General features: G+C 31.9%; 1 long non-coding RNA gene across 1 annotated transcript; it reads right to left on the reverse strand.

Annotated features, from left to right (window-relative positions):
• Window positions 1–46,984: 46,984 nt before the first annotated feature.
• Window positions 46,985–47,611, reverse strand: LOC143198648 (uncharacterized). Its single transcript, XR_013006267.1, has 3 exons — window positions 47,400–47,611; window positions 47,189–47,342; window positions 46,985–47,087 (listed from the first exon to the last, which is right to left on the reverse strand). It is a non-coding gene; the product is annotated as an uncharacterized LOC143198648 (long non-coding RNA).
• Between the last annotated feature and the right edge of the window lie 24,478 nt (window positions 47,612–72,089).

Below are 72,089 nucleotides of genomic sequence, written 5' to 3' on the forward strand. Positions count from 1 at the left end.
CCAGGAACAACTGTCTCCCATTCACTTGCTTGTAAACAGTAGGCGATAAAGTTTATATTGGCGCTTGACAGATATATCGTTATTTCGATACCAACAAGTGTTCTTAAACGACACATTTTATATTCACGCGCTACATAAACATTGTACTCTTCGGTTAACATGAATTAATGCCGGAGGCTTTAAATATAGCATCTCTATCTGAGAGACGTCACATCTCAAGATCCCTATCACCGATAGGAATGTAAAATAATTAATACGGAAGCTCCCACAACCGCAATTAATATTGTAGACGTAAACTGTTGTTTATTATCTTTTAATGAATTATATACGATGATGATTTGTGTTCCAAAGATGAAAATATATTCAATTTATGAATACGTATTGTGTGAATCTTGTTCTGTCCAGAACAAGTACAGGAAACAGATAAATCAATTGGCTGGGGAATAATTCTTCAACTTTCTAAACTAATTAATACATTATTATAAGTGATATATTTATGACACATGTTTCGTCTTCATCGATAAGTTGTTAACAGTTTTCTGTTAAAACCATCATTTTTCGCTGTACAAGCCATTCAGAAGGTTTTGTAGAGACCGGAGCAAATGCTAGTCGAATGGGTCAAGATCCGACCTATACGGTGACAACATAAAAACTTCTACAAACCTCTCTCAACTATTTGATTCCTTAAAAATAAATACATATGGTTTAATGTTGGAATTGTGGTGGAAGACAAGGCCAGTGTTTTCCACCACTTTGTCTTCCTGATGATCAATCCTGTTGACAGTAGATTCTTTCTAATAAAATTGCTTAAATTTCACTGCTCTAGTCAAAAAAATGATATATAGATCTTGTTTTATATCTAAAATTTAATTCTATATAGTTACCTTTTAAACACCCTGTAGTAAGGTTCCATTAAACTTCTCCCTCATCCGGATTAGGAGCTATTAAAATCTTACCTCACAGATCGTCATTTCACTGCAAAGCAAGGCGAAGAACGTATCAAATTACATGCAATATATTCAGGAGTTTCGTAATGTAGTGTATTGGGTCCAGAACTATACAACAAAAATAACCACTATGACAACAAACACAGATAACACGGCAGTCTTAGCCTCTCATAAAGATCCGGTCATAGCATCAATTAACCTACAAACACACCTAAATGAAATACCAATGTGGCTGAAAAGATACGAAACACAATCCTGTCATATAACATTCACGCCTTGTAGAACAACATGTCCACTAGTCTATCAATAATTGTCAACTCTCGCAAGCAAATGGTGCTAAATATATTGGTATGCACCTAGATCGATACCTAACTTGGAAGAAACACATACTCTCCAAACGAAAATAACTTGGACTTAAACTTTACCAAATGTATCGGCATATCGGTCGCAAATCCAAGTTATTATTAGATAACAAGTAGAAGAATTGCGTAGACTAAAACGTCAAACACCATCCAATCTGATTATTGGCGACTTTAGAATAAGACTAATTAATTAAAATAGTATTTTATACAGGAAATTACTTAATCAAATGATTTTAAACTTGCGATATATATAATATAAACATAACAAATTCCTATTGCCCTCTGGTCAGATTGTGAAACTTCTAAGAATAATAAAAAATGCATTAGTAGCCTAAATCTAGTAGCCTAAAGTAGAAGAATATGGAAATTATTTATGTCTTCTGTAAATAAGTAATGAATATTTGCATTCCGTAGTTTCGGACCAAAATTTTATATGACTGATGAATTTATTGTTTTATAAATTCGGACACAATCAACGAAGAAGTTTTCTTTTAATCCCTCTTAAAATCATACTGTCGAATGTGTCATTCCATTGTCAGATTGGGCCCACTGAACACACAGCTTGCTTTGTCAAAATTAATGAATAAACAAACATATTTCAACTAGAAATTGGAATAAAACCAATACATAAGATATTGTAAGATTATCTTTGAATTTTTAGGCGATTTAAAAGAATTATCTACATCGCCGTAATATGCGACGCGTTGTTGGAGGTCTACCAACGGGGCGCTTTCAATCTCTTGTATACCATTCAGTTATTTATCTGGGGTATTAAGTTTATTTAAAGATTTTTTTCATTCTTCGTCGGATATATTTCAGGTGGCATATCTTAGGTTACCTTCTTTAGGCAAGTTCAAGGTTTTATTTGTTTCTGATTGAAAATTAATTTATACGTAACTAATACATGACTAAGAACATTCTCTTTGGTATTGAGGTTTATTCGATAAAAACTACAAGCACTCACTTTTTCAATGATTCACGATTGTAGATATGAATAATACTAATATATCGTCCCATACAATAGTCACTCTAATCGGGGAATACCTAGCTGGGGAATACCCTGATACCAAACTTTTTTTTAATAAGCATGTCAAGAAAATTAAGTGAGTACAAAAGCAACAAGATTGTAATCAAAAGCATGCACTCCGTGTTTTCAATTCTTGTAAAATGTTTGTATATTTAAAAAATATACTAAAACTATATTAACTACACAAATTTCAAATTACCCTTTAAATTCAAGTAAAATGTTATTAAGTTTATTTATAAAAATATCATTGCTACAATATACTAAAAATAATATCAGTACATTGTATAAACATTTTAATAATTTTAAAATATTGTAATTATAGGGAAAAAAGAAAATAAAACAATATATACGATAACAACCATAATTTATTTATCAATATCAAAATTTATTTAATAATATAACAAACTGAAATATTCAATTTGGCTGTAGTCATATTTCTATCTGACTTTTAGGGTGTACTTTAGTTTAGAAATATTAAAAACATGATTTTTTCATACTTTTAAAGATTAACAGTTTAAAAATCGTTATGGTTATCGGAACACTATATACAGCAATATCTCTGAAATAAATTAAGATTTTGAAAAATTCACTTAAAGGTATATTCTTAACCTTTGAAAATATGAACAAAAATGAATTGTTTCAAGTCTTTAGAGTAGAATACCCCTTAAATTGAAATAACTTACCTATAATAGTTATTTTGATGTCCTGCATTTTTTTATCTTTCAGTTTCTGGTAGTTTTATGTCATTCCGAAAATGATATTTCATAATATAATATGAATATATATATATATATATATATATATATATATATATATATATATATATTATATTATGAAATATATATATTATAATATATAAGAATATATATAATCTTATGAATACCCAATGGATGACAAGCATATCTGATGTGCTAACATTTTTGCCAAAGGATAACTACCTGAAACCCTATAATTCTTTCAATACTACCTTCTCGCATTTCAGAATCTTCAATCGGTCCAAATTTTAATGTTTCTCGTCTGATTTTCTCATTCACACAAAATGCATCGAGTGATATTTCTCTGAAATTTTACTTTCACAGGCTTAATTTTGTCTAAAATATAATTACTTTACTATAGTATTAATTTTAAAAATTGAAATATATAATTAAATAGATGAATTGAATTTTAACCTAGATCAAATTACTCCAAATGTTGATAGTTTGGGAATATTCACAAATAAATTACTTATCCATTATTGTTTACTATTTACAACTAAAATTTGAACGGTACAAGACCAAATAACAAAATGTTACTTAACTCTGTATGCAAAAAAGTACAAAAGGCAAATTCTAATCAATAGACTTCGTAACCTATAATATGGTAAATTAATATATATAACAATGATAAATTGAGAATAACACACAATCAGAAACCAAAGAATATAAGTAATTGCTTTATGTCAGATATAAATAAGACAGCAATACGAGAAATATCACTAGTCTCAGCGCCAAAATTAAAATAACGACATTCAACTGATTGGATTCTACCACTCAGTGGCTTGTAAATTGGCAACGTCACATAGTAACGCGAAAAATAAACAAGGAATTGTGCACAAAAATTCTGAAGCACCACTATAACAATTCCAAATAAATAAACCTCTCGCCGGCTTGGTAGCGCAATGGTTAAAGCGACAGGATAATCGTGGATTCGATTCCTGCTGATTGTAACTGTAAATATAAACTGTCTTTATAAATAACAGTGAGAAATCCGACAAGGAATAACCAACCCAGCCTCGCAAGTAACCAGGCTGGGTAAGATCGGATGTCTTCTGGGATGGTTTCTAAGTTGGTCACTGGCCAGTCGGTAAGCTTAATAATGAGGACCGTGGTTCCGAGTTTACGTTAAACAGTAGGTCCAGTCCAGATAAAATCTCGTTGGTAAAAAAGGAGACTTTAAAATATATCAATGCAAAACCTCTCACTCCTAAACCTAACCTCCTACTTCTAATTTTCAAACAACATGGATCAAAATTCCACAACAATCTGTAATTCAGTTTAAGTTACAATTACGGTTACAGGATTTTAGAAAAGTAGCTTTCGTGAAAAACAAGTTGACGTCGAACGGTTTTGCCCTTTGTATCGTTTTGTTAACCATCTTATAGAACAGATCTGACATCCAGTGAGTTTTGATTATTTTGAGAACTTCAAAAAATAATTAATAAGAAAACGAAGTTTGGCTCAAATAAAATTATTGCTGAATTAATTCCTGACAACTGAAGTTTAAGCCTATATTAAAAGCAATGACAAATGGTTCATCGAAAACTTTCTCAAAAAAAATTGACGAGCACTAGGCAGAATTTAGCACTCTTTAAGAAGAGTATCTTGCTGAATAAAGTTAAAGTTAGGCTTGGAACTGATGTGTTATTTAATGCAGATCGTTAACAATAAAAAGATATATAAATCAGACAAATTAATGGTCCTATTTTTCAGTTTTATAACCAAATAAATGATGCAACTATTTAGTTTTATTTTCTTATATAACATCCACTAATATATTTTACCATTCCTCAAGATAATGAGCCATAAAAAGGGAACAGATGGACAATTTTCATAATACGCTTACCCGATACCAAATCATTTTTTTAAAAGGCTCATCATCGCTAGGTTAATGAACGACTCTTTCTTATTTTTAGTGCGTCTGGCGCCGTATTCTGCCCGCCTGTATTATAATTATATCGATTGCCTAAATGCGTTTCTATTTTGATGCCCACAAATCAAAATAATCCAGATGGTATATAAAACTGTCTCAAAACTTCTTGTTAAGTCGCGTTTCTGATGAATTAAAACGGTGGTGAGCTCCATTGAAACAAAAACTGTGTCGCAGGTTGGCACAATTTATCGCTTGATGTGTTTGACCACATTATTAATGTTTATATGTGTTTGTTAGAGTATAGTAGCCCATTATGATCATGCAATGTAAATAAAAAGATGTAATTAATAAATAAATAGATGAATAAGCTTTTTGTTTAACGTATGAGTCAGTGATACTGCAACAATTAATTTTATACCGGGTGTTTTTCTATTTTTAAATTGAATGATAAAGTTGAGCCAAAAAGTTTCTGTTTGGTTTTAAAAACAGATTTTTATAAAGAGTAATTTCGTTATCTTCTTATATTCAAAACGATTATTATTTGTTGGAATAATTTATGTAAGAAAGGTATAAAGTCGTTATTCAACCAATGAGATTACAGCACCAAGTATATCTAGGATTTTATACTTAAAAATCATCAAGCGATAAGTTGGAACCTTGTCAACGTCATACTATCAATTCAACTTATTTTAATAGGCTACTTGGGGTTCAAATTCGTCCCTTAATTTTTATCTTTTTGGTCAGGAATACCCTGTTAATGTCTGGGAATTAATACGCGAAAAATAAACAGGGAACAATGCATCAGAATTCTGACGCACCACTTTAACAAAGAGGCAAGTCTTGGTAAAAAATTCCAAATAAATAAACCTCTCGTCTGCTTGGTAGCACAGTAGTTAAGGCTGCAGACTGCATGCATGTACTTTATGTTTGTAAATGTAATTATAATTTACTTCTAAATGCCTTTATAGGCAATAGTGGAAAATCCTACAAGGAATAACCTTCCCACTTACAGTCTTGTGGGATGGTCTCCAAGTTGGTCTTTGAGCAATTGGTAGGTTTAATGTTAAGGACCGTGGTTCGGAGCCCACGTTAATGAGTTCAGTCCAGATGAACCTTCGTTGGTAAAAAGGAGATTTTAAAATGTATAAAAAAAACCTCTCACTCCTAAACCTAACCTGGTAATTCCAACTTTCAAACAACATGGGTCATGGTTAAGTTTAAAAGTTACAGTTACGGCTCATCTGGTGTTTTTTTTTCACAAACCGGTTAATTTCTTCGCTGACGATTGTACCTTAGATCTTTGTGGATGTATTTCGGGACGAGGAAAAAAAACAATTGTTAAGCTGCGAATATATTTTTATTGTTTTTCAAAGTACTCGCCACGATGATCGATATACTTTTGCATACGCTTAAACCAATTCTCAAAGCATTTTTATTCCATTCCGAATGAGGTATCTTCAAAACATGATTTTTGAACGCTTCAGTAGCTTCTTCGGGCTATGAAAATCGTTGACCACGCAGTTTATTCTTCACGGATGGGAACAAGAAGAAGTCATTGGGTGCCAAATCAGGGCTGTACGGCGGATGACCCATCAATTCGATGTTTTGAGTGCTCAAATAGTCTCTTGTTTGGGCCGATGTGTGAGAGCTTGCAATGTCATGATGAAGAACAATCCGGCGTCTTTTGTTTGTTTTCCTTATTTCACCGAAGACTTCTGGCAAACAAACGGTTGTGTACGAATCAGAATTTAATGTTCTACGATCCTCTAGAGGCACTGCTGCAATATAACCAGTTTTCCCGAAGAAACAGGCCACCATTTTCTTTGAAGTGCTTCGTGCGCGAACAACTCTTGTTGGATTTGGTTCATCTTGGAACACCCATACAGTCGGCTGCAGCTTACTTTCAGGCTCAAACGAATATATCCATGATTCGTCACCTGTCACGATTTATAAACGTCTTTCGAAGCACCGCGATTAAATTTCTAAAGCATTTCTTTGCACCAATCGACATGAACCTTTTTTTGAGCGATTGTCAAATTGTGTGGGATCCAACGCGAACATAACTTGTAACTGTAAAAACTTGTTCATGTAAAGTCGCATATATGCTGATGGAACTAATGCTTAGGGATGCCTCAATCGCACAAAAGGTGACATGACGAGCTTGCTTAATCATTTCGCACACAGCATCGATGTTTTCTGGTACAACAGCCGATTTTGGGCGACCTTCACAAAACTCGTCGGACAGCGAACAACGACCACAATTGAATTCACTAAACCAGCGACTCACGGTGGTTTTTGATGGAGCTTCACCTCCAAAAGTTGATTGATGCGAAAATTGTAAAAAATCATCGCACGAAAGTGTTCACGATTCAGTTCCATTTTTTTTGCCGAGACGAAACTTTCAACTAAATATAAAATAAACAAATAGCGTCCGTGAAAAATGTCAAACTTTACGATGGAACCGTCATATGGACTCACATGACATGACTCACATGAACAGTGGTGCCAATTCCCGAAATAAAATAGTGACCCTCGTATACCATGGGATGTTGTTGATATTGATATTGAATTTCTTTGTGCAGCTCCTTATCTTCATACCGTAAGCCCACATTGGTTTCAATATTTGTTAATATAATTAAAAGTTGTTGCGAATTGCCATTCAAACAACCACTACTTGGACCCTTCTTGAGATTGAAATTCCTTTGACAATTTTCCTTCGGAGCCTATTACCCTATCTCATCCGGGTGATGATGGAAAGTGAAAATGAAGAGTACTTGATCAATATTCAGCAAATAATTTCACTTTATCGCAATTTTTTTAGATATACTTGTTTATGTATCTTTTTTTATAAAATTGTTTCTAAAATATAATATTTCCCATTGATTATTGAACATTTTTATGTATACATTTTTGTTAAACAACATGATTGAAGACATCAATCTTTTCTAAATATACGACAAAATAAGATTGTACTGATATTGAACAGTGATTAAATCGTAAGGAATGAATAATTTTAGTTATTACCTAGTAGATTTCCATATGACGTGAGTCAAACTGAGAAGAACTAAAGCCCGTAGTCGTGATGGTACCAGCTTGAAAATGATATGGAACCGATACCGACTCCCCCAACGGGGATCGTCATTGTGCACTTGTTAAGTAAATCGCGTTCAAATAGCGCTGGCATCACGGCTAGGCCGCATAAAAATGTCAAACACGTCAAGATATAATAACCGACGTTTGAAAATCCGGTAAAGACGGTACATCCACTGGATGGATGGAAGCTAGCGGAAAATCTACTTGTCATTCCGATCAGTCGTGTCTAGTCAGTTACCGTGATATTTCGATATTCTAATAGCACGTAAATTTTTGCCGTATGCTCAATAGCTGTATTATTTATGACCAACTGTATATAGCAAGGCTATATAGAGAACCGACAACTTATGGAATTGTACATGGAATGATTGATAAATTTCATATATTAAAAAATATGGTATTAGGGTGCTCAAGGAGTTGATCAGAATGAAAATAAACCTGTAGATGTAAAAATAACTTTGTTCATTAATTTCGCTCTTAATTATATCTGGCATTAGATATGCTTAATACAATCTTATTTTATAAAATTCATCCATTAGTATTATTTTGTTGTATGGCAATACAAAAGCAAGGTATGAAGGATGAATACATCCGTACGTATTTCCCAAAATAAAATAAAATTATACTACTCAAGCTAAGGTTAAGAATAAATACTTACAAACCATATAAATTAATGTGGGTTGGTCCGCTTCAATCTTCTGATTTCCTGCGTGTTGTCCAATAGCTGTGTTGTTTTCACGTTTCTGTGATATAATATTAGTTACTCCATGTTTTAGAGCGAAATCTTGAAAAGCTACTAACACGAAGATTCAAAGCTATACATGTATTATTTTTTGGGAAAGTAACACCCTCATAGATTTATACCTATGTCTTGAAAATGTCAAGTTGCGTGCCGAAAACGTGCGTTTGCGACAGGCATCAATTTTCTAAATTACTCAAAAAAATCGCTGAAGGTCAGCGTTTGCTAGTAGAAAGTTCAAAAGTGATGATTTCGATGTGAAAGACAAAGAAAGTTTTGGTAGACCGAAACAGCTTGAAGATGCGAAACTGCAAGAGTTATTGGATGAAGACCCAACCCTAACCCAAAATCAATGGCAGAACCGTTAAATGTGGCTCAAGAAACGACTAGCGACCGATTATGGGCAATGGGGAAAATCCAAAAGATGGGAAGAGCGATACCACATCAATTGAATGACAGACAAATGGAAAATCGAAAATACGCCTGTGAAATGCTGATTCGAAGGTATTCGGAAGTTCTTTCTGTATAGAATAGTGACGGTTGATGAAAATGGGATTTATTTTTCACCTGAAAAAGCCGGCCAAATAGTTTTGGTCGTAAGATGATGCTTTGTGTTTAGTGGCAACAGAGTGGAGTGATGTTTTACGAACTGTTGAAACGTGGTGAAACTGTTAATAGTGATAACTATCGACAACAAATGGCCAATTTGAACCAAGTATTAATCGAAAACATCCATAGTGGGTCTGACGACACAGTAAAGTGATTTTACAGCACGATAATTCGTCGTCTCCTAAATACCTATTAAAACTGATCAAGGAAGCGTTGAAAGCACTTGTCTGGGTCATATTATGGCAACCAGCATACTTTCCAAACTCTCCTGCAGAGACACTCTTTACCAATTTGGTAAAAGTGAGAAAATGGCTCGATGAATGGTTTTGCTCCAAGGACAAACTATTTTTCGCGATGACATATATAAATTACCTGAAAGATGTGCAAGATATATTGAATCAAATGTCCAATACAAATAAATACATTTTCCATTTTTTTTTTCGCAAAACCGCTACTAATGTCCTTCAGCTACATCTGGTATAAACCAATATTTTTGATTTTAGTGTTTTAACCATCAAATTTCGAAGAAAATTGATGTCATCGGAAAAGTTGAATGACGTGTGAAATATGACATAAGGCTTAACATAATTATGAAACAATCACTAAACTATGTTAATATTTAAACAAAATATCCAACAAAAGTGAGAACGACGAGAATATTTAATATTTCACACATATCACTCTGAGAATAGCGCTATAGAAATTATTTCGCCAAAAATCAATAAACATAAAACATCTGGTCATTTTATAAACGGACAGCAGACAGCCATTAATCAGACGTGTATTTTCGAGTAACTCATATATAAAAGCCATGAATACAATAAACAGTGTAATTTAAACCGTTTATAATTAGTAAATCTCGAATTTCTGATGAATACACTACATTGTCAAAACAATTGTGAAATTAATATCCCCATTATCCGAAAAAGCTCAATTTATAATGAAGTACTATTCACATTTACACTTAGAATATATTCTTAATATCATTATAATTATGTGGAAAATTTAGTAACATTAAATCAGAAAATAAAATGGAATAGAATCCCATTAATACGCACCAAGGAAAAAAAATTCAAATTAGGTAAAGTAATAAATTCTTGATTTAAAACAGACGAAAAACAGATGAAAAAAAAAGAGCAGATGAAAAATATACTAAAGAAATACAAATATAAAATATACAAAACCTTGTAATATTGAAGACACCAGCTATCGTTAAAAAGATAAAAATGATTCAACATTAAATTGTTATATTGAAACATGACTAAACTAAACTATGACAAAAAAACATCTTATTTGTTTTGTATATGGTCTTTTCTGGAAAAGTTATTTGTTCAGTTTCTGTGTTTGTCCATTGTAATTTCGTGAGACCCCATGTGATCAATTTTTGCAGCAGAATCGTCTGTAAGTTGATATCCAGTTTTGGCATCAATTTATTGACTGGATTCCTAGCTGAGATGTATGTTCTTGTTATGTTTATCTTGAGTCCTTAATCAGTAAAGCTTGCAATAATTAGCATCTTCGCACAATAAATTGCGCTTGTTTTAATTAGTTTTCTTTAGAAAATTTTTTCCTTTAATGAAATTAGTGTAATATCTAGACTTCTGCTATTTTAAGAGTACATGTAACCCACGAAGATACTATTCTCATTCGGTGTTTTAAAATTTTTAAGTCCACAAATCTTCTACAAGTATTTATATTAAATACGTGTATATATTATGATACTTTTTCGAAAAATTGTATATAAGTGCGACAGAACATTCTATTTTAGCCACAGCAGTGTACGCTTCACAACTCTTACAACGTGTAGCTTAACGTTATCATGCAAGAAGATGAGACGATTCATCAGTTGCTATGATGTCAAAAAGTTCTTTTCGGAAATGACGGAGCACTATCCCCATAAATTTCTAAAAGTGTTTAAACGGCTTAGGCAGCAGATTTATTCAACTCAAACAACAAAATTCATGAATATCGCAAATATAACTTTCAGCGTTCCATGATTATTATTTATATATACTAAATAACTCAATAAAACTGAAAGTTATTATTACCGTTGCGAACTATCGACTGAAAACAGTCGAAATTGTCGATAGTCGCAAAATATTCGAAACAGTCTATAGTCAAAAAGCTAGCAAATGCATGGTTCAACTGTTTTTCTCAATTCCTGAAGTCAGACGAAGATGTACGAACCCTTTCTTGTATAAATGGTGAGAGAGGAAAGGACGAAGATAATTGCTTGGAGCAGTTAATTTTATATGTGCTTATATTTTCCAACGATAGAATAAGCGAGTCGGAGATGTACATATTGCTTCACGTACCAACTTTAATAGAGAAAAGGAAAAAAAATACTGAATACTATTAACATGCAATTAAAAATTTCATTTTAAACGAAGTAGAATTACTTTTATATTTGAATGTTCTGTGGATATGTAAAAAGAATGGAATTTTTCTATGGAATGGAATAATACACCACAAATGTTTTATCCTATTTTAATATATTAATTGTTATTTTCAAATAATATGCTATAATTAATATAGAATGTAACCTAAAAAGTAAACATATACAGTAAACTTAAATACAAAATAAATGTTAAACATATACCTAAAGAAAAAAATTATGAAATATTTAAAAATGATCGCCCAATAACTACTAGAGCTTTTTTAAATAAAATAAATGCTTTATTTATTATTGAACGGATATTTTTTTTAACAAAAATCGAATTTATTTTAATTTATAAAAGAACTAATTATCCATCCACACCGCTTATTCTTAGAAACCAATTACCAGGTCAATGAAACTCCGTAGCTCCATTCGGCATCTACAAAAAACCTAAAATTCTCCAGGTGTTCAAAACAAATTCATCGGAAATGAACCAGAATGTCATTGCACGCCGACTTCATAAATTCGGCCCCTGAAGGGTGCATAAAAGAGACTTCTTCCGGCATCAACATTCATCAAATAGAAGCCAGTTCTACTCTGCTTCCGAAATAAATCACACCTCATGATTTACAATAGTGCGACACCCGACAATTAAGTATGGTCTTCATACCTTTCTCGAGGGTCTTCATGCCTCTTGCCTCCAAACCACGAGGGCTGTGACCCCATTCTGTAAATTTCATTCAAAGACATATTATTGTTTTAAAACGATATATGATTTTTTTTAAATGTTGGAAGTTGGATATTTCAAGGTGCCAGAATAACTCAAGATTGTAAAAGGGTGTAATAATATGAGATAAGTACGGTATATTTAGATGAATAGTCATCAAAACTTTATTGAAAACCAGTAGCATTTTGATACCAGTACATATTATCTGTACAGTAATGGAAAAATTCAGTGAATAATCTAAAATTAATCAATTATGTATTCCCTATAAAATAATTATACTTTTCCTGATTAATTTTAGAACAAATCTTAATCTAACATTTCTAACTTTCAAATTAACTGTAACATTAGAATGTTCCTTTCGGATCTGATTTATTAATATTAATTAAACTATTATTATGAAAAAATTTTGTTCCCACATACACATTGCTCTATATATTAAGGTGTTTTTTGATTATTTCCCTAAAAATTTAATTTCATATAAACCAGAGCACATACTACCGCTTGATTTATAATTATACATTATTAGCATTACTCATGAAAAAGGTTTGAAAACTAAAAAAGAAATTTAAAAAACTGTTTTTAGGTATTGTTTTGTAATATAAAGCTTTGTTAAATTACTCACCTGTCATCAGTAGCCAAAAACAATGATAAAATGTATCACAATTATAAGTACATTGTTATAACTTAAAAAATACTTATTCTGCTATTATTTCATTGCCTCTATTTTGATCATCGATATATATTGATGAAAATGCGAAGTAAACAAATGTTAAACATTAATTAATACCAAGGACGTTTTATAAAAATATTTAACTTTACAATAATTTAATTATATGAAAAAAAGAAGAAAAAGCAAAAAGTGCAATTACAAATATAATTAATTTATCTCTATATACACAAACATATCAAAGTTACTGATATACATTAGAGTAAAGAGAATAACTTAACAATGATTTGTTAATATTACTAGAACTTGTTTTGACAATATTTCCAATATAATATAAGAAATATATTTGATATATAACATTATTTACAGTAACAGATGTCGGTATATTAAAATATATGCAAAATATCTCAAGAACTAACACCCACTAACATTTTTAAATGGCATTTAATGACATCTAATTTCCATTAGGTTTGATAATCCCCAAAGTATTAATAAGTTTAAATTATTACATCACTGTGAAAGAAAGTATCGTGAGTAAAATTATTTTTAGAACTGCAACAACTTTAAAGCATCAAATATAAATATAAATGGTTTTTATTAACTTTTATGTTATAATCATAAACATATCATATAAAATTAGAACTTTATTTTTTACTATACAAAAATTATATTAAAGCAATGTATTTAAAATCATTAAATGATTTATTGACTTCCCAAAACTTAGGTCTATAAATTAAATAACTAAGATAATTGATAGAAGTGTTAAAGAATATTTTTTTAATATATTTTAAAGTCTCCTTTTACCCACTAGCGGTTTATCTGGACTGGGCCTACAGTTTAACGTGGGCTCCGAACCATGGTCCTCGGCATTAAGCCTACCGACTGCCGAGTGACCAACTAAGAAATCACCCCAGAAGACATCTAGTCTTACCCATATGTCATATTTATTTTAACTTTTGATGCACAACTTAATGTATTTGTGATAAAGTTAAACCTAATTAAAGTAAACATCAGTTTAGAGCAGACTTATGATTATGACAGTTCCCAAAAAAAATAGATATTCGTCATGTTGGAAGGAAGTGTTAGTGTCGAAATCGAAAACCATCTAACTGTTATTAAAGACAATCATAGGACAGATAGGAATATTAATTTATCGCAATAAATTGCGTATATATTTCCTCTTCGAACGCCTTTGAAACCAAGACGTCGCGGGACATAATTTATTTTCAAACTGTGACATCACGTCCATATTGTAGGTAGATGATTCGTATGCAGCGGTCTGAAGAAATTTATCGGCCATACTGCTGGTACGAACGACGAAACTAAAAACATTCCTTTCATTCTCGTCGGACCGTTTTCTTTTTCTTTATTGTGTGCATTATTGCCGCTTGTTGTTTGTATCATTTGATTCATTTAAAATATCATCACGGATATTTTATGGCAGTAGTAATGGTGGATAAACAGTAATAGCAAAAAATCAATTTCTAGAATTTCGTATTCTCGAAAATCATTTAGTCATATTATGACTTCGTTTCCAGAACTAATGATAAATAGTATATTAGTTATGATTTTTTTCATATCTTTATGAAAACTTAAATCTAGGTATATAACTAGGAGGACCCATCGGCCCTATCTCAATCTCTGGTGAAATAATTTTTATACATGTAAAATATACTACTGTATTTTTTATTAAATGCACCTTACTACACAACATTATACAAGATCAGACGGTTTCATTCTTTTGAGTCTGTATCCGGCTCTGGTGGTGTCCAAAAGTTGCAATAGTTCAATATTCTCATGAGAATGGAGTCTTTCCTCATGCCCCCTTGTAATTCTCTTAATTTCTTGACTGACTATGGGTATCTGAAGGTCTCGATGTAGGTAGTCAGTCCTGTAGTATTTGGGTGCGCCAACAATACCTCTCAGGACTTTGTTCTGAAAAATGTGTATTTTTTATGTTACTCTTTGCAAAACATCGCCATAATGGAACTACTGATAATTGTAATTTTCATCCATTTAGTCAATATATTTTCTTATTTTTTAATTCCAATTATTTTTTTTCTTCTTTATATGTTCCTTGCAGCGAAATTTTGCTATATGGAATGATTAGTATTATTTAATGTTATTAGTGCTTGTACGGTCTGACTGTAGGTGAACTGCACATGCACAGATTTACTTTCGTTAATTTTTATTTTCCAAGCTTGTGTCCAATTATTTATATTGTCACTTTCCTGTTGTAATTTTCATGTGGCTTCTTCACTATTGCCTTCGACAGCTATAATCGCAGTATCATCAGCAAATGTAGCCATCGTAATAATCTCCATTTGTGGTATGTCACAAGTGTAGAGTAGTTAAAGCATTGGCTCCAGTACACTTCCTTATAGTACACCTGCTTAAGCTTCTTTTATTGTAGAGTAAGCTTCTTCTTGTTTAACTGTAAACATTCTGTCTGTAGTGTACGATTTTAGTAGTTCGGTGTGTTGCTTTGGTAACATTTTCAGTTCAAACAGTATAATTTTAAAAATTATGTTTTTACTTAGGAGCAACTAAAAAAAGGTACTCATGACCAAGGCCTTCTAATGAAACAGGTTCTCTAAACTTATATCATAAAAATATTATATTAAGGAGGAATTTATTTAGAGATTTAGAAAACTTCTACTGAACCTATTTTTTTGAAATTTGATATGAATCTTCTCTATGCATTTTTTATCGAATCTAAGTAAAATAATAATAATTTTTATTAAGAAAATCGAAAAATCCAAAAAAGCTTGAAAATGTCTGGAACAAAATGTGTTTTTATTATTTTAATACCAAAAAAGAACGCCTCAGAAAGCTATACGAAATATCGAGTAAAAGTACGAAGCTTCATTATAATAATATATATTTATTATTAATATCAGAAGAGTCAATATTTAATAAATACGGCAGTAAGATAGGAGGGAAGTTCAATATAGGTATCATATAAAGCAGGATATATAACGTTTAAAATCAGCGTCCAGTTCGTCATCGTTGTGCTTTTGTGGTTTAGATATCCGATCTTTGTTAAAATGTAACCAAATGATAATATACATTATTTTAAAACCTCAAAACCGCCAAGTATCCATTAATACTTGATAATTTTCTATAATACATATGGCATAACTTTTGTCATCACAGCCTCACAAAATTAGATATAGATAGATAGCATGAAAAACAACAAATATTCAGGTACAATATACAATGGAGTAATGGCAATAATTATACCTGAACCAAAGCTACATTTTATGATCTTTCAGGCAACAGCTTTCAGGATGTACCTTTTGAGGTTGTTCACGAATCGACACAATGTTTGGTATCTTCATAAGGAGTGGAACGGTTCTCTGACAGGTCACGACTCATATGTCGGAATAAGTAGTAATCAGAAGGAGCAAGGTGTGGGGCGGCATGTTTTTATTGATTTTGCAGCAGATGGTCGGACGTTGTCATGCTGAAGAACAACATTGTTGTATATTTGCTCGTATTCGAGTTACTCGGTACAAATTCTCAAGGCACTGCTATTTATTTTGTTCCCACGTTGACGAACTAACACATACCGAAAAATGAAGCCTGTCAGAAAGGCTTCAATATGAATTTGGTTACAAATGTACTCGAAGCGATTTAAGAGACACTAACACAGTCTGTTTTTTCATGCCTTCAAATCCTCGTTTTCAAATTTGTTTGGCTGTCCAGAAGACTCTCTACCTTCGGTGTCAAAATTTTGGTCATACAGCTTTCAGTTACCTTCAGTGACTCATTTCTTTAATTTGAGGTAGAAAAGTGAAACTTCTCGCAAATATAATTTGCTAGGTACAAATTCGAACATATTCAGCTCACTGAAAAATGTTTTTCACACTTCGACGGAATGACACATACTGAAAAATGAAACCTATAAGCTTTCGATATGAGAATCTCCTGTAAATCCTTTAAAATTAATTTATAAGCCAGATCCGATTATTATTAATAGCACAAAATAACCTTTTTACCATTCAAATAACCTATCCATTTTATATAACAACGAGTTGTTGTTAAACTAGGTATTCAATATACTGACACTTTCATGTATATCAAATGATTTGTTATTTAATTTTTTTGAAGTCTCCCACTAAATGCTATAATAATAACAGGAATTAGTACTCATCACACCCTGGTAACCTCTGGAGGCTGACACGAGCATTAGCAGTGATTTTCAGTTATAGATCGGGAGAAGCCTGAGCAATTGTCGAATGCCTTTAATACCAATAATACCAACGAAAATATAGGTACCGTTTTAGCGCTTTTTTTTCTGAGAGAACATCTGACCACTCTAGAAATTATGGCAATAATAATTCAGAAGTTCACTCAACAAAAAACAGCTGTTCTTGGCGGTTTATCAACCCGACAACTTCAAAATCTTCCTCAGAAACAGCTTGCTTCACCAAGATTAAATTAAACCAAGAGTATATTACCAAGAGTTCTCCTTTATTCTAAATATATTTTATTTATATAAATTAGAAAACTAAAAACAATGAAAAAAGCTTGCATATAATAATCTTCTATCTTTTTGTTTTTAAAACAGAAGCAATTATCTAATGAACGCTAACGTGCTTCCCAGAATGGAATTATGCGTCATAATTAACAAGTTAAACGCCTTTACAGATTCGTAAATCAAACTCGTGTTTAAACATCACGTTAAGACTGACCTGAATGGCAATAAAACGGATGCCGTTGGGATTTTAAGTGAGATTAAACAAAGTAGAATGAGGCAAGCAAATATTTAAGCGACTTTACACAATTCCTAAATATTTTCTTATACTATTTTATGAAAATAGGCGTCCAGTGAAGAATGTTTTTAGAAAATTACGTGATATTTACGAGTTAGACAATTGTTCAGGAAAAGACTATCAATCCAATTACTCTTAAACTCATGTAAGCAACATGTAATAAGCGTAGAATATTGATATTATGTTAAAATTATAGAATTCTTAAATAATATATTTTTTAATACGTAAGAAAGTTTTTGACACATCTCAATTGTCCGTATTCAGACTGTTAAAAGAATATATTTACGAACTGACTTCTAATAGAACCTTTATATGGCTGATTTCCATCTCCGCAAGCATTCCCACACAGCATTTTATGCAGATCACACAGATTTCTTTACCACCGGTTACAGTCCCACTGAACCAGGCGATTTTGTGATTAAAATTCTGCAGGTAAACCCGAGCAAAACTATGCTATTCTGTTCCACCGCAAGAAGGAGTTCCGCGCTTATCACCACCAAATCGATAAATTCCCCATACCCTGGCTCCAGAAATTATCCTATCTCGGTTTTCAGTTCGACCGCAGGTTCCAATGGTCAACCCAAATCCAGCACGCTATCTGTAAAGGCAATAGTGTGTACAGTCTACTCTTACTACTCCTCTGCAGATAAAGTAAACTCCCAATCCCTCAGAAAGCGACTCTGCATAAAATGCTAGTCCGTTCAGTCTGCCTCTTCGGAGCGCAGGTGTGGTACAGATACGTCTCTGAGAGACAGTTTGAGCTACTCCAAGAGTTCCACTCCAAAAAAGTCCACGCGTTACCCAATGCATCGTGGTTTATGACGAACATTAACACTCAATCAGGCATATCCAATTCGTGAAGAGTTTCACGAAAATGCTCATTGTAAGGTTCTTCCTAGGCGCCTTAGGACATGACAACATCTTGATAAAATCCCTACCTATCCACAAACCTCAGTAGATAACCAACTGCGACAATCCCTATCGTAATCCAGGGTCTCTGTCGCCCGCAAAACACTTCACTATTCCGAGCCCGAAACGGCATCAGCGAAAGACCATTCAGACCTAGAATAAGCAAAAAAAAAAATTCTGATAGTACTGATTGAACTGAGAAACTGATTTTAATTAACCTCAACACATTTTGAACTACTTATTTGAACCATTTGAGCCATGGGGTGTATTAATGGCGAATACCAATACACACAAACATTTAGGTATTTCCAAGATTTAATTTCTCAGCCTTGACAGTGTTCGAGAGAATCTCACTATCAAATATAAAATATGTCTTATGTTCAAGATTCTACTTTAATACGAACGAAAGCTCATCCATCGAATGCAATAGAAATAAAAAACTTTTTAAATACATTATAGTTGCTTTCAATCATTAATCCAGAGTCGTGTTTTCTCCATAAATGCTTACATTGTAAGAAAAAGAGAACATTAAGAAGAAAGTCTATAGAATAGTTATATTTATATACCTACCCAGAAAAGAGAGCAAGAAGTTGAAGAAAAGGGAAAGAAAAGAGAAATACTAAAATTATGGAGGTGGCAAAATATCTTAAATGATTTTTCATAAAGAAGTTTCATAGATTAAGGTGGAAAATGGTTAATATTCGCCATTGAAATATGACATTAATAGTTTTTGAATATTTTACTAAAATTATCTGACCCCAGGGCATGGATATATTTTGTCTATGATTCTCCATAGGCAACAGTGTAAAATCTGAGTGAAAGGATAACTATCACAATCATACTACTAAATAGGATGGGTAAAACCGGACGTCTTTTGAGGTTATCTGTAGGTTTTGTCGAAATAAAATCGAAAATCTTAAAGTTTATAACTAAAAAATGAAATAGTGAAAATATAAATATGTTTTTGTTAAAAAAACATACTTAATTACAAATTATTATACTAGATATTACTTCGTACATTATGTATATTTCAACTAAATTTTACTATATAAATCACTATAAATTACAATATAGGAAACATTCCTTTGGTTCAATAAGCTTTCTAAATAAGCCAAAGCCTTTTTGAAATGCAGTTAATTGATTTAAATGCATACAAATGAGCCAATATTGCTGTACTAATTAATTTACTTTTAATTAATACACAACAACGAATTTTAGTGGACTTCCGATAACGTACGTGGTTTGAATTGGAATTTTAAAATTACACAAGTTATCTAAATATTTTTAATTATACTTTAGTTTAGAATATATTCCAATTATAGTTTTTTCAATTAAAAAATAAATATAACTCGTTAGCTGTATCTTAATATGTATAATATATATGGAAATATTGGTATGAAACCGATATATTAATAAATAGAACTGTAGGGATGATTGATGGTTTTTTCTAGTGACCGATGCAATATAATTATCTCCACTAACTAACTGAGTGGATACTCTGCTAATTAGTTGGATAATGAACCTGCCTGGATCAATATTTTATCGAATTATAATCGACTTACAACAAAATGTACCTAGAGAAGCTTTATGGCTATTTTTATTAACCTGATCAAACATGATGAGTTTTATGTTTTAAGGTTTATTTTTATATTTCTTTAAGTTTTCTTATTTAATATTTGCTGCTTCTATTCCTTCTATAGTTTAGAATCATATTATATCATTATATCATTACCATTTTATAATACATAAATTATTTAATTGAATCATGAATTAATGAAATATTCCTGACAAGTTGGTGTTAAATCATTTGTCATCATCTAAAGCTCATAGCATTGATTACCTTACACCATGTATAATGATAATCATACTTATAATATCTTTCACGGTCTATAAATGGTAAAACAAATGGTGGTCAAATCTGTTAAAATAAAATGAAATTAAATGAAAATTAAAAAGAAGACTTATTATATGTTACTCTGATTCGCATCATTATCTCCATAGAGATAATGTTGCTGAAATATGAATAAGATTTAATGATATTCTTTAGTTCATTGTACTAATTATTCTTGTTATATGAAATAGTTATCTAAGCACTCTACAGTAGAAAGATCGTCATTATTCAAAACCAATGATACCTTAGGTTTGTTATTGAAATTTAGCAATTCAGTTAATAAGCTGAAAAGCGCAACAAAGAAAGAATTTTCAATTCCAAATGAAGATTCCCACTTGGATTAGTTAAGTTTACATGATATACAGATGACAAAGATTTAAGCTTTCGATACCTCGAGAGAGGTTTCAAATTAGATTGAGATGTATTAACTGATATGGTTTGTTTAGTTTTTATTATATGATACATTTCAGCTAGTATGTCCAAGCATCATTTCTACCGAAAAGGATTTATCTGAGTGGCAATCCCAGAAGGTATCTTTTCTTACGCAGGCTGGCCAATAGCTTGACTGGAATACAGATTTCTTTATCGGATTTTAAAAGTATATTGGAACTATATTTAATAACTGTATTTTATTTAAGATATCAAGATAATTTTTACAACTAAGGAAAATTTTAAATGAGTTAAACACAGTATATTGAATATTATAACTGTATTTCAATAATATATTTACACCATATATATGTCAGTTTAATTTTTCAGAAAGTGTTTTACCAAGTAGTAATATACACTCGTCGAATATGTTTATATATTATGACATGTCTGAAACATATTGTATAGTAGTGGAATATTAGATTTCATACCAAGAATTGTTAAAGGGATACTGATACCGTTGCTTATTATAATTTGAGTCATCATTTTCGGCATTTGAACGTTCCAAATTCGAAACTTTATCCACCAATTCGTCACGTTGACATATGTTTGTTGTGTCACGTCAGAAAGCCGTGTTAACAGCGTCGTTCCCCATAAAAACCGCAGATGTATTTCGAGAAATTGCCCCACACTACATTTTACGACGTCGTCGACTTTTTAAACACCCGAAATCGTTAACCAGCCATCGTTATCAATCTCGATCCCGATAGTTAAAAGCCAGAAGAAAGCCTCTTGTCTTTATAGACACAAAACATAAAAAGTATAAAAGGAAATCTACCATGCATTAATAAGAAATTTCAGCTTCCTTTATATGATGTTCCAATATAACCACCAGGAAACTTAAATTTTATTAAAGTTCCCTTGCATTGAACATGAATGAAACAATTTATATCTCTATGATAAAATTTCCTATGAAATTAAATGTAATAATAATTCAAGATTATAATTGATCTCCTATTGGTACATTGTTGACTTAAACATTTTATAAATACTATTAAATATAAAATGGACATAATATAAAACTTTCGAATCCTTCATTTTCGGCTATCAACAATTATATTTTTTTGCATTACCATAAATATATGTCGCCGTTAATGCATGTATTATATTTAAGACCATTTATTTTTTAATATTTTCATTGACTAACTCTATTATATTTAGATGTAGTAATGAAAAATATTTTGCCTGCAATTATATTGACCTCCCTAGTCCAACAAAACAAAACATTTATTATTCCTGTATAGAATATCTTGATATCCGCGTGTGAGCTCAATGTCTCTAATCTAACCATTACACCATAGTAACAGTTACCTATAATGTTTCTACGATGTCCCATATGATATGGCTTAAGCAATTGCCAAGAGCAAACTTTTACACTGATCTATTTCCGGCTTTTCGTCACGTACCTGTGAAATTTATGATTTTCCCTCGATTTACCCCATCCCCCAACAGATACTGATTTGGTTCCAATGGGACTACCTCGGATGTGTCGTCTATCGAATAAAAAAAGAATTTTGAAAATCGGTTCTATGTTCGGCTGTATATATTTTTTTTAATGTACGTTCGCCGATTTCTCCGTCAATTGTGGGCCGATTTTCAAAATTATTTTTTACTCGAAAGAGTGCACTTCTGAGGTGGTCCCATTTAAACTAAACCAAGTTCTGTTGGGGGGAAGGGACGGAAACTAAGGGAAACGTTTAAATTTCAAAGGCACGTACAATGTTTTCGCATATTTTTTGTCTATAATAATTAGATAATTGTGTATATAATCGCTGAGCTGATGTGACAGAAAATCGGAAGTCGTTCAGTACAAAAGCCATTCAGTTCGCTTTTAAACACAAACTATAGTAACATATATATAGCGTCGTAGAAATATAGTACACTACTGCTACTATGGTGTAAGTAATGGTTAAAGCGTTTAACTCCAAAACGGATGTCGCGAGTTCGATTCGCGAGAGGGACAATGACTTTTTGTTGTTTAATTAGACCATTTGTTACACATTACCCATTGTAACACTTAATGAAATAACTGCCTAATTTATTGTGTAAATATCTAACACTCAATGGAGAAAAATTAAATATTTTTAACAAAAAAACTGAACCGACTAGAAATAAGTGTAGCAGATAGATTAAATAAGGTTTTTTATGTATTTTTATTTAGTTATTAAAAGGATTATTATGTATGTAGCGACCTTGAGGCATGTCGAATTTTACATCCTGGAATAACGGTCTACAAAAATACCCAGAAATATAATCCCAGATGTTGAACACGGGCGGGGTGCCAGCAGCGCCAACTAGAACGCAATAACGAATAGCTGGCAACCCTGAGACGTTTATCTGGGATGTTATTAAAGGATATTTCCGATCATTCAGTATCCGACCATCGTATGGTTCCAGGTAACACCGCTGCCATCCATTTAATCTATTTTTTTCTGCATTTTTTTATATTGCCAATAAATAACGTTCACATAATGTAAATATCACTGTTTCATTTCGTTTTACCTCCATTCACTGAGCCATATCATTTATCCTAAATGTACATATTTCATAAAAAAAATTGTGTTAAAAATTTAAGTATGATTATTTTTCAATTTTTAGTGAATTTCTTATTTATTTTTTGAAGTCTGTTCAATTTTTTTATTAAAAATATATTTAAACTTTTAATTTATTTTTATTTTTATTTTTATTGTTATTTTTACTACTATTATTAGTATAATTATTATATTTTAAGTTTCTGGTGCGAAAAAAAAGCCAAACTTTTCCACGACTAGTCCATGGGAAATTCCTTTCAATACTCTCTATGTTTAGTGTAGACGCCCCCGTTGGATAAAACGTCTTGAGATGCGAGACGCGGTGAAGTTATGTTGACACTTTGCATGGCGTTGGCGGTGGAAATTCTGTATCGGTAAAATAAATAAATCATCAGGGCGTTGGTAAAGAGTGACAGGCGACTGCTAAACCGCAGGGGCAGCTTTATGGGGTTGTTGACCTAGTTAACCTGCTAATTTTTATTCAAACTTCAGTTAGAACACAGTTCGTGTGTTAGTGGAACACTGGGTTAGTGGCTTATTGTATGTAATTAGTTAAAATAAAATGGTAATTTGCATACAGTCGGGAAAACTCAGCTTTGATTAACATAAGGGTGATAACTTTTTTATTATACCTCTTAAGAGAGATACTTATTTTTAGGAAATACTCAACCATAATGTTTGAATTGGAAAACATAGAAAACGTATTAATTAGGTCATATTAAAATATCCGATGTAGATCTAAATCTAATTTCTCCACTGGAAGTTGCCACTGAAATTGATAACCTCAATTCTAAAAAGGCACCTGGTATAGATGACATTTCACCTGGATTATTGAAAGAACTGCCACGAAAAGCAATCATCATGTTGACATATATATTTAATGCCTGTTTAAGGCTGAAGCATGTCCCGGAATGCTTTAAGGTGGCACAAATAATTATGCTCAAAAAACCTGACAAACCTGCAGAACAAGTCGAATCTTACAGACCTATTTAGCTACTACCTGCAATATCAAAGCTATTTGAGAAACTAATATTTAAACGTGTTAAAGATTTGGTAACCATCATTCAACAATCGATCAAGTGCACAGAGAAATACTGCCCTGCAATATTCCTGGATGTCTCACAAGCTTTTGATCGGGTTTGGCATTTGGGACTAATCTGTAAGATGAGCAAATTGTTACCGCGTAACTATTGTCAATTGCTGGAGTCATATTTATTCGGAAGAAAATTTAGAATATCGCACAAAATGGCGTTCTCGACTTTTAAAACTATTTCGGTTGGAGTTCCACAAGGTAGCGTCTTAGGACCTCTCCTGTATCTGCTCTATACTGCTGACATTCCAACAACAAAAGAAACACTACTTGGAACGTTTGCTGACGACACAATTATTATGGCAAAAGATATATCTCTGTCTAGGGCAATAGAAAAAGTGTAAGTGGCAGTCAACAAAATCTACAAATGGACGAAAGATTGGAAAATTCAACTTATTGATCTCCAAATCTGTCCACGTTATTTTTACATTGACGCGAAATAATAAAATCTTAATTATATCACTCAATGGATTCCCGATTCCTCAAGCAGAAACAGCTAAATACCTTGGAATCCATATTGACGATAGATTAAGTTGGAAACATCACGTTAGACAAAAGGCAAAACACATTAGAACCAAAATAAAACAACTCTACTGGCTAGTCGGAAGATACTCTCAACTTAATCTAAAATCAAGGAGCTTGATCTATAATACAATTATAAAGCCAATTTGGACCTATGGGGTGCAAATATGGGGTTGAGTAAAAATTCAAATCAACTAGTCATACAACGCTGTCAAAACAAGGTTCTTCGATTGATTACCAATGCCTATCGCTATGTAACCAACGAAGAACTGCACGATAACCTGGGAATCAAATGGATTTGCAAAGTTATCCAAGATCTCGCCTTGAAACACGAAAGAAGATACTAAATCACACTCACGTGGAAGCAACACAACTGCTGCACAGCGCGCAGGATGCCAGGAGATTGAAGCGAACAAAACCATGCGAACATAAAGTGTATACATTTAGTGTAAACTATAGCTATAAGTTAGTAATTAATAAATAATTATAATTTTATAATTGAGGAATACATATTGATGTATTTTCTCGCACTCGTCTTGCTTGTTAATTAATCCAAGTACATAGGAAAAGTAGTAATAAATTAATTGTAAATTAAGATTGTACTAAGCGTATCTAATAAAAATGTTATAAAAAAAATATTAAAATACATCAATTACATTTATATCCCTTTAATTTAAGCTCTCATTTATTTGAATATGAATGAGAAAAACTGACTGAATCTTGAGCTACAAATGAATCCACCTCAAGAATGTAAGACGTCAAGGTAATCCACAATGAGTTATTGCTGACTGAAAATACTGAAGCTATGCAAAAGCTAATAATGTAAAATCATTTTTAGATAGATTTGTTTGTCTAATATATAGGGTCTCAATAATTGTAGGTTTAATTGTTGTTCCCTTGGATTGATTGTTGAACTTGAATGAATAAATATGCACGAGGTTCACTAAGTGATAATTTATCTAGAAAACATTACTGTTTGTGGTGGATTCATTGGATAACCGATTTGTAGAAAACCGAAATAAATTGATATGGGTGTGGGTGGCATGTGAATCCAACAGGTCAGTACTAAAGCGAACGCTACAATCCCCATTCTGCATGAACGATTATTGAAGCATCATCATAATTTCTGAAAAGGTCTGATGGGCCTCTCCGGCCGATTTCTTAAAATCAAACAACAGCAAAAAGTAATGTGTACTTTGAATAACTCAACAATACTAAACGCAAAAATATTATTTTATGTAGAGAAATATCAAAGCAATCAAATCGAAACATTAATGTTACATTGTTTAACAGTTATTTGAGTTGGTACTTCGCATTTTCACCAGCAAAATCTATAAAAACAAACCCTTTTTATTATTTGTAGTTGCTTAACAACTTTCTAGCAATTTAGTAACATATAACATATATATTAAAAAATATATTATCATATTACAACGGACTATTATACTCCAAAACCAATTTTCGTTAATAACCGTCAAATTATTTACTATAACTTTATATACGCTCACTGTATAATAAACATTTAATTAATTCCAATAATATATTAGTTTCGAAAACAAATTCCTATGGATTAAATAATTTGTTTGTTAGTAACGAACGATAACCATAAAAAAATCTATCGCCAAAGACGCCAATGACTTTCGGTTGCCGCCATTCGAACTGACTCCCTCTGCTAATAAAAGCTTTAATTGCCTCTAATTATCATTGAACTCGTTGAAGTTTAACTAACAGCCGTGTTTAAAAGCCGTAAACTCGAGTTCTAAATGACCACGTGACGTAATTGAGATTTGGGAGGAACCGACATTTTTTAGATACTACTAGTTATTTGTTCAATGTAAAGAAAAACTAAAATTAAGTTATTCAATGATTTTTTTTGAAAATGTTGAACTGATGTTGAAATATTATTTCTATCTGCTTCTCTTGAACTTTTCTTTAATTTTGCGTTGAAAACCTAATATTTTTTGAGTCACAATGGCAAAGAACTATAAATTGGGATACAAACTGTTATCCCGTGAAATCCACCCTGGAACCCACATAATCCAGATTAATGAATCCAATATACTTCCACAGATATATATGGGATATTTTAATAAACATTTTCCACGTTTTTTCCACGAATATCCAAGTAGAATTTTAATTTTGTGTTTGTACGTTTTGTAACATGTAGCGTGTTTTCATGTTTGTGTTTTAATATTATAAGTAAACACATTAATTGAGATTTTAATAACTTTCCTTGATGATTTCGTTAATTTGGATAGTTAATAATAAGCTAAACTATTGCAGATACAACAACACTATATACTTTATATATATTCCTAAAACTTTTAGACTTTCTAATTTTGCAAGTCTAGCCAATATCGGGCATAAATTATGTATGTGCAACAGATTATGTATCGTTTCTAAAATTGCTCCATTTCGTGTTGTATTCACAAGAATTCAGAGAGGGAATTCATGTGGAGTAATCAAGTATCTTCTTTTCTATATCTCGACCTCCTTTTGTTATACTGTCTTATATATATGGTTCAGAATTCTTTCACGTGTTTAGTGCAAATGTCACAAGATGAAATATTGATCAACCTCTACATATTCAATAATGTTTACGTCTTTGATCAACTTTTTCTTTGTCTGGCCACTAACAGTTGACATTGAACACTTAAAGCACAATAACTTTTAACTGAATAAACTAATTACACTATTTTTATGTTTAGAAGTTTTTATGGATTGTTAAAACAAATGGATATAAAAAATTAAATATTATTACATTTATATTACTACTTTGGCATTAAAATGTCAAGGAAACACAACAAGATTTAATATATAATCCAAATAATTTCAATTTTTCTTACCCAGCCTGATTGCTGACCTAATTTTTGTCAAGACAATTATAAACGATTACAAACATAAATTAAAAGTTTGTGAATTAATGTTGTGACTGGGATTCGAACCAGCAACCATCGCCTGCCCTATTGTCCTAATTATTGTTCTGTAGACGATTGGTTTGAGATTATCGTCAACGAAAATCCATAATTAATTTTATATACATTTTAAATACATTTGCCTAAACAGATATATATGATCCCGATCTCTAAATATTTGAAATAAATCAGATCGGATGTTTTGTTAAATCTGTACCTTCTAAGTGTAACTCAATATTCCGACATCAGATTTTGGGGTTTAAGATTACAAAATATTAATTCAAATATTTACTCTGGCAGATGCGACATTCTTCATCTGTTGGAATAACGGTAAAAGAATCGTAAATCTCTCCAGCTCACAAAACCGTGTGTGTTATTTATAATTGTTGGGTCCTGGCTGATTGTATCTGAGATACGGAAGCCCAAAAGCGTTATCTTCATTAGTAGATCTAAGTTAGACGCGTTGAAAATGTACATTAATTCTAAGATTCGACTAGTAATAAAAAAAATGTTTTCTATTTTCGAGGAATGAGTCGTTGAATCATTGCTTTTTTAAACCTGTGCTTTTATGTAATTTTACGAATTATATAATATTATAAATTATACAACAATTAATATCATAAAAGATTTAAAAAATGATTTAAAGAAATTCTTCACGTTTGTCTAGTAATTCAACAAATAATCTGGAGATTATTAGAGTTAATAAAAACTGGATTACAGTTGTTGATTAATTTGCATTTTATGTTTGATAGATATATGTGTATTTTTTCTTGGAAATGTTTCACTGTTAGGAATCGCGGAATATGCTGCCTCCTGTATATTTTTTGTAAGATTTATTGCTGCTGTTTCTATATCAATTTCAGTATGTAACGGTAAGTTTAGAGAGATGTTTCGGTCTAAGTATTCTCTAAATGAGGCCCAGTTAGTTCTATTATTGCACATAGAAGGGGACAAGAAATTGTTACTATTATTGGTGAATGATCAGAAGACAGGTCGAAACATGATTCTGTCTGACACTTTTTTGGATCAATATCTTTTGTAATACAGAAATCTATTGTATCTGGTTTTTCTTTCTGTCTGAAAGCCAATATGTTGGTTCACTAGTAGATATATGTTGTAAGTTATCTATCTTTATTGCTTTTAGCAGTTGTAAATGTTTTGCATTATAATCTCCTCCGGCTATAAATCTATTACCTAGCGTACTGAAGAATTCTTGAAATTGTTCTGCCTTGTTGTTATGTTTGGGTGGCCAATGAATTGCAGACATTGTTAATGGTCCATGGACTTCCTCTATGGTTATAATGGTGGCTTGCAGGTAGTCTTTGCGGAATTTTCCTTTGTCGAAATGCTTTATATCATCTCGAATTATTTTGGCTGTACCTCCATGTGCTTTATCATCAGAGTAATTTGTATGATAAAGTTTATTTCTAGGAATTTTCAAATAATTTTTGTCCGTAAGATGTGTTTGGGAAACCATCATGACGTCAATATTTTGTTCAGTTACGAACATTTTTAGTTCCCTGGCGTGTAGTTCCCTATTGGTATTGGGTCTCTAAACGGAAACAACTTGGACTAAAATTATATCAAATGTATTGGCTCATCGGGCGCAAATCCAAGTTATCAATAGATAACAAGGTATTGCTGTATGAGTCTATAGTCAAGCCCATTTGGGCATATGAAATCCAACTATGGGGTACCGCTAGCAAATATAACATACCCATCATTCAACGGTTCCAAAATAATGTGTTACATGCTATTGTTGATAGTCCGTACTATATTTCAAATAAAGTGATGCAACTCTAGAACCTATAACGAGTGTAATTCAATGTGTTTGCGTGAAGTACTTCGAAAGAGTGTCAGTGCATCCTAATGTACCGCTAATCAGCTAAATATGCGACGTGATAGTGAAGTGCGTAGACTAAAACGTTTAACACCACTTGATCTGATTACTGGACATATGTAGACTTTAGAATAAGCTTTATAATAAGAATAATTAATTAAGGTAATATATTATACAGAAGATTGCTTAATGAAGTGATTTTCTACATGCCATTTATAAGAAATACTTATTGCCAATAGGGCAGATTGTGGACTCACGAAGAGTAATAAAAACAAAATGTTTGATAGAGAAAAAAGTTTATATGAAATGAAATTTTTGAAAAATTTACTAAAATACTATTCATCTTTAGATATAACGTTTTCATACCTGCGTCATAATCGGATTACTAAACTGTTCTCTATTGAGATCATTCAATTAACCAGGATCAACTCAGTTCTCAGGAACAAAAGGTAAGTTACATTGGCAATAGTTCCGTAGTTATACAAAGCATTCTTTAATATAACTTACTGGGACTTCATTTCAAGTTATAAGGTCAACAAAGATACATTGAAGTTGTTCAAAGTACTACTAGACAAGAACTATCAGTGTTCAGAAATATTCATACTCTTAAAATATTCCTAGTTCTTGAATTCCAATCACAAATCGTAAGCTAAGAGTGTTTTTACAATATCGAATATAGAAATTCTTATATTGAGGAAATATTTGTTACTACAATTTGATCAGATGCTTGTATAACAAAGAAAACGTGTTTTTTTTGTTCAAAATTGGCTTTATTCTTCAACGTAATCTCCGTCAAGAGCCACACAATCATTCCAGTGCCGCTCTAATATTTCAATACCACTTTTGTAGAACGATTTATCTCTTGCCTCAAAATAGGCATCAGTTTCGGCGGTAACCTCTTCAATCGAGCGAAATTTCGTACCGGTGAGCATTTTTTTGAGGTCTATGAACAGCCAGTAGTTGCTGGGAGCCTAATTTGGTGGATGTGAGAGCAATCCGAAGATCACTTTATGTAGTTTTGCCATTGTTTTGACTGAATTGTAACAACGTGCGCTGTCTTGGTGAAATTTCGGCTTGAAAATTCTCCAAATAACGATATATAATATTGCTCACAAGATAGTCATATTTATCGACTCACCTACACCACGCACATTCCAAAATACCGAAGCCATAATCTTTCCAACCGATTGTTGTTCACTCAAATGACGATCGTTTTGATTCCGGAGTGAAGTGATGTATCCATGTTTCATCCATTGTCACATATCGAGGCAAAAATTCAGGTTTGTTACGTTTAAATATGGACAGACGCTGCTCAGAAATGTCAACACCTCTTGTTTTTGGTCAACAGTAAGCAATTGCGGTACCCACTTTGAACAGAGCTTTTTCATAGTCAATTGCTCTTGTAATATAAAAACAATACGTTCCCTTGATATATCCGTGTCTCTACGACCACTGGTGAAGTCGCGAAACTAACGTTTTGTTATTGTTTGTAATGGAGCGGAATCCATATAACACTTTTTCAGCCAACTTGGCGGTATTTTTTCCATCAAAAAGTAGTGTAAAGTTAAAACACAAAATTGTTTTTGATGCATCCTTTGGATAATAACAAAAGTAGCGTTGCTTTTAGCACAATTACTCATAAACATAAGAGTGAAATGAAATTTGAAATTCATGAAATATTAACAGCTTTCTTTTGAAGGTTAGTGCTAACTGAAAAAGTGATGAATGCAATAAAACTAGCGCCATATATGTGTTAGGACCGGGACTTTTCAGTTAAATCCGAATGGCGGATTGAAGTACTCAATTGTTCGACCAAATTCCAGTGAAAACTAATAGTGAATTAAAAGAATTTGGCGATTCCAAAACTTAGGGAAGCCCTCCATACTGTATCATAAAAATTTGGGTGAAAATAGTGTAGTTTGCAGTAGTTGCAGAATATTATCAAAAAAGCAACTGGAGGAGGAAAATAGTAACGATACTCACAACTTATTTTGCTACAACTAAAAACCAAGTAGACGGGACAGTGACAATGTTCTTCCCTTTAGCTCATTTTCAGGAAATTGTTGTGTATTAAAAAGACCTCGACAGTTCTGAGAAATCAACGATCGGTGAGAAAAACAATGATCAAGTTCAAAAGAAAAACTGATGGCATAATAATTTAATAGAAGAATGGATAACAAATCTTGCCGATTTAAATGTATACAGATTAGTTTTAAGAAGGAAACAATGATTGTCTCATCACAACATGACTGTACGGCCCTTCGTTAAAGTCAATGTCCATGACTAGGGATTTTTGTTTTTACTTGAATATAGAAGGCTTATTTGAAACGTTGGCTGCATTTAACATTATGCTAAATTTCGACAGCAAATCGCGGGGTATGCAACACAAACTATAACAGACCGTTGTTGGAAAATACCGCCATCACTGATTGACTGTTGGCATCAACCGCGGGTTTACCCTTTAATAGCAAAGATAGTGTTAAAGTAATGAGATTCTCAATATCATGAAGCTTTTCAAATAGAGAATAATCTCCAATGATGGGTGAGGAGCTTTGATCATTAATATACAAAAATATAAACAAACGAAGTGATTTTGTAAAACATCATCTCTCAGTAGATTGTAAAATCGTCCAAATTGGAAAATCTGTCCAACCCGACGTATTGTCTAGACTCTACTCCTCCTGATTGTTATTTTCTATAATTGATATCATGGGGTTTAAACAACTAGGACTACTAGTGTCCTAAAAACACTATAAAATAGGCGAGCATTTATGAAATTTTCCGATGTCAAACATAAATATTGTCATAACATGGGCAATAATAATTAACTTTAAATCCTTTCAAGGTTATTATTTATAACATACCATTGAACAAAAGAACCAGTGTGATGCCTATGTAAATATTTCAATAAATATCTAATTATAAACATAAAAATGTCGTCACAAGAATTTGCAATCGTTAACTTATAGCACTAATTAAACCTTTCCGAACACCTACATTGAGAAATTTTCCTAGAATATTCGACTTTATTGGTATATAAAATTTAATTTGTTCAAGAAATGAAGTTTATTACACATAAACGTACTGTTCTGGGTAAGAATGTCAATATTATCGGGAAAATTTAGTACATACAAAGAGATAGTTAATTTTACATCCCGTAATATTTTTTAGATAATAGTAGGGCGTAAATCCTGGTGTTGCTCATTACGAATTTCTTCCTCGAGAGGCCGGAATAAGCAAAAAATCAACTGTTTTTATTCCTAGTCTGTCAATTCACCTAAATTAGCTCCGTTAGACTTCCAACTATTCGCTAATCTCCTTGAGAACGTTATTTTAATTGAATTGAGAAGATTAAAACCAAATAAAAAAGTTTTAAATGCCACTCTAGAAAATAACTCCAACAACTGTTTCGAAGACTAGAAGCTATAAATGCATGCCGCTCTATTGACATTTAATATATTAAGCTCTATTTCAAAAATGGTATATCTCCAGTGGCAAACTCAAACAAACAATATCACGTTAGAAAAAATCTGAGTAGGTCTGACTTAAAATGGAACAAATGTACTGGTTATCCGGAAGATACCCTCAAGTTGGCCTAAGATTAAATGGATTGATTTACATATCAATAATAAAGGTTATTTCAGCTTAAAATGTCTATGCAACTAATAGTTAAAAAAAGCTGCCTAAACAAAGCTCTTCGATTAATTATTAACACTTGTCGTTACGTAACCAATAAAAAACTGCACGATGACTTAGAAATCAAATCTATCTACGAAGTTATTCAAGATTTTGCCATAACAAATGAAATAAGCTTAATAAATCCTAGGAATGTGAAAACAATACCGTTACTGGATAACTTCTAAGAAATCAGAATTTTGAAGCGAACCAAACCAAACAAAACCTGCATTAGATACATACTGATGCATTTATCCCACATTCGTCTTGCTTGTGAATTGATGAAAATACAACAGGAAATATAGTTTGGCCTATAAAATATTAAAAATTATACTAAACTAAGTTCTTGCTTATGGAATTTCATATTTCTTCAGATTTAACTGTCTAGTCAGTGACATAATTTACTATGACTTGCTAATAAATATTTAAATATTTAGCTAATTTACTATCACTGGCGCTCATTACGTTATAAAATATATCAAATTGATAGTGGTAAAAGTTACTTGTAAATTGAAATTAATAGGAACGATTTAACTTTAATAAAAAATATCACTGAATGACAATGTATACTCCACTTGAAAATAAAAAAACGTCTTTGGATGAATCATTCGGCGAATATTTAAATCAGTAGGAAGGAATACCACGTTACAACATTTGCAAGTATTAGTCATGAAATCAGAGATAAATATCTAAAAAAGCCTTGATTAGAATCAACAGCATAAATAATTGATTTGTGACCTGTCATGAAAAATTCATTATTTCGGCAATTCTATATGAAACAATCAATACAAAAATATACATATCCATATATATAACATGCACGTTGAATGTTTAGTGAGATCTGAAAGAATATTGCCAGGGAAGGCGTTATAATGAAGCTTGATTCACAACAGTTAATCACAGCAAATCAATCATTAAAGCAAGAATTTGTATAAATATGAAAAACGAAAACAAAATTATTTTACTATATGTTGGAACAACCTTGTTGATGTTGCTTATATCATTGAATCTAATTTTTAAAATTCATTCTAATTTAAAGAAATTATTTTTTTAACCAGCCTGGTATATTCATTATTTTTGTAATACATGTTTCAGGTGAGAAATATGAATACAAGATAATGTATAGTGTATAAGTAATGAAAAAATGCAGGAGTTAAAATGAAACTAACTATATAATTTGCGCGTTTAGGACAAATAGAAGAAATTATGAACAGTATGTATTCATTGTAACATTATATGTATGTATCAATATATTTTAATTATTTACTTTATAGACTTTTTTTACTTAAGATGGATGATTGTAAATATATTCCTTTAGTATACATTTCCAGATTGTAAGAAATAAATTACCTAATTTTGTTTGTTATTATTTTAATATAAATGCTAAATTCAAGTTTCAATTTCAAAATTGGTTTATTCATATATTCTCTATTTTAATAGACGAACATGTATTAGTTCATTTATTATTCCATACTTATGTTCATAACATAGAAATGAAGAATAATCGTATATACTTGAACTCGTTACAGTTCTGACAATAATCTTACTTATAATACCTTGTTAAAATTGTCCAGTGCCATTACACTTATTAATACTTTGTAGATTATTGGAATTTAATGGAAATTAGATTTATTTAAATGTAATTTAAATAATATTAGTTAGTGTTGGTTCTTGAGATAGTTTACATATGTTTGTATCAAATACATTTTTGATCTTATATTGAAAATATTGTGAAAACAAGTTTAACATGTAATTTTAAATTAATTATTTTACTCTATTATAAGAAAAATATAATTAATTGAATACATTGTGATCGAAATTCGACCACAAAGCAACCACTGGTATATATATTCTGTGCAAGTGCAAACACTGTGAATATTCAGTTTTATATAATAAATTATTTAGAATATTTTCCTTTTAAAGTGATATACACTCATTATTTCAGACATTTTCAACTACCCATTACTGACTTACCACCCTTGCCACTGTACAGATTGAAAAACTAATCAAATGTACTATCGATTAGATCGTGACCAGCGCATGGGACAAATTCAAAGAGCCAATGTCGGCCATCAATTAAACGTTAGAGGTTAACTTTATCGATTTGAATCAATTTAACTTAATTGCCCATGGGTGACGACCGCTCGTACGTTGCTCCTGAAGGGAGCGGGACTTCGTGAAATACGAGATCGGCCAACGTCATTGTCGGAGTTGGGTGGTGTCCTGCCACTTTCGATAATAAAAATACAGAAAATTAATTCGCAAATGTTTTTTTTTCCTTTTCTGCGTTCGTTTGTTTTCGATTTGATGGTATCGGTTTCCCCTAATGATGTGGGTTCGCTAACAATTATCTGATTAGAGTTACCCGAAAAGCAATGTTGGTTTTCGACAACCTGAATTACCTTGATTGATTAGAAAATAAGATCATAGTACGTAGATACGTTCTTTATAGTAGCACGGAGTTGTACAGCTCTGATGACAATAAACTAATTCAAGGTCATTTGAAAATTGCCTGGTATTCATTATTCTGATATACTGAGGATCCACCAAATAATATGAACAGCTGACATATACACAACATTAATTTACTAACAAAGTGGTGACCCACAATTTGTTTTTAAAACAACTGCAACTCTTCTCAGAATAGATTTTAGAGTGTCTGAATAATTTCCAACGGAATATCGTCCCGTTCTTGTACCAAAACATCAGCCAATTACTTACAGTGATATGGTAATCTATTCCTCACTCTGTTTTGAAACTAACCATAACGGTTCAATTATGTTGAGGTCTGGCGATTGTACCGACCAGGAAAGATGTTTGATGATATTCCGATGTCCCTTACAAAAATACTGAACCCTTTTGGCTGTGTGTTTGGGTGCATTATCAACATAGGATATGGTAGTGGCTAGCAGCAATGTACTAGTCATAGTTAACATAACATCATCATTGAGGCTGTCAATATATTAGTTTGCATTAATCCAGCCAGTAAAGTTAATGAGAGGACCCGCTGAACACAACGATATTAATCGTAGGCCCATGGCTGATTCTAGGAAGCAGACTTAGGAAGCAAGAATGTAATCAATAATGTATCCAATGACGATACCACATTCATGTAAACTAAGCAATGCATACACAAGGCATTATTTACATAGAAGCAGCATTGCCAACATGCAACAAAGCTGTTGATGGTATTATATTGCATGATGTTAATATTATGGTGTATATCCCCAGTAACAATCAAAATGACGAATGGAATGACCACGCGAAAAACTATTCGCTAACTTCCCTTAGTATTTAGCTGAATGTATATGTCATTCAGTTTGTTTACAGTACTTTCTTAGTTCATCTGAAGTTTTCCAATGAATAAACAAATCAGTTGATCGTTAGGAATGTTGCAAACAACTCATGCTGTATCAATTCATTCAATATAATACTGTATATTTAAAAGCGACAGAATAGGATTTACCTCGCTCTGGTTGGTCATTAACGTTTTGGAACGAATGGAATGACCACGCGAAAAACTATTCGCTAACTTCCCTTAGTATTTAGCTGAATGTATATGTCATTGAGTTTGTTTACAGTACTTTCTTAGTTCATCTGAAGTTTTCCAATGAATAAACAAATCAGTTGGATTGTTAGAAATATTGCAAACAACTTATGCAACTCATCAATTCATTCAATATAATACTGTATATTTAAAAGCGACAGAATAGGTTTTACCTCGCTCTGGTTGGTGATTACTGATCTAAATATAGATAAAATTGATTTAAAATGTTTCTCGAAACCAAATTTGCCCAAAAAAAAACAAAAAGCCTTTTGTATTTTATATTATATCAACGAACCACCCAAGAAAGATATCATTGTGAAGAAATGTCTTATCAAAAACCCAGCAAACATCTCAAAAACTGAAATTACAAGCAGAATACAAAAAAAAACACAGAGCGACAATTGAAAGTGATTAGATACAATAATTTTCAATAAATAATAAACAATTCATGTTTTGTTCATCAATTTCCGATACTTTTGTAACCAAATGTATGTACATTGTTCAAATTACATTAATATTCTTCTTAATATACATCAGCATGTATTACGACAAGTGTTTTGTACATTAAAAGCTTAATTGACTATAATTACTAATCCCCACTATTATGTAAATTCATGTCTTATTTGGGGTGAATTCAATAAATACATGGAGCAATTGTAATGTATGATAATACTGACATGTATTTGTTACTATGCTGGAATTTTAATTCAATATTTCCAAATTACCCTTGAAGAGAAAAATACAGAATTTGCCTCAAGCATCCAATTTTCTCAGTTGCTTTTATATGTTATATTTGCTTTAATTTGCATTCGGAAATAAATATATGTTAAAAGATGTTGAAAAGCTCTACATCACCCAATATTATCTAAAAACAGATAGTTTCAGACGAAATAAAGAGAATCTATAGTCACACGTAACAAAAATATGTTCATCTCCTTTCTTAGCTGATCTTTAGGTATCAAATAAGTTTCAACTTAATACATATCTTATTGGGTTTACACTGAATGAATTTGTGTACAAAATGTCGATACTCTTTTAAAAATTACCTTCTCATGTACACTTATTAATCGCTCAAATTTAACAATTGACTTCGAAATCATCACTCTTGTATTTTCTAAGCCACGCCTCACATGTTTTTAAGGTTAGTACATGCTCATAGTAAGTCTCTACCAACAAACAATGACTTTCAGCCGCTTTCTTCATTTCATTAAATAAGACAAGTAATACAAATACACAAAACTTGACATTTTCAAATAAGTATAAATCTATGACGATACTACTTTCGCAAAATATAACATATATAACAAAATATATTAAGAATTTAGAAGGGTATCTTATATGGGCGCATGCGAAACAATGTTTTAGTTTGTTCATTTGCTGCTAGTTGTTTTGAAGTTTAAATTTGGCAGCAAAGCTAAATTTGAAATATTCAGCTTTCAGAAGACTGTTCTAGAAGTTCTAGTTCTAATTCTAAATCATAGAGAACGTGTGTTTATATTTGGTGGAAGTAATCAAGAAGTTACTGGATATTTTCGACTTTTTTGGTAATTATATACTTCCTATATAAACAATTTAATATTTATATACAAAGAATATTGGTTTGATTTTTTTCGACAAAGCTTTTGGTGAAACCGTCTCTTTTGAATTGGATACATTTTTCACCATGGCTGACAAAGCAAATTTCAAAATGTATAAACTTACGTGTTAAATATTCTTATCTTGTTAACTGTGTTTGTATGGTTTTTAGTTAAAATGATTTTTTTTAAATCTGAAAACATTTCAAGTGTTGCGTCCCAGGACGTAATACCGTTTCAAAGAGAATGCACAGCTTTCTTAGGGATCCTGCTCTATGTCAGAAATGGCTTTTAGCAATAAGTAATGAAAAACTGATGGGAATCTCTTGCGAGTTCTTAAATAAGAGCAAAAATGTTTGTAGTGTACATTTTACACAGGCTGACTATAAACCGAAATGTGGAAGAGCATTGCTGAATAGGGATGTGGTTTTCAGTTGTTATTTAAATTGCCTTATATAGAGTTAACTATAATTAACTGACTTGAAAAAAATAATATGCCTCTCTTTTAGCTGTGGCATAGGAAAAGGAAAAGGTTGATCAAATATGTCTGGAAACGTTATTAAGTTGAATAGTGAAGTTATTGAAATCTGGCAGATGTAATTTGACAAAGCCAGGGACTTTTTTTTACTTTGTTGGTAAATGATATCTCGACTGTTCTATTTAATTCCCAGATTATGCAGAAAATTAAACTTAACAAGCAGTCTGTCCAATATTTTATATCAGCAAATGCCTATATCTTTCAATACAACCAACAACCAACTGTACTGAGCATACTCACCGAGACGTGATTAGAAAGATAATAGTTAGATGTTGTTTGTAGTAAATGAAACATTTTTATTGCAACATCTAAATATAACACAGCTTATATCTATGACTTACAATTATCTATTTACCATAAATATTTGTCAAAAAATGTAAAAAGAGATTACAAAATAAATAGTCTTCAACATGTATAACTTATTGTACTGCACTCTATATTTGGCTCAGTTAAATTTAAGATAATAAAAAATGTTCCATATTCAATATTTTATTAAATTTTGTATATTTAAAAGTATGTCATTTTATTATATTACGTTTTAAAAAATTGTTAGTATAATATATTGTCATTAAACATAGTAAATTCTATGAATTCTCTTTTGAGATAATCTTACTAATGTAAATTTTACATATACCTAAATAAAATGTATTTTTCAACTTTTAATACAATTTAATTTTTACTATTATTACTACCACTATTATCATTATTATTATTACTGCTATTATTATTATTAAAATATTTTAGATTTCCCGCTACATATATAGTCAGGCCCTCTGGTTGCAAATGAACGCTAAACTTATTCACAGGTAATGGGAAATACCCTTCTAATATCTCTATATTTTGTGATGTATAGCTTTGAAGCTTGATGAACGACTGACAGGTATATGAACTTGCAACTGGTATATGATCTTGTATACTTCTTCCCTTTCGGAATCCGCCCTGCGATTTTCTATATTTTAAATAAATGTTTTAAAAACTCATAGGTAATAAGTCGGTTTGTTTAGTATTTCGATGTTTCAAATTATTGAAAATAAATGGCAACATTGTGACCAGTCGAAACATATTCATACAAATGCAACACAACCATGCATTATGCAACAACCATAAAATTTATCTTCTGAATAAACACCAAGAAATACACCAACGACTTTAATAACATAAATAATGTAATACCTTTGGAACAGAATAATGTTTGAAAATACAATAAAAACCTATTATTACTAAGTAGAATGTATCTTTTTAATAGAACCAACAGATCTATTGGAAAGTAGTATTAAAATCATTATAACCGTCCACTTAAATCGACTATTATAGCAATTTTAGATCGTTAAGATTGAACTTAAAAGGCATCAATATCAGTAACAATAAAAGCCATATAATTAGGCCGCAAATGGTTATAGCTACTACTAGTAAAAATAACATCAGATGCCATTTAACAATCACTTAATTAGGAACGGGGAGCACAGGTGTTCGTCGATTTTAACTAACTGAATGTATAATTGCATGAATCATTCCAATAACATGGTAAAACTAGCTAAAATTAAATGTATATTTAGAGCAGAAAATATGAGCAAAATAATTTATTTACCTATCTTAGTAACTTATCTTGGTTGTTATAAAACCAATTTATTATTGAGAATAGATATACAAAGGACTATGTAAAACTATTAACTGTCTATGTGTTAATTTTAATGTTGATTAGCCTTTTTTAATACATTCACTCTCCAATAAAAGTAAATATGATATATGTAGATGAGGAAACTTGTATGGTCATTAAGAAAATACCAAGCAAAAAGAAGCTATGTACCCTGTAATATTTAGGGGGGAGGGGGTTGGTTGAGAAAAGAAGTATATTTTAATAAAGGTCCGTAAACTCTAAATAACACGTCAATGGAAAAGTCCCCAGCCTGACACATAGATGACGCTACTACAATTAAATCCATGTTTTTTAGTTAGGATCATAAGTTTGTGAATTATAGCGTTTTGAGCGAAGCAACTTTTGTTATTGTGAAAAAAATTGATAAAAATTAATTTCGCGTGTTGATAAAATATTGCTTTTTCAAGGGAAAAATACATTTGAAGCAAAAACGTGGCTTGATGCAGAGTTTCTGGATACTGCCCCAGGAAAATCAACCATCAAGGATTGGTATGCTACGTTTAGATGTGGTGAAATGAGCACCGAAGATGGCGAATTCAGTGGACGCCCAAAAGAGGCTGTTACCGACGAAAACATTTAAAAAAACCACAAAATGATTTTGAATGACCGTAAATTGAAACTGAATGAAATAGCAGACACTCTAAAGATATCAACTGAACGTGTAGATCATATCATTAACGAATATTTGGCTATGAGAAAGCTTTGTGCAAAGTGGGTGCCGGGCGAGCTCACTTTTGACCAAAAACAGTGACGGGTTGATGATTCGGAATGGTGTTTGAAGATAATCAAGCATAATAAAAACGAGTTTTTGTGTCGTTATGTGACAATGAATGTAATATGGCTCCATTGTTTTACTCCGAAGTCCAATCGACAGTCACCCGAGTGGACTGCACACCATGAACCCACTCCAAAGCGTGGGAAAACGAAATAACCGGCTGGCAAAGTTATGGCGTCCGTATTTTGGGATGCGCATTAAATAATTTTTGTTGGCTACCTTGAAAAAGGAAGGATCATCAACAGCGACTATTGCATAGCGTTATTGAACCGTTTGAAGGACGAAATCGCCGAAAAACGGTCGCATTTGAAGAAAAAGAAAGTGCTGCTTCACCAAGACAATGCCCGTATCAAAAGTCCATGAATTGGGCTTCATATTGCTTCCTCGCCTACCGTTATCTCCAGATTTGGCCCCCAGCCACTATTTCCTGTTCTCATAGCTCAAAAGAATGCTTGTGGGAAGAAATTTTCATCGAATGAAGAGGTGATTGACGAAATTGGATTTGGCCTATTTTGAGGCAAAGGACAAATCGTACTACAAAATGGTATCGAAAAGTTGGAGGGTCGCAATAATCAGTCACCTTTGAAGGGAATTATGTTGAATAAAATAAAACTAATTTTGCCAAAAAATTACTGTTAGTACTGTAGGAATGTTCGTCGGGTCGGTTAGTCGGTCTAAATGTGTGGCTGCCGCTGCGATTATTTGTCAGAACACTCACTACTATTTTTGGAAGGAATTTGCACGAGAATTGAAAAACACTGGTTTAATAATCACTTGTTTATTTCGATATTGAGTGATACATGTGGTCGACTGGAGAATTGACAGGATATTAGGTTAGGTCGAGGAAGTACGGTAGCGCTGTGGAAGTGGTACTATTACAGGGGGATGGAGAAAAGAGAAGAGAGCGAGACATCGTCGTGATGGTATTTTATACCCTGGAACTGCATGGTACCAATTCACTGGCGTTGCCAACCTTTGTACTTGTTGATGTATTCGTGGTGGCCTAAAGGGTCGTGGCGATCGCCACAGTACATTATTGGTACTAAATGTATAAATTTATACCCAGAAAGAACAACACATATTTAACTAAAAACTATTGTTCAGTCTTACTAGATTTGGCAATGTGTGATATTTTATGAGCTATTTATGTGCTGATGCTTGACAGTACCAGAGAGATGGGGACAAAACTGAATTATTATATTTTCAAAATTATTTCACGCTCATTATATTCACCTCATCCGTATTCTCTATTAGATAAAATGCTCTTGTCTCTTCCACCATTATTCCAGTGTCTAATGCCTTTTGCTAAGCAGCTTGAATCGCTTCCATATTAATTCTCACAATAAAAATTCGCTCAAGTCTATATCTGGCAAAAGCAACTGAGTATAGACTAGTTCTGTGAACATAAAGTGTTAGTTAATAGTCTGGCTATGGGGAAAACATTTCCGAAGCACAATTATACATGAATAAAAAGTTATCATCGCTATCACATTCAATCTCGATTGACTTCCTTCGTTCACTTGCCTAGAGGAATTTGGAGTCTTCTAGAAACCACCAGTTTGAAGCTGCCTTAGTTTCTGATTATTATCCATAACACCAGCTCTTTGTTCTTTTAAACCTGTCAAGTGAAATAATCACAACTGATATTATTTCTTTTTGGGTTTCCCAACACAGACAGCTTATTAAAAGCTTTACAGTACCGAAGGGCCATACAGCCAACTCAAATATTTCTGGGTCTGCCCTCGTATTTATAATTCAATTATAGCTTATATTTTACTTGTATTTCATAAATAATTTCAACAACCTTGAACCAATTAATGATTGTTAATAACTTGAAACGACGAGACATAGCTAGAATTTAAACTAGGAGTAAAGTACAATCATTAATTTTATTTGATTTAAAATGAATGAATTTTTACGTGTAAATTTAGAATATATAGTAATTATTCTTAATTAGTTTTTCCAAAAAGTGTCCTTTGTTATAGTTCCTAAAGTACTTCATTATTAAAAAATTTAATTATTTTTTATATATAAATATAGTATAAGAAGAATATATATTAATTATTTTTAATAAGTTTTCCGAAAGTTTCCTTTCTTATAGTTCCTAAAGTACTTCATTATTAAAAAATCAGTAGAATTTAATATATTACTCTAATACGTTGATACATATTACTTTACATTACCTTTTCTATAGTCCTTCAATATTTTACAATATAATTTAATATAATTTTACACTAATAGTTTAATATATAGTCTTCATATTTTACAAATAATGTAATATTTTGTAACTTAATACAAAATATTTATACCTTAAATCAATAACCACATATATATTTTCTTTTCTGCTAACCAAAACTAACTAAAACTACCTTTATTTATCAACGTATCGATCATTAATAATAAGATAAATAGTGATGATTAAAGGAATCAATGAAACTAATCATTCCACACTATGTTGTCCCTAATATTGTCCTTTCTTTGAATTCTAATTAAAGATATATATTGTTATTAAAACTTTTGAATATATTTAAAAATATTTACTTTTCTGTGTGCACACATTTTTAAAATGAAAATGTATAATGTATTTTCTTGAGGTGTTAAGCTTCATTACCGTTATGTTACATCATTACGAGCCATATCCAAATATTTATTAATGTTTATCTAGAACAATGCTGACTTTTGACTCGACACAATTAACGTTCTCGGTTTGAAAGGGTTCATGGTCTCCTTATCACAGACAATTTTAAAATTTCTGTTAAATCATGTTGGTTTAAAAACAATTAATTACTTTGGATTGTAATAACAATAGATAATTTCACTTGGATATTAACGGTTTCAAAAGTTGGTATATATTATTTAAAAACTATTGTATCTAAATTAATATTTAAATAGCAAGTAGTAATAGGATTATAAATTAAAACGTGGTTGTCATATCTACTTTGAAACGGAAAACTATTCAATCTGAACAAATTCATATTTCAATATCGACGAGATTAGCGTACGTACCGTAACAGGTAAATTGAAAAGTCACCGGCCTACCATAGTAAAATATTTTTTGCCAAAATTATTCTTTTTTATTCAACATAATTGCCTTCAAGGATGATACACTGATTATAGCGACCCTCCAATTTTTTGATATCATTTTTGTAGTACGATTTGTCCTTTGCCTCAAAATAGGCTTCAGTTTCGGCGATCGCCTCTTCATTCGACGAAAATTTCTTCCCGGCGAGCATTCTTTTGCGATTTGAGAAAAGGAAAGTCACTGGGGGGCAGATCTGGAGAATGCGGTGGATGATGGAGCAATTGGAAGCCCAATTCATGGATTTTTGCCATCGTTTTCAGTGACCTGTGTCTTCAAACGTTCCAATAACGCTATGTAATAGTCGCTGTTGATAGTCCTTGTTTTTTTAAGGTAGTCAATGAAAAATATTCCATGCGCATCCCAAAATAGAGACGCCATAACCTTGCCAGCCAAACTGTCTCGTTTTCCACCCATGTTTCATCCATTGTCATATATCGATGCAAAAACTCGGATTTATTACGCTCAAACACTGCTCCGAATTATCAACTCGTTCTTGTTTTTGGTCAAAAGTGAGCTAGCGCGGCACCCACTTTGCACATAGCTTTCTCATACCCAAATATTCGTGAATGATATGATGTACACGTCCAGTTGATATCATTAGAGTATCTGCTATTTCATTCAATTTCAATTTACGGCCATTCAAAATCCTTTTGGGGATATCCTTAATGTTTTCGTCTTAATGTTTCGTTAAACTTACCATACCAATCCTTGATGGTTGATTTTCCTGGAGCAGTGTCCGGAAACTCGGCATCAAGTCAAGTTGTTGCTTCAACTGGACTTTTTCCCTTGAAAAAGCAATATTTTTCCAACACGCACAATTCCTTTTTATCCAGTTTTTTCACAATAACAAAAGCTGCTTCACTCAAAATGCTATAATTCACAAACTAATGATCCGACAGCTGTCAAATTTATACACGCATCTTTTGAAGATTATGGCTAACCAAAAAATATATGGATTTAATTCTATTGCGCCATCGATGTGTTTGTCTATGAGGCCGGCGACTTTTCAATTGACCTGTTAAATGGCAGTATTTGTAAAAAAAACTCAAACTCTTATGTTACACAATTTCTTAAATTCAAAGATTTTATGCTGCCAACCCCTAATAACATATCATCAGTGCTTACTAATTCAGCCTTGTATTGCTATACATTAAATGTAATGCTATTAAGGATACATACAAAGTAATATACACTATACAACTTTTAGAAGATCCATTACTATGCGATGTTTGGATATCTTATGGTCAACGGCCAGTTACACTAGAGACAATAAAATTATTCAGTAGTTTGAAGTGTATTTCTTAATGAGCCAGTAACAAACTCTATCCCGGTTAACGTTCCTAATCTCGGGACTTCAGGACTGTCAACAAGTAATCCCCGGTTTATAGATATTAATAAAAGCTAAGCTTATAAAAATATTGGCCTTTATAAATATTCTTTTGACAAAATAATTAAATATTCATAAAAATATTCACAAAAATGCAGCTTAAATCTCTCAAACTGAACACATTTACAACACATCACTTTAAACCTAAACTTACAAGACAAAAATCAAATCGATTACACAAACTTCCGTAGATAAAGTGTTTCCAACTATATAACTGCAATTAATGACAATCGTTGGACTAAAATGGGCCGCTTCTGTAAACTTTGCAAGAAAAAATCAGTTACACGCAATGAAATTCAAGATAATCTTAAAATAAAGCAACTACTTCTGTTTACAAAATTAACAAAACCTTAAAAAAATCTTAATTAGACTTTAATTTTTAGGGTAAATGATGTGGCTCGGTGAATGGAGGTAAAACGAAATGAAACAGTGGTGTTTACATTATGTGACCGTTATTTATTGGCAATATAAAAAATGAGAAAAATACAAAGATAAAAAGGATGGCAGCGGAGTTACCTGAAGACGAGGCTTGGGCAGTCGATGGTGGCACGTCTTAACCAAACGAGGGTTGAGTACTGAATGCCCGAAATACCCTTCAATAATATCCCAGATAAACGTCTCGGGGTTGCCGCCAGCTATTCGTTGTCGAAATATTTAAAAAAAAAACAGGTTCCAGTTGGCACCCCGCCCGTGTTCAACATCTGGGATTATATTTCTGGGTATTTTGTAGACCGTTATTCCACGATGTAAAATTCGACATGCTCAAGATCGCTACAAATTAGAATATGTAAGAATTCACTTTACACACACGTAATTATACGGAGGTTGATGTTCATGTTAATTTAAAATTATGAATCAGGTACCTTACATACCATAGACATATACCAAAGGACAAAGTGCATCTCGGAGTAATAAAGAACTTTGAAGAGCTGCTGAAACGCTTAAACGAGACTTCCTACATCACCCGCTGTATTCTTCAGATATTGCTCCTTCTCGTTATCATCTATTTTGATCAATAGTATTTTACTGAAAAAAATTTAAATAATTTTTGTGAAACAATATACGGCGGTTTTGTATTTGTACTCCTAAAATAATTTAAGTTATAACTATCTTGTTATACTAAGGCATCACTTTATCGTTCCTTAAAAGAGAGGACTTAAGACGGCTTTAAGATTTCGAATCGTTTCAAAAGATCAATTTCAAATCACTTTGATTGCTACTCTAGCGACTCGTCCAAATCATACTTCTATTTATAATCGTTCATTTAAAATTACAAACAGTGCATTATCAATTCAATGCATTAGGAATATATAAATCAAATATATTGCTTTAATAGTTTTTTAAGGTTCTTCGGTTCTTTGATGCTGCCGCCTATTATTTTCGATATTGGATCACAGTAGGTCAGCACGCACAACGTGCGATCGAGAGAGGACACTAATATTAAATCTTGACGTGGCAACGTATGACCTTTGGAAAGTAAAAGTTAATATGACAAACAAATTATCTATAAATAATTATTCCATAAGCGAAGTTAGTTCGCATATGTTCTACTAACGATGTATTAAAGTGGCACATTTCGTATTCAATTATAAATCGCGATTATTTATTGTCAGCTGCACAATATAGTATCGTTTTGATTGTTTCTATGACAGTTACAATTACGACAGCGTAATGTAATATATTTAACACGCTTCTCTATAAAACACAGATATGCATACACAAAATGATGATATCACAGATTTTATATTTCACAACTATAGTCAATTCAAAATAGCAGTGACACGAGTGTCAATATATGTCTGTCTAAAGTTGTAAATTCGTTTTACAGTCAGACAATATTATCCTTGTCATTTTATTCTATTTAAAAAGAGATAGAATGCTATCAGAAAAGTTCGAACATGTAACGGAATGAGCCTGCCAAAGTTGTCCGTTTGCCAACCGACAAACGCTTTGTTTTAATAAATTTGAAATCGCCGCGGTTTTTATTGAAATTATATTACTACGGACACGGTCACTAAAATATCTCAAAAAACAGAAAACAATATAACCTTAAATTCGCCAAAAAGAAACCGTGTTTATGCGAAACAGGTGACGAATCAAGCTCAATCTTGGTGTTTCGGAGATCAAATGTACGAAATGTATTAAACAGTAAGTAGTTTTTTCCATGGAAACATAATTTAACACAATTATTTCAGAGAAAATTGTTAGTCTGGGTAGTATCCACAAAGATCCAAAAGATCTACAGCTATTTGTGAGATGTAGAACATCCGTTCATACATTGCTGGATAATATAGGATTTAAGCGGTGTAAAGATAACCCACGAAGGGGTTTAATGGAACTTTCAGAGATTTTAAAGAATACAATTTTTAAAAACAACAAAATCATGGAAGAATTATATCAATTTATGTATTTAAAAGAGACATGGATATTTCAGAATGGTACATTGGGTTGCTCATGGCAAGATATATAGTGTAAAGACAACAAAGATGTATACAGATAGTAACAGGACAAACTAAAGAAAAATATAATAATATCATAATGACTTTACAAGGATACATTGCATCGAAAGAAACAAGAACTAAGCGTAAAACATAAATATGCTCTCTAACGAAAGTAAACTACATTAGTCAGATATACAATTGCTAATTACATAAGGCCTTCGGGGGATACCATTACATACAAAAACGTGTCCAGAACCCTACCGATACTAGTGTGGAAAAAAGCTGAATATATATATAATAAAACAACTCTGACGTACAAATTATTGTGGCTGTAAAATTAATTGTAGTTTTAAGTTCTTCGATAATAGATGTATTTGATGTACTGTAATGTTAAAATAAATTATATTTAATAGAATATTTGTTCAATTATTTTAATTATATTAAAATTTTGTTATATGCCGGAGCCTAAATGTACTAAAACTCAGAATAGCTGCGGCAACATTGCGACGTTTCCCATGTCACTGCCATTTTGAATTGACTATATATTTCTATTAGTTATATACTTTTTTAAACATAAAACGTACTACTCTTAATTGAAGTACCTACTATTTTTGACTGATATGTTGTTACACTTGCAATTAACAGTTTAAGGTTGAATTATTTTCCAAAAATCATAAACCGTAAATTTATTTAAGATTTTTGAGATTTTTTTGTCTGAAAATGACCAGAAACTGTCAAGAAAATTCAATATCAAATCGAAAACGATATTTCTAAAAAAATATCGATATATCGATATATGGGAGAAAAAAAATAACGATATATTCTTTTGCAACAAGTATCGAAAATATCGATATTTTACAAAAAATATATCGATATTTAAAAAAAAATAAAAATAGTGAAATAATAACCTCAATAAATATATTTAAAAAAAATATTTTAAAGAGTTGTGATATTTTTTATGAACCTTTAAAATTAAGTCTCATTTTTAAAAGTTTATTAAAATATATATTTAATTTATTTTGAAAAAATTTCGAAAAATATCGATATGCCGATATATCAGCTAAAAATTATCGGCCAAAAGTATCGATATTTTTTTTTTCAGAAAATATCGATATAAGGATATATCGATCTCTTTTCTGCATCCCTACTTTCAAGTTGATCCGCAAAATTCGACTTGATGTACACCAATTTGAAAAACGCCGTTTCAAGATAAACGTCTCCAGTTTTAATAATCGTCATTTTAGCAAAAAAATCTAAAACACATATTAATGACCCAATCCTATTTTAGTGGAAATGAAAGCATTACATTGTAAATAATTCCCTAGTCATTTTTTTTTTGAATCCGGAACTAATTCATTAAAATGTCTAGGTACAGTATAATCGCGCAATATATAATATGTACATCAGACAGCTGGATGATATTAACAATTTCTGTTGAGAAGGAAATTTGTATAAATAATTTATTAACCCATTCTAGGTACATGATTTTTTTTTATTTAAACATCACATGACACATATATTACAACTAGTTATTCGCTATCTAGTAATTTTTCCTAAATATTGTTTAAGACCAGATCTAAGATTTCAAACACAATTAAAATTTGATGGATGAACCCATACTAGTGTACTCCATATACGTTTAAAATACTGTACAGTTTTTACAGATAGTTTTAACTATACCCGTTTAAAGAGTTTTTGTCTCTTCAAAGCCAGGGTAGGTCCATTGTTATCGAAAAATTGTAGTACTTCAACTTCTTAGGTATACGCAAACTCACTTAAGGTTTTTCCATAAACCGTTTAATGTTTTCGCTGACTGTTGATATCCTTAGGTCGTTATGGATATCTCCAGTTCTAATATACCATGAGATTTTATCCAGATCTAAGTTTTCAGACTAAATCTGTATTAGCGTTAAATGGATGTACTCATTCTAGTGCACTCCAAATATGTCTATATAAGTTGCTGTGAACATACAACATTAAGAGTTTTGATGTATTCCATACCGTAATCTGCAAATTCGTTTTAGAACCAGACAATATTTTCTTCTCATTTTATTCTAGTTAAAAAGAGACACAATGTCGTCCTGTGTCAAAGGTTATAATTCTAACCTATAAACTGTGACCATTTAATTACCTCTAGTTTTTAGATGTACTATAATGTTAAAATAAATTATATTTGACGACAAATTTATTTCATTATTTTATTTAGATTACAATTTTTTTATAGGTCAAAGACAAAATTAAGTAAAACTCTGAGTTGATGCGGCAACATTGCACCGTTTTAACTTCATAAATGGAGATGACGTATACTCACACCAATTTTGGATAGACTATATATAGTTTAACTATGCTGGTTCAAAGAGTCTCTTCATCCTTCATATATGGCCACTGTTGTCGAGTAGTTATAGCACTTTGACATTTTATGTTTATTATCTTCTCTAACTGTTAATACCTTTTAGTTTTTTTATGGATATTATCGTTTCTAAAATACCGTGCGGTATTAACAATGCTTCGAAGAACTTTGATACGGTTTTGATAGGATTTGATAAGTTTGATCACTTTGATATTTCACTCAATAATGTTGTTGACAGTGAGTGAACTATAAACAAAATATACTCATTGTTATACATTAGGGACATCAGTGGTATAAAGTAAGTATAATAATCTTCAACCAAGAATTCAAGATCCAAGAATACTTATCACAATATTTTGTCCTAACATTAGTAGTGTAGTATTTCAGAGAATAAAAGATCTTTTGATTTGCATTTGATGATCTTCTGAATTATAACTTGTTACCCAAATTCCCATTCTTAAGCTTTAATGTTCCCAAAGTTTTATAATCCATAGTAAGCCAATGCTACGAACAACACTATCACACAATCATATTTAAATGTAAACGTATATTAAAACATCTTTAGACGTCACATTTTAAACCAGAGTTAAAATCAATCAAAGAATAATGAGTACTGTAACAATAGTTCACTGAAACGCATATTAACCAAATAATATATATTATACATAATTATAAGTACAGACAAAATGACACAATATTGACATAAATATAGTGATTAAAAAATAAATCCTAATAATATACCAAATACATAAAAAATTATTGATAGTCTTTGAGTTGAGTATCCGTGAAAATGTTGGACAGTGTCACAAGAGTAAAATTATTAAGCAAGCATTGAGCAGGAAAATGAAACAGATTATTGTTAAATTGTCAAATATATGCAATATACAAAGAAATTTGTCAGAAATATTTGACATCTTCATATATAACATTAATTTTTAACACACCCAAAGCCTAATTATCAAAACTATATCGTCACCATCGTCATCAATATTTAGCAATATCTGACAACTATCGTTTCTATTTTGGGCTCAAGCATTGTTAAATTTCTAGACCTAAAATTATGCTCTATATATGTATTGAAACATCTATTATTCATAGTTATCTGTACAAATTCACAATAATTATATAATAGGCACAAGTATATTTCCCATCATATTATTATGAGCTATTAAATAGCAAGACAAGAGAAAACCTTAATATTAATCATCGATATTCGGTCTATAAAGGTTCTTTTCGATACTACCTGATGAGACAAATATGTTAACATCAAATCATCAAAATACATACATCAAATAAATGCTATCTTAAAAAACTAAAAAAAATAAAAATATATTAATACCAATATACACAAACAATGTAAATGCATTGGTTTCTTTACTAATAAATAAAAACAATAACCAGCAATATAAATTAAGAAAAACGTAATGTCACATCATAGAGGCTGATTCGTAAATATTGATAGCAATCGAAGACGAAGTTACGACAACTGCAGGCAGACAGTGCAAACTGCTGACAATAGAGATGTTTGAGCAAGTTTGTATTACCTGAGAGCATGGACTATTAGCATAAGTTATGAAAGAAGGAGAATGATATATCTTTTAAAATGTAATGTGTTAATCTTTTGAAACGCACAAAAAAACCAATATAACCATCTTAGCAGGTAAAGTTAAATTTAAACAGCTTAGTACCAAAAACGAACCAACAAAAACCATGTTTGTCAAAAAATTAACACCAAAAACCACATAACTGTATATCTTGTAACTGTACCACCTTATCAAAAGAGTAAGTAAAGAGTAAAAAGAGCTGTAAAGCTTAAATATAATCACTAACGGTACCTTTTAATTGTAGTACCACCAAAAGCTTAAATTAGTTCTTTCTAGTCCTTTCAAAAAATTTTACGTAACATGACATTGTTAAAAGAGTGATAGGGAGGAAACACCAAACCGAAACCGATAATATGTTTTAGTTCTGCTTGGTGAATATTAAACCATCTCAACCTTGAGGAATCTAGTAAATAAATATTCATAAAATCTTTTGTTGTTGGTTTTGGTACGTTAGTTTCTACAAAACATGACACATTGTCGATTTTATATCAATTTAATAGATTTAATCGATTTAGAATACTAATATACAAGTGTTTTTTAAATGATTATTGGATTAGTTGCCAATATATTATGCGAAAATTAGTGCTATATTTTTAAAAAGGCTTCAAACATAAAAATAAAAGTGATATGAAGCCTGCATTGATTAAAATCAAATAAAAATAAGAGGGTTATTTTTAATGATTCACTAAAACACATTATTTGATTTACCCTGATAGTTTCAACTATATAATATCATCAAATACAGAACAGAAGCTATGAACTAGCGTTTAATAACGATATTTATACATAGCTAAATCTACCACTCAATGTGAATCTACCCTTTGGATTATGGTACTGTATCAATTCTTTATATCAGTCAATATTCTATGACAATTTCAAAAGGTTTCAAAACTGTTGCATGATCGATATTTTTCGATATTTAGAGCACAATTTAGTGCAACATTAAAATCATTTCACAAAACATTTTCGAATCAACCAGTGCAATATCTCAGCGTTTCTAACAACATATTGACCATGCCGCGTATCTCAAAGTTCTCGTTAACTTCTATAATATTTCCTTTCCTCCAATGTGCAAATAAGTAAATGATTAGGAATGAAACAAAATAATATAAAATATAACGTAAAACTGTTAGTTTATATTAATTTCCACAATATAGAATATTTATTAATTATTAAAGGACACAATTTGGAAATGTATATGTTAATAATAAGCTTTAAACCTCATTCATAAACTTCATTTTCAAAACATATTTTTTTCGACATCCGTATGTTCACTTTAGAGGTCATTTTAAAAGTTTCTGATGTTAACGTATCGGATTCGTAAAAATTCCAGTAGAAAGGATTCTGCTTAAATAAAATGAAAATGAGCTTGATCTGAATGGAAGATGTGGGTAAAGATTCGAGAAGCTCATAGGATATTATGAACATACTACTCTAGACGTAGCTTAAGCCTTTGATAAAATATGATATAAGAGCATCAAATATAAGTCGACATACACATTTTATATAGATGAGCCAGATTCTTAGATTCTACATTTCTAACCGTCACCTCTGAATTAGGTATGATGACGAATATTCAGAATAATATAGTGGATATATAATAAGAAATATATTAACTGACAATGATAATTAATAATAATATTATAATTCCGTATACTAACAAGGCATAAATCTGAATGTTGAAGAGGAATAAATGATAAACCCCATACTAAAGGAAAGCAACGAGGAAAAACAAGCAATAAAAATCCAAAAGAACATCAAGACACCAGGAATAGCTGAAATCTCCGATAAAAAGAAATCAATAAATCAGGAACAGAAATCAGTGAACACCTAACCTAATCTCTTCGTGCATTGATAACAAAAATATGAAGGGACGAGGCAATCCCCGAGGACAAGAGAAAAGTATTATTCGTCTTATTTGTAAAAAGGGAGTTATACTAAAATATGATAACTATCGTGGAATATCTTTTCTATCCACTGCCTACACTATTTTCATATGCAATATTAACCAAAGCCTACAACCGCTTGCAGAAAATATAATTGGTCAATAATAATCAGGTTTTAGGTGTAGTAAGTTCACGATAGACCAGTTCTTTGCAGTAAAACAAAAACTACAAAAAGGCTGGGAACAAGATATTGACCTATATAGCATATTTATAGATTTTGGAAGAAAAACCTGCTAACCAACAAATCGCTCCAGCTGCCTGCCTATTCAGTGAGTGTGGGGGAGAGCGGCAGGAGATGGAGGAGGCATGGAGGCAGATGACAGAGAAGGCCAAGGCATCGTTTCAGCTGTAGCGCCTTGGAAAAAAGAAGAATATATGTTCTATAACATATCTAAATTATAAAAAAGAACGAACATACTGATTTACACCTGCCATTTTTGATCTGATGACCGGATTTTATTTGAGAGGTATACGTGACGTATCGTATATAGCTTCTGAATCACAGTTTTTATAAAATTTTCCTTACACATTGAATAATCCTCGCGTAAATCGGATTCCTTGAATCTAACAATTACCTACAAAAATATAAACTTTCTTTTGACACACCTTGTACACATATTAATCTAATCAGACAAGCATCTGTACCATACGCCGATAAATAATTGACTTAACAGTAAACAATTTGTTTAACTACAACATACCCTCTTAACCAAAAAATCAACGATCCGTGGTATTCTCAAAATCGAACGGACTTAATAACACGGCAGATTAATATCGTTACATACAGATGTCTTTCTGCCCTGATAAGTTCGCGATCGAAATAAGAAAAAACAGATTGCCACATCGCCTCTAACATTTAACTATGCAGCATATATTTCGCAGTCGATTTTTTCGGAGCGTTTTTACGTCCGACTCACATTATGTAGATGATTAAGATAGCGAAACGATGTAATCAAATTTGTCAGATCGATCTGTTTGACCAGAAAAAGTAGGTCGTTATACCGGGGGAAGGTGAAAAAAATGATACTGTTTAGAAAGATTTACAAAAAAATGTGTTCATTTGAATAATGTTGTTCTCAATTTGAAATATATTGTAGGCCTGCATACATTCTAATAATCTCACCTAAAAATGTTTTTAATGAGAAAACCCATTACAATATGCATCGATCAAAATATTTTCTTTATAATTGTTTACCAAAATACTTTAATTTTTTTGCACCATTTGGCAACATGGCAATGACGGCATCGATCCAGTGATCAATCAATTTTCACACTTCTTCAATATTTCTAAACAGTATCCAACCAAGCCATGCAGGCGAGAGTAAAAGGACACCAGCGTGCGTGTTGATTGGCAAGAACTACTCAAGCGCATTAGATCTAAACTAGATTGTTGCTTGCAAGAGTTGTGATTAAGGAGTAATTTTTAGGTTAATTTTATTTTTATAAACTTTTGTTAGGCATTATAATTATTTATTATTTAATAGAGAAAATTAACAGCAAACAAAGTGAAAATAACTGTATAAGGTATATTTTAAATGCGATGTTTTAGTTATGGGAACCAAACACAAAGGCTCTTATGTGTATGGTATGTTTCAAGGCAAGAGAAAAATAAAATATCTGAAACTGAGAGCGAGAATTAAAGAAGAAATCAGAAAAACTATTAATGAAACAGACGAAACCAGATTTGTGCAGTAGATGGATGTGTAACAGGTCAATTGAAAGGTCCCCGGCCTGACACATAGATGGCACTATTAGAATTTAATCCAGACGATTTTTAGTTAGCCCTAACCTTCGAAAGATGCGTGTATAAAATTGACAGCTGTCAAATAATTAGTTTGTGAATTATAGCATTTTAAGTGAAGCAACTTTTGTTATTGTGAAAAAATGGCTTGATGCCGAGTTTCCGGGCACTGCCTCAGAAAAATCAACCATCAAGTATTAGTATGCAAAATTTAGACATGGTGAAATAAGCACCAAAGGCGGTGAACGCAGTGGACGCCCAAAAGAAGTTGTTACCGACGAAAACGTTTTAAAAATCCACAAAATTATTTTGAATGACCGTAAATTAAAATTGAATAAAATAGCAGACACTCTAAAGATAACAACTGAACGTGTACATCATATCATTTACGAATATTTGGGTATGAGAAAGGTCTGCGCAAAGTAGGTGCCGCGCGAGCTCACTTTTGAGCAAAAACAACGACGAATTGATGATTCGGAGCAGTGTTTGAAGATTATCAAGCGTAATATACCCGAGTCCATTTCATTTCATTTCATCTTACTCCGAAGTGCAATCGACAGGCATCCGAGTGGAGTGCACACGCTGAAACCGCTCCAAAGTGTGGGAAAACGCAACAGTCGGCTCACAAGGTTAAGGCGTCTGTATTTTGGGATGCACATGGAATAATTTTCATTGATTACCTTTAAAAAGGAAGGACCATCAACAGTGACTATTACATAGCGTTATTGGACCATTTGTAGGACGAAATCGCCGAAAAATGGCCGCATTTGAAGAAAAAGAATGTGCTGCTTCAGCAAGACGATGCATCGTCTTACAAGTTAGTAAAAATGATGGCAAGAATATATGAATTGAGCTTCGAATTGCTTCCTCATCCAACGTATTCTCCAGATCTGGCCCCCAGCGACTATTTCCTGCTCTCAGATCTCAAAAGAATGCTCGCTGAGAGGAAATTTTCGTCGAATTAAGAGGTGATCGCCGAAACTGAGGCCCATTTTGAAGCAAAGGACAAATCGTACCACAAAAATATTATCCTTCAGGTAATTTATGGATGCCATCCCAAACAACCTGTCATTTGTCATTTAAACAAAACTATTCATCGAGCCATTTTCTAACTTCGTCGAAATTGGTGAAGTGCTGTTCTGCAAGCGCGTGTCTTGCAAAGTGTGAAGATTATAATATGTCCCATCCAAGTGCTTTCAACGCTTCCTTGCCCGATTTCGCTCTATAAGATGGCGCATTATCGTTCTGTAAAATCACTTACGTCATTCTATCAAGGCATTGTTTAAGTTGATCATTTGTTGTAAAGCAATCACCAATAACTGTTTCACTAGGTTTCAGCTGTTCGTAATACACTACGCCAGTCTGATCCTACCAAACACAGAGCATTGTGTTGTGGCTAGAACGGTTTGGAGTCATCGGCCGGCTTCTCCTTAGGGTTTTTAATTTTTTAAGATTTTCCATTTGCCTGTCATTAAACTGATGTGGCACACATTTTTTCATCTCTTGAAATTTCTATAGTGCTCGTAATCGGTCGCTAACCGTTTCTTGGGTCACATTTACCGCTTTTGCCAATTGTTTTTGAGGTTAGGTTGGATCTTCATCCAATAATTCTTGCAGTTATAGTACTATTTTCAAACTTTTTCCGTCTACCAGAACGTTCTTTGTTTTGTACATCGAAATCACCACTTTTGAATTTTTGAAACCACGCCTCACATATGTTTAAGGTTAGAGTTTTCTCAGCGTAAGTTGCTGCCACCACACGATGACCCTGAGCGGCTTTTTTCTTTTGATTAAATAAGGAAAGTAGTGTGTGCCGCAAATGCACGTATTCAGGCACGAAACTTGACATATACAAAGACAAAGAGGTATAAATTTATGGCGGTGATATTTTCGCAAAATATATAATGTATAGCTTTGAAGCTATACATATATAGAATGTCATAGCTTGTCAGTAGAATAAAACGACATATGTGTCAAATCATCACATTGCATACTTACGCCTAGCGACCTCTAGGGTTTTCGGTTTGCAACAAAATCTCATTTTTTTCCGTTTAACTATCATTACCATGTGCTTGAAACTGATAAAAATCTGAAAAAAACTGAAACTGATACAAAATCACTATATGGGAGTCTTATTATTTACGAATATCCAGTCATATGATACGACGTCATTAATTAGACAACTCTATATTGCTTAACGCCTACAGCATCTTCTGTTATTGAACGCAAGAGATTTATTTATACAGCTAAGAACATATAATCTCAAAATTACTATACAACTCGATGGAGTTGGTTTTGCTTGTTAGTTTTAAATTATCCCCCGTAAGCGATAATGAGACCTTTCGTCTGTTACAACAAGAGCTTACGCATACGTTAGCTTCGTCTTACAGTCACGCACCATCAGGTTTCTAGTAAAAACCTGCAACATTACACTAGGAATCGTCAATAAATTTCGCTACGTGAAACTATGCGTACAAGCCAAGTATTTTAATGTATTGGAATTATGTTGCTCTTTTTCGTCGCTTGTTTTATGAATGAACTGAAACAACCACCTGAATAGATAAGTGTTTTTTCGAGCAATCAAGGAAAAGAAATGTTTCGAACGTATTTCTAACAGTACAATGAGTCAATTATAAGAAACTAATTTGAATGTTCCTTGAAAAATAATATAACGAATGATACACCTTATAATTCGTCATTTTACCATGCAATAGTACATTCTAAATCCTTAGTGATATAATTTGATGATTTATTCATTCACGAATAATTAAACACTTTAGTCAGTCAAACCTACTGACTCATTTGTTTCAAGCTAAAGTGGAAAAACTGACAACCAAGATTATCCGTCAATGACACAATATAAAAATAATATTTTATCAACACAACGAACCTGCTCACAGGGCTCAAGAAAGTCAATCACTAAAATCAGTTAATAAAAGTATAGATTGCTTCATCATACAAATTATTTTGAAAATATTGGAATCCTACGAAACTCAAGGCGCACTCGCTAGAACATTAAAAGTGACTGAACAAGTGATTTCAAACCACCTGAAGATCATGAATAAAGCTCATTGTTCAATTTTAACAAAAAATTAAACTTATACAATACTAGAGTAGTATTAGTTAGTATTTAATATTTATTTGATATATTATAAGATTGCAAGTAAATATACAATACGTAAATGGAATAAGTTTATTTACACTTCTCTCTGAGACCGTAAAACGTATTTTATTTACTTTGTTTAAAAAACGCCTTTTAGTTTTGCGACACTATTCTAAAAACAGCTTTAATATTTAATTAGCTTATTATAAGCTTTTCCAATTAAATAGATAAAATATTTACCACGAAAGATAGTGAATAAAAACTAAACGTTTCTTATCTTAATAATTTAGCCTGTCAAAGTCGTCCGGTTGTCTAACGTACGCAAAATTATTCAAAATATTATAATTTCAGGTTATAAACCGGCAAATGTTATTTTAAGGCTTTGTTTTAACAAATTTCAAATTGCAAGCGGTTTTTATTGAAAATATTTTTAGCGTGTTGCAGCTACACCGAATATTAGTAGAGGCATGGTCTCTAAAACATCTCAAAAAATAAATACAATATAACCGTAAATTCACCAAAATGCCGTCTTTATGCGAAAAGGGCGATGAATAAAGGTCAGCTTGATGTTAGCTGTATCAGAATTCAAATATACGAAATGTATAAAAAACTGTAAATAGTTTTTTTTAATCGAAACATAATGTAATACAATTATTTGAGGGATGATAAATATAGGATAAAGTGAAGATAGCCTATGAATGGGTTTAATAGAACTTGCAGACATTGGTTTTAATAGAATACAATTTCAAAAAACATAACAAAATCAAGGAAGAATTATTATATCAATTTGTTTATTTAGATGAGACGTGGATATTTCAGAATGATACATTGAGGTACTCATGGCAAGATGATAATAAATATAATGTAAAGGCAACAAAAGTTGATGGAAAAAGGTAAACGTGGGTATAACTATCGATTAGGATTTATTAGTCATAAAATTTATTAATAATTCATTTCAGACATAACTATATTCCATGAAGATCTACTTCATGCTGGAAACAGGAATATAAATGAAATATTTTTATTAAGGCCAAGGGTGAGTACCATGGATAAATGAACTATTTTTGAACTTGTTTTTGCAATGGTTTGAAAATCAGCATTTATAGAATTTGAAGGAATCATCAGTTATTGTTATGGAGAATTCATAAATCATAGTACACTGGTGAAGAAGATTCCAACAAGTGCATCAACAAAGACTGCAATTAAGGAATGGCTTAAAGTACATAAATATATGTATATATATATATATATATATTATCATATAAATAATAATAATCAAATATCAAAATAAATAATCATCATAATTTATTGTAATATCAGTATTTTGTAACCAGAAAATTGACAAGATTTCCAACACTCAATATAGTATTTGGATCATCCTAACACAAGCAAAAGATTCGAGTGTGTAATTCGTCTATACAAATCAAGCCCGAAAGAATATTTATATTTATATATTATTTTTAGACTTGAATGAGCATTCATCTAACTTCAAACTCAATAGTTGTTCTTTGTTTTTCAACAAAAAAAAATCTAATATGACAATGAAACTTGACAATCCTATTGCGGATTCTTGAAGAATATATAATAAATTTAAGAATTTTCTTTAGTAATATTTTGGAATTTTTCTTAAATATTTGGAACCTACAAATCTTTGATGACCAGATAATTTTTTACTAAACTCTATCGATTATTAATCATTCAATATATTGAATAGGGATTACTAGTTTACATTAAGTTAGATCGTATAATTTATTATAAATTGGTTAATGTTGAGACTCTAAAGAAATATTGGCTGGAGAGTTTATTCAATGCATTTAAAGAAAACATTTCTTTGAATTTTACATGAAAAATACAAATTTCTCTTAATCATTAACACCAATCCATAGCTGACACTCAGGCAAAGCATCTATTTCTCAGCCAATATCGTTAGTGCGGTAGAACTTTAAACATTCTTCAATAAATATCCATAGCCAGAGTTGGAAATCGGACGCAGCTCTTCTGGCCTCGGGTAACGTTAGTATTTAAATTTAGCCTTTTTCTTAGTGTCTTATTTTTCAGATTCTTTTAAAGGATTTTGATCCATATCTTTTTCGAAGCTGTAGACTGCGTCTTTCATTCAGACGGTCTACTTCACTTATCACTTCAGCGATAGATATCATGTTTTTCTCCTGTATGACTCATCGTAAGTACTTGAACTCCTGCACTAGAAGCCTAAACATCTGTATCAACGAATATAGCGCTATCATCAGCGAACATCAGATCAATCAGGGAGTTTGTAGCATAATTTTGAACACTATCTCTGTTTTAAAAAATTGTTCGCATAATTGCATCCACTACTGTGTTGAGGGAAGTAGTGGAGAGAATACATTTTCTTGATAACCGTTGGTTGAGATCTGAAATTAATTTGACAATTTGTCTCAATTCGTGATTTCAATTTAGAGAAATTAAACACAACAAAAAAAATTATATAGTATAATTTACAGCTGTAGTAAATCCCTTAAAATTAATGCACATTCATAATTACATAATGAACATAGTAACACAACGACAAATAAAAATAAATATAATCCGCTCGTATATATTAAACTAAGAAAAATAAGGAGTTACTTTTGTTTCTATTGTCTTACGAAAACACCGATATGAATTAAATCCTTCAACAGACAGCTGAAACAATATATCTCCCAACATATGTGTAGAATATGTTTTTCGTATGTTTTTCTAACAAGAAACTGAACGAAAAAAAAGTACGGGAGAATGACATGTTTTTGTTTTAGCGTTTAGACGATGTATCGTAAGATACTGTAGCAAATTTTTACATTCATTAAATATAGTATATAGGACTGAGAATTAATTTTGAGTGTTTTATTTTAAATATTCAAATCGTTCTCGATTACTTTGGCGGTACTTAGAGCGATAATCAATTGTAATATTAATTTTAAACTAATTTTGGAGTGTTGCCTCGCAAATCAACAACTTCTTTTTCAATACTCATTTCAAAAACAATCTTCTATATCTATATTTGCGCAATTTTCCATATCCAATTGACGCTTTTCCAACTAAAGCTCAAAAGTATTGCTTTTAAATCATTTTACGTCATTCATTATCATTACAGTTTAGTATAAAACTTATAATGTATTTGTGAAACCAGTGAAAATCGTAGGTTAATAACATAATTTTGCTTGTATAATATAAACATTAATTCCTACACTTGTCTAAAAGATTATTAATAACACTCCACATATATGGAAGTCTTCATTCTCTATTTCTAAATATAAGTAGATATTTTAACCATGTTCATTTAATTTCTATTCACCATATACATCTTTGGGTACATTAAACTTTATTAATACAGAAAAGAACGTTAGAGTCAACACATGTTTGCAAATGAGACACGTGTTACTTAAGTATCAAAAACGAAGTGGGTTGTATCATGAAAACACATTTTTATTAGTTAAGGCTGACCATTCATAACCGAATAATAATGAATAAGTTGATCAATGGTTCATGATTCGATAAACCAACTTGCTAAATATGAATTAATATAATCAATAATTCGGCTTTTTTTATTTATTATTTTTTTAATATTAATAATTTTATTTTTATTAATATAGCAACTTCACAAAGGACACTTAAAAATATAAAAAGGGAAAATATATTGTTGGTACGAAGAATAGAACATTGAATGTTGTTAGATATTGTAATCCCTCGTACTTGTGTTGTGTTCTAATTTTCGTTGTATTACCTACTGGTGTTCTGCTTTGTTGCATTTTTTTTTTCGTTCCTAATGGCCTGTTGTTACGAGTTCTCTAATTTCTTTTATTCATTCGGTTATCACCAAAATAACAGTCCGACTCTGAAATGCTGCAAAACAATAGTGATTGTAAGCGTTATTAATAATATAGAGTAAAGCAGTAAAGCATAAGACCAAAGAATAATTGAAAATAGTAACCCATGTTATTTTAGAAATAGATTAGATAAATAAAAGTTCTAACTAAGTTCCTACTAAGTGATGTAAATAATCAACCACGCTAAAAGTAGACTAGAAGGGTGAGAGAGAAACTAGAATAAGCAAGTAATACAAAGAATATAAATTAGGACACAATAACTAGGTTCGAATCCTGCTGGGGATGGATGTACTTTATGTTTATGATACAATCATAATATAATACAATATAATTGTAACTGCCTTATAGACAACATGTAATTGTAGCTGCCTTATAGACAAAAGAGGAAAATCCGATAAAATATAACCATCCCAGTCACGCGAGTAATCAGGCTGGGTAAGACTGGAAGTCTTCTGAGATGATCTCGAAGTTAGTCACTGGCCAGTCGGTAGGCTTAATACCGAGGACCGTGGTTCGGACCCACGTTAAACAGTAGGTCCAGTCCAGATAAACGCACTTTGGTAAAAAGAATGCTTTAAAATATGTTAAAAAAGGAAAAAAACAACTGAAGATAGACGTAACAAAGAACGAACTAGATAGTAAAAGGAAAGGGAAATATCGTATGAGAAAAGGATAAATCAATCGTTTTAATATTGGCAACAAAAATAAAAAGACTAGAAATACTAAAAAATTAGTGAAATTTACAAGTGGTAGTGTTTAAAACACAAAAACTTTTATTTTACCTCAAATTTGGCGACTCCAGATTCTAAGAGTTTACGGTTGAGATACTGAGCTTCCGCAATCCGCCTGTGATGTGAAACTAATGATGATCTAAACTGTGATGTTTAACTGGAAGTCCATCAGGACGATTACCAATCCAGCGTCAACCTGTCTTCTTTTCTTGATAATTAATTTGATTTCAGTTAAGAGAATGAATTGAAAACAGAACTGCCTTGTGACCTCCCCAGAATTCATAAAAACTTTTAATAGACACATAGATGGCGCTACTAGAAATAAATACATATGTTTTTCAATTAGCCCTAACCCTCAAAAGATGTGTGTATAAATTTAACAGCTGTCGGATCATTAGTTTGTGAATTATAGCATTTTGAGTGAAGCAATTTTTATTATTTTGAAAACATGGATAAAAAGGAATTTTGCCTGTTGATAAAATATTGCTTTTGAAGAGAAAAAATACAGTTGAAGCAAAAACTTAGCTTGATGCCGAGTTTCCGGACACTGCCCCAGGAGAATCAACCATCAAGGATTGGTATGCTAACTTTAGACCTGGTGAAATGAGTACCGAAGACGGTGAATGCAGTGGACGGCCAAAAGAGGTTGCTACCGACGAAAATATTTAAAAAATCCATAAAATTATTTTGAATGGCCGTAAATTGAAACTGAATGAAATAGTAAACACTCTAAAGATATCAATTGAACGTGTACATCATATTATTCACGAATATTTGTGTATAAGAAAGCTCTGTGCAAAGTGGGTGCCGCGCGAGCTCACTTTTGACCAAAAACAATGACGGGTTGATAATTCGGAGCAGTGTTTGAAGATGATCAAGCATAATAAACCCGAGTTTTTGCGTCGATATGTAACAATGGGTGAAACATGGCTCCATCATTTCTATGATGCGGGATGCGCATTGAATAATTTTCATTGACTACCTTGAAAAAGGAAGGACCATCAACAGCGACTATTACATAGCGTTATTGGACGAAAGAAGAAAACGGAAGTGCTGCTTCACCAAGACAATGCACTGTGTCACAAGTCACTGAAAACGATGGCAAAAATCCATGAATTGGACTTCGAATTGCTTCCTCATCCTCCGTATTCTCCAGATCGGGCTCCCAGCGACTATTTCCTATTCTCAAGTCTCAAAAAAATGCTCGCTGGGAAAAAATTCTCGTCGAATAAAAGGTGATCGCCGAAACTGATGCTTATTTTGAAGCAAAGGACAAATCGTACACAAAAATGGTATCGAAAATATGTTGAATAAAAAAAACTAATTTTGCCAAAACAATGTGTTTTACTATGGTAGGCCGAGGACTTTTCAATTGACCTGTTAAATGCTATTTTTATCAGACCACCCTGAACGCAATAAATAAATACAGTAAACAATACAACACTTCGTATTCAAACAGCATCACCTTTTATTACTAGTTACTAAAGTTAAACTGGCGGTGTAACAGTAAGGGTAATAAAAATCTAATTTTTTGTAGTATTTTATTACTGATCATATAATGGTTAACCGTTCTCATGTTACATTTTAATATATTCCAATTACCAAGTAATTTCCGCAACATGATCGTAAACAATACGAAGCTTACAAACATTGCAAGACCGAAAACAATAAGCTAATAAAATTGAGTTGATTTTTTTACATAAGAGGAAGGCGAACAAAACAACATTTCTAATAAGGTCCGTTAAATTTGTCGGTATTAGGAAAATACTTTAATTATTGTCGATGACGTGATCGTTGGCTAATTTCTGTTTATAATACATTTTCTAGTATCCCTGACCTACTTGATGCTCTAGGGTCATTCTAATTTTATTATAAAAGATGACTGTAATTGTTGTGGGATAAAAATATCCGCCGATTACTAGATCTTTACGTTTCATCGTTTTGTACATAATAAATTAAACTAGTAATCGACTGTTGGTCAATATTCGGCCGTAATTTATGAAATTAATTAAATTTTATTTCGATTTCATATAACTGCTTGTGTTTGTTTGCCCTAATTCAAAAATTAAAATTGAATAAAATTAAAATCTATCAAATTAAAAATTCATCTCAAATACAAAAAAAATTCTTTTCAAACATGATTTAATTCCTAGCATTGTTAAATTAAATATTATATATTTAACATTGTAAATTCTACATATTTTTCTTCGAGATCGATTTAGAAATCAGATCACAATTGAGGAATACACATTCAGAAACGCACATAAAATAATTTTTAGGATAACATAGAATAGTAATTAGATTAAGTATAATACTGGTTTATCAGTTTCTACAAGAGGTCACTTATAGAAGCGATCTTCTATATGTCATTGTATAATATTTTTTTTTTTTTATTTTTTTTTTTATTACTCTTCGTGAGTCCACAATCTGCCCTATTGGCAATAAGTATTTCTTCTGTTTATATTATATATACATGGCATGTAGAAAATCACTTCATTAAGCAATCTTCTGTACAAAATATTATCTTAATTAATTAGACTTATTCTAATGCTTATTCTAAACTCTACATATGTCCAGTAATCAGATCAGGTGGTGTTAAACGTTTTAGTCTACGCACTTCACTATCACGTCGCATATTTAGCTGATTAGCGAGTACATTGGGATGCACTGACACTCTTTCGAAGTACTTCACACAAACACGTTGGATTACACTCGTTATAGGTTCTAGAGGAATATCGCGTTGTATCACTTTATTTGAAATATAGTACGGAGCATCAACAATGGCACGCAACACCTTATTTTGGAACCGTTGAATGATGGATATATTAGATTTGCTAGCGGTACCCCATAGTTGAATTCCATATGTCCAAATGGGCTTGAGTATAGACTCATACAGCAATACCTTGTTATCTAATGATAACTTGGATTTGCGCCCAATGAGCCAATACATTTGATATAATTTTAGTCCTAGTTGTTTCCGTTTAGAGAGTATGTGCTTCTTCCAGGTTAGTCGTCGATCTAAATGCATACCGAGATATTTAACATGCTCTGCTTGGGGGAGTTGACAATGATTGATATTTACTGGTGGACATGTTTTTCTACGCAGGGTAAACGTTATATGCGTGGATTTTGATTCATTGGCTTTAATGCGCCATGTCTTCAACCATAATTGTATTTGCTCCAGGTGGGTTTGTAGGTTTATTGATGCTGTGACTGGATCTTCATGGGATGCTAAGATTGCTGTATCGTCTGCATATGTTGCCACAGTAGTTATTTTTGTGGTGGGCAGATCAGCCGTATACAGAAGATACAGTACTGGACCCAGTACACTACCTTGCGGAACTCCTGAATATATGGGATTTAATTCGGTATGTTCATCGCCTTGATTTACGATAAAATGTCTGTCAGTGAGATACGATTTTAGTAGCTGATAGTCCGGATGAGGGAGAAGTTTCTTTAGTTTAACCTGCAAGCCCGTATGCCATACTTTGTCAAAAGCCTGAGATATGTCTAGGAAAGCAGCCGAACAATATCTTTTGGCATTTAGGTCAGCGTTTATTTGGTTTACAAGTCTATGCACTTGTTCTATAGTCCCATGCTTATTGCGAAAGCCAAACTGATGTTCTGGAATAATTTTTCTTTTTTCTATTATATAGTTTAGTTTTTTTATGTATAATTTCTCGAAAACTTTCGAGATTATTGGTAATAAACTTATAGGTCGGTAGGAGGTCACATCTTCTGGTATTTTTCCTGGTTTAAGTATCATTAATATTTTAGCTACTTTCCAGATACTAGGGAAGTAATTAATTCGTAGCATAGCATTAAAAATATATGTTAATAGTTTTATAGCCTTTTCAGATAGTTCTTTTAAAATTTTGCCAGTAATTAAGTCATAACCAGGAGCTTTTTTAATATTAATCTCTCTCATTATTGTATGTTTAACTTTTTTGACCGTTAATTTCTCGTGCGGTAAATCCATTTGAAATGGCGAATCTAGAAAGCTAGTAATTTTATTTTCGTCATCTTTATGTAGCTGAGACTGGAAAGGTTTAAAAACATTTTTTAAGTGTTTTGAGAAAATGTCGGCCTTCTCTTTATTGCTTCTCGCCCAATTATTTTCGCTTGTTTTAATAGGTGGGTTATGCTGCTGGGATCTCCTAAGCTTTTTTGTTGCTTTCCACAACGAATAGTCTGTAGCCTCAGTTGATGTCAAGTTTTCTAGGTATTCTTGAATGCCTTGGTTTAGTTCAATTTGGATTAGATCTCTCAGCTCTTTTATGGCCCTATTAAATTTTCTTTTATTCTCTTCAGTCCTTTGCTGTTGCCAATTTCGTCGTAACTTTCTTTTTTCTGCTATCTTTTTCTGTATTGTACATGATATATGTGTATTTTTTCTTGGAAATGTTTCACTGTTGGGAGTCGCGGAATATGCTGCCTCCTGTATATTTTTTGTAAGATTTATTGCTGCTATTTCTATATCCATTTCAGTTTGTAACGGTAAGTTTAGAGAGATATTTTGGTCTAAGTTTTCTCTAAATGAGGGCCAGTTAGTTCTATTATTGCACAGAGAAGGGGGTTTATCTTTGATGGTAATTTTTGAAGAAATTGTTACTATTATTGGTGAATGATCAGAAGACAGGTCGAAACATGATTCTGCCTGACACTTTTTTGGATCAATATTTTTTGTAATACAGAAATCTATTGTATCTGGTTTTTTATTTCTGTCTGAAGGCCAATATGTTGGTTCACCAGTAGAGATATGTTGTAAGTTATCTTTCCTTATGGCTTTGAGCAGTTCTCTACCTTTTGAGGTTATTATTCTTGAACCCCACATTAAATGTTTTGCATTATAATCTCCTCCTGCTATAAATCTATTACCTAGCGTACTGAAGAATTCTTGAAATTGTTCTGCCTTGTTGTTATGTTTGGGTGGGCAATAAATCGCAGAAATTGTTAATGGTCCATGGGCTTCCTCTATGGTTATACTGGTGGCTTGCAGGTAGTCTTTGCGGAATTTTTCTTTTTCGAAATGCTTTATATCATCTCGAATTATTATGGCTGTACCTCCATGTGCTTTATCATCAGGGTGATTTGTATGATAAAGCTTATATTTAGGAACTTTCAGATAATTCTTGTCCGTAAAGTGTGTTTCGGAAACCATCATAACGTCAATATTTTGTTCATTTACGAACATTTTTAGTTCCCTGGCGTGTTGTTGAAGCCCATTGGCATTCCAGACGGCGATTTTGTAGCTATTGGTTTCAGGCATTAGGCAAGTTTGCTGACGACGGTTGTGAGTAGACCAAGCATCGTACTCATTTGATCCATTAGTTTGGCCATCATATTTTCTAATCTTGAGATGTTGCTAGTTTCAGTAGGTTGAGATATTGTCTCTCGTTTTTGTGCTGAACCATTTTCAACTATTTGGGCATAAGTTATGTCTGGTTGACTTGTTCTGGTGGGTAGTGGTAGATTGGTAGTAGTGGATTGTTTTTGTTGATGCCTTTTTTCCCTTAAGGCAGGATAGAGTTTCTGCTGTAGTTGCTTGTGAACTGCGCAACCCTTGTAGTTCGCTGGATGATTTCCGTTACAGTTAACACATTTCACTTTTTCATCGCGAACTTTACGAGTACAATCTCCTGTCTTATGTTCTCCTGCACATTTTACGCATCTATATGATTTGCGACAGTAAGTCTTTGTGTGCCCGTGCGCTTGACACCTTGTGCATTGTGGTATAATTCTTTTTATATGTGGTGGTTCGCATTTAATAATATTATTTTCCAATTTGGTGATTTCATACACCGCCTTATTATTTCCATTAGGTTTTATGTCTATATAAAACATAGGCAGAGGTTTTTTTGTCGTGTGATGTCGTATATTGTGAATATTTACGACCTCGTGGCCTTTTTCAGCTAGTGCTACCTTGATGGTGTTAAAGTCCGTCCCGTGATGTAATCCTTTTAATACGAATTTAAATGTTCTCTCGGATTTTGGCCTGAATGTATGGTATTGGGTATTTCTTTCATCCAATTCTTTAATAAGAACTTTAAAGTGATCCGCTTCGAACAATTGGATTTTAATTGTTTCATAGCTCACTGTTTTAATTGTGTAGTTCGTAGTAATGGTTTTCAATAAGTCATGGATATTTTTTATTATTCCTACCTTATAGACTGTTATTGGTGGTGGTTTCGGAACAACTTTTTCAGGGCTTGGTTGTATGTTCTCTTCAATTTCTTCCGACAGGTTGCTAAAACTGTTTTTTGTCTCTATCGGTTTCTGCAACCAATAGTCACTGATTCTTGTTTGTTTCCTCGCGATTTCTTCTTCTGGACTTCTCAATCGTTTTTTGTTAATGACTGTAGTCCATTCTGATGGTGGAGTTTGCGTTATTGCTGTTTGTTCTAATCTTATATCAAAGTGTGCAGGTGATTTGGTTGAATCGCTATGGTTTGCCATTTTTTAATTTTTAATATTTTATTTAATTTACTTCCAGAGGATAAAAAAATAAAATAAATACATTGTTTATTTCACGCACTTCATTTTTCACTTACGTTATTTTAGCACTAGTTTTTTACTATAAATACTATAAATGAATTTCAAAAGGACTGTTGTAAAATAAGATGAAATAATTTTAAACACTAATAAAAATGAGATGCAGTCCTTTTGTCTGGTCACGTAAACACGTATTCACTACACTTTAGGTCCACTGAGAGACGGATAGCCGCATCTGTTATGCGTTTTTAACACTCTATTAAATAACCGTAATAAAATACTGGGTTTTTTTTAAAAAAAGGTATCCTTTTATAGCTTGGACCGTATTGAAAATACGTCTTCACCCTACGAAGGTTGGAACTGAACTATTGTATAATATAAATCTCATCACATACTTATTGTCCATTAGGCATATTGCGGAAAGCTAAGAAAATTTTTAAAAATTTCATGGGTCTTAAATTATAAAGGATCAAATGTATTTCCTTGCTTACCTCTCAAGATTTACTGATTTATATAATTCGCCAATAATGGAAACAGGTCCCCATCAAGTAATTCCTGTAATTTTTCATCACCGACAGTCCAGAAAGTTGTTTCTTATCTTATAAATCAACATCCTCGCCTTCAAAACTTGCAATTCGCTTTCAACTTTCAAATTTTAGAGGATATCTTGTGAGTGCTCTTCTATTGTTAATAAACTTCACCATAAAAATATCTATATATTTTTTCTATAACATCTTTATTAGATACGGTTAGTACAATCTTAATTTACAATTAATTTATTACTACTTTTCCTATGTACTTGGATTAATTAACAAGCAAGACGAGTGCGAGAAAATACATCAGTATGTATTCCTCAATTATAATATTATAATTATTTATTAATTATTAACTTATAGCTATAGTGTATACTAATAGAACACACTAAATGTTCACACAAGTTCGTATGGTTTTGTTCGTTTCAATCTCCTGACATCCTGCGCGCTGTCCAGCAGTTGTATTGCTTCCACGTTAGTATGGTTTAGTAATCTTCTTTCGTGTTTCAAGGCGAAATCCTGCACAACTTCGCAAATCTATTTGATTTCCAGGTCATCCTGCGGTTCTTTATTGGTTACATAGCGATAGGCATTGGTAATCAATCGAAGAACCTTGTTTTGACAGCGCTGTATGACTAATTGATTTGAATTTTTAGTGCAACCCCATATTTGCACCCCATAGGTCCAAATTGGCTTTATAATTGTATTATAGATCAACCTCTTTGATTTTAGATGAAGTTGAGAGTATCTTCCGCCTAACCATTATAGTTGTTTTATTTTGGTTCTAATGTGTTATGCTTTTTGTCTAACATGATGCTTCCAATTTAATCTACCGTCAAGAGGGATTCCAAGGTATTTTGCTGATTCTGCTTGAGGAATCGGGCATCCATTGAGTGATATAATTAAGTTTTTATTATTTCGCCTTAATGCAAAATTAACGTGGACAGATTTGGAGCTATTAAGTTGAATTTTCCAATCTTTCGTCCA

The sequence above is a fragment of the Rhynchophorus ferrugineus genome, unplaced genomic scaffold, assembly GCF_030347505.1.
Source record: "Rhynchophorus ferrugineus isolate W39M unplaced genomic scaffold, kcgeb_rfMv2 rfM6, whole genome shotgun sequence".
Classification (NCBI taxonomy): domain Eukaryota; kingdom Metazoa; phylum Arthropoda; class Insecta; order Coleoptera; family Curculionidae; genus Rhynchophorus; species Rhynchophorus ferrugineus.